At 39.2% G+C, this 69021-nt stretch overlaps 6 protein-coding genes across 7 annotated transcripts in view; 2 read left to right on the top strand and 4 right to left on the bottom strand.

Moving 5' to 3' along the window:
• Positions 1 to 4129, top strand: part of LOC310954103 (serine/threonine-protein phosphatase 2A 55 kDa regulatory subunit B delta isoform) — a 4853-nt gene extending 724 nt beyond the window's left edge. The window contains exons 3-10 of the mRNA XM_083923414.1: positions 450 to 547; positions 666 to 831; positions 960 to 1072; positions 1160 to 1337; positions 1449 to 1613; positions 1968 to 2137; positions 2664 to 2755; positions 2870 to 4129. Coding sequence (XP_083779540.1) covers positions 450 to 547; positions 666 to 831; positions 960 to 1072; positions 1160 to 1337; positions 1449 to 1613; positions 1968 to 2137; positions 2664 to 2755; positions 2870 to 3149 — 1262 coding nt within the window. The 3' untranslated portion in view covers positions 3150 to 4129. The remainder of the gene's footprint in view (positions 1 to 449; positions 548 to 665; positions 832 to 959; positions 1073 to 1159; positions 1338 to 1448; positions 1614 to 1967; positions 2138 to 2663; positions 2756 to 2869) is intronic.
• A 523-nt stretch (positions 4130 to 4652) lies between these two features.
• Positions 4653 to 7685, bottom strand: bnip4 (BCL2 interacting protein 4). The gene is made up of 6 exons (XM_083923563.1): positions 7548 to 7685; positions 7081 to 7252; positions 6914 to 6974; positions 6664 to 6770; positions 6105 to 6254; positions 4653 to 5265 (listed from the first exon to the last, which is right to left on the bottom strand). The coding sequence occupies exons 1-6, from the start codon at positions 7588 to 7590 to the stop codon at positions 5223 to 5225; spliced, it is 576 nt and encodes a 191-aa protein (XP_083779689.1). The 5' UTR covers positions 7591 to 7685; the 3' UTR covers positions 4653 to 5222.
• An 8569-nt stretch (positions 7686 to 16254) lies between these two features.
• Positions 16255 to 17460, bottom strand: LOC310954178 (alpha-2A adrenergic receptor-like; the record flags this gene model as incomplete). Its single annotated transcript, XM_083923517.1, has 1 exon — positions 16255 to 17460. The coding sequence occupies one exon, from the start codon at positions 17458 to 17460 to the stop codon at positions 16255 to 16257; it is 1206 nt and encodes a 401-aa protein (XP_083779643.1).
• Positions 17461 to 19695: 2235 nt separating this feature from the next.
• smndc1 (survival motor neuron domain containing 1) lies at positions 19696 to 26135 on the top strand. Its single transcript, XM_083922780.1, has 6 exons — positions 19696 to 19823; positions 20167 to 20286; positions 20794 to 20936; positions 22281 to 22436; positions 24811 to 24964; positions 25413 to 26135. Exons 2-6 carry the CDS (start codon positions 20167 to 20169, stop codon positions 25548 to 25550), a joined length of 711 nt encoding a protein of 236 aa, XP_083778906.1. The 5' UTR covers positions 19696 to 19823; the 3' UTR covers positions 25551 to 26135.
• A 2086-nt stretch (positions 26136 to 28221) lies between these two features.
• LOC310954041 (max-interacting protein 1-like) lies at positions 28222 to 34936 on the bottom strand (the record flags this gene model as incomplete). The annotated part of the gene is made up of 6 exons (XM_083923337.1): positions 34694 to 34936; positions 33575 to 33677; positions 33251 to 33277; positions 31797 to 31911; positions 28551 to 28722; positions 28222 to 28385 (listed from the first exon to the last, which is right to left on the bottom strand). Exons 1-6 carry the CDS (start codon positions 34920 to 34922, stop codon positions 28222 to 28224), a joined length of 810 nt encoding a protein of 269 aa, XP_083779463.1. The 5' UTR covers positions 34923 to 34936.
• Positions 34937 to 37906: 2970 nt separating this feature from the next.
• Positions 37907 to 64022, bottom strand: add3b (adducin 3 (gamma) b). Of its 2 annotated transcripts, none has more exons than XM_083923514.1 (15): positions 63917 to 64022; positions 51217 to 51454; positions 50056 to 50200; positions 49223 to 49374; positions 48584 to 48664; positions 47322 to 47471; positions 46879 to 47022; positions 45792 to 45890; positions 44988 to 45161; positions 43387 to 43647; positions 43081 to 43197; positions 42537 to 42626; positions 41386 to 41509; positions 39718 to 39810; positions 37907 to 39559 (listed from the first exon to the last, which is right to left on the bottom strand). In XM_083923514.1, the coding sequence occupies exons 2-15, from the start codon at positions 51415 to 51417 to the stop codon at positions 39312 to 39314; spliced, it is 2079 nt and encodes a 692-aa protein (XP_083779640.1). In that variant the 5' UTR covers positions 51418 to 51454; positions 63917 to 64022; the 3' UTR covers positions 37907 to 39311. The 2 variants fall into 2 exon arrangements, with proteins under 2 accessions (XP_083779640.1, XP_083779639.1); XM_083923513.1 differs by lacking the exon at positions 63917 to 64022 and adding an exon at positions 52251 to 52405.
• Positions 64023 to 69021: the final 4999 nt, after the last annotated feature.

The following is a 69021-nucleotide window of genomic DNA, read 5'->3' as shown; positions in this document are numbered from 1 at the left end:
ATTTGTACATGAATGACTGCAAAAACAAAAAGCACAAACATACAGTTTTCAAAAGGGACGGGGAGGAGGAAGGAGTATTTTGACCAGGTGTTCTCATTGATTATTTATCTGTTAGTGTATTTACATTACTCATTTTCTGAGTAATTATGCTAAAGATGGGATATGATTATAAATATGAAGCCAATTGTAATGAATAATATTATGTAGTAGTGGAAAAGGGGTAGGATTGAATACGCTTTTGCTTCTTCCTATTCCTTTTTCGGACATGTTAAGTTAGTATTGTGCTTTTGTTCCTTTTTTATTTAACATGTTCGAAATACAGCATTCATTTATATGTATTAAATTTACGCAATGATTGCACATAGCATGTTTTGTAGTTGTCACCTGAACTATCATCATGAAAGCTGAGCAATTAAATGTGATTCCCTCTGACTTGTGTCCATTTTCAGCTGACATAATCTCAACAGTTGAGTTCAACTATTCTGGAGAACTGCTTGCAACTGGAGATAAAGGAGGCAGAGTAGTGATATTTCAACATGAACAGGAGGTAAGATCCATATGAAGTTGCAGAGGAGCATCTTCATCAACAGTATTATGTCAGAGCTTATGTGCAGATTATGTGTTGCAGTGATAATGTACATACCATGTGACTTGTTTGTTTTCAGTCTAAGAATCGTCCACATCTGCGTGGGGAGTACAACGTCTATAGCACTTTTCAGAGTCACGAGCCAGAATTTGACTATTTGAAAAGTTTAGAAATTGAGGAAAAAATTAATAAAATAAGATGGCTACCCCAACAAAATGCTGCTCACTTTCTACTTTCGACAAATGGTAAGAGTTTACGTGCATATATTTTGATTGTTTGGTGATACAATTTGACATTGTCTTGATCCTGATCAGATAATTCTTCTTAACCTCTAAATTTTCAAACTTTCTTATTTGTTTTTTGTTTTTTTCAGATAAAACTATCAAATTGTGGAAAATAAGTGAAAGAGATAAAAGAGCAGAAGGTTACAACCTGAAAGATGAAGATGGACGACTCCGAGACCCCTTTAGAATCACCTCTTTACGGGTATGTTAGTCATACGTCAGAGCTGTCTCATTTTGGAACGTGTTTTTTATAAAAATGTTGTCTAAAAATGCATGTTTTGTGTCTCAGGTACCAGTACTGATGCCAATGGATCTCATGGTAGAAGCAAGCCCACGGAGGATCTTTGCAAATGCGCACACCTATCACATTAATTCCATTTCTGTAAATAGTGATCATGAAACGTACCTCTCCGCAGATGACCTAAGAATAAATCTATGGCACTTGGAAATCACAGACAGAAGTTTTAGTATCCTTTTTCTTCATCAGAGAACAGATATTAGATATGTGACTTATAGGTTGATAGTCTCTGCATTGTACGAAACATAAGACTGCAAGTTCCTTAACAGTGTGTTCCCAGATATTGTAGACATCAAACCTGCCAACATGGAGGAACTGACAGAAGTAATCACAGCTGCTGAGTGCCATCCACACCAATGCAATGTATTTGTGTACAGCAGTAGCAAAGGCACCATCCGCCTGTGTGACATGCGAGCAGGGGCACTCTGCGATAGGCACTCAAAGTGTAAGTACCTCCACTGTAGTGCTGCAAAGTTTTGTCAATTACTCTATTGGTGGAGAATTCATTGATTTCAATGGACTAATTAAGTACTTAATGAAAAAAAATCAGTGAAACTATTTATCTAATAGTTTGATTTTCAGTTTTTCTCTGTTTTGTATTTTACTTTAAATTTATAATGTTTATGGGCTGAATACATTTGACAATTTTAAACACTTCGTAATTTGGTAAATTATTATCAATTAATTCAAGAGGTATTCATTGTTTTTCATATTCCAGATTTTCATTTCTGATGAATAAAAAAGGCACGCTGTTAATAATTTTAGAAAAAGGAATTGAAGATTTTTCTTTTTATTTCAGTCTTTGAGGAGCCAGAGGATCCGAGCAGCCGATCCTTTTTCTCTGAGATCATCTCCTCCATCTCAGACGTGAAGTTCAGTCACAGCGGACGCTATATGATGACACGTGACTACCTCTCCGTCAAAGTTTGGGACCTCAACATGGAGAACAGACCAGTGGAGACATATCAGGTGCATAAAAATACTTCTCCAGTGACTTTAAGTTAAGCCTGTGTGAGAACAAAGTAACCATTAGAGCGTAGGGTTTGGATCAAGGCCTTAAACTGTCATTTTCACAAAACATCAGGATTTTTCCCAGAGAATATAACAATAAGCCTATTGTGCTGCTGTCTACGCCTTATTTCTAATTAAAAAATGTTTAACTTCACATACATTTTTTAAAACATATTTTCTCAAAGCCAGTAATGAATCGTTTTAAAAGTGATGATGAAGAAAGGATCAGAGAAATATAAAAGGACATCATCCCTTCAATAAATCTCACTGAAGCTCCTGGTGACTCACAAAAAGTAGTAGCCTCACAGGCACATCCGGTTAGCCAAGCAATCTGAGGGCCAAATATGGAGTAGAACCATTCACTGAGAGAAGTGCAATGCTCAGGTCAAGTATTGTGTTGGCTGGATGAGCCCTTTTTCAACTGTATCCATGCAGATGTGAAGCTCAAGTGAATATCTTGGTTAAGTAATGTGTTTTGTTTCAGGTCCATGAATACCTTCGCAGTAAGCTCTGCTCCTTGTATGAAAATGACTGCATCTTTGACAAGTTCGAGTGCTGCTGGAATGGCAGTGACAGGTATGTGTCCATAGCATTTTTAGCAGTTCTTTTTTTAATCAATCGCTCACATTGTGTTTGTGTTTTTTTTTCACGTTCATTCATTTAAACCTTTTTTCTCTCCCTCTCCATCAGTGCCATTATGACCGGCTCCTACAACAACTTCTTCCGAATGTTTGACCGCAACACCAGGCGGGACATCACACTGGAGGCGTCCCGGGAGAGCAGCAAACCACGGGCTACGCTCAAACCGCGCAAAGTGTCCACTGGTGGCAAGAGGAAGAAGGATGAGATCAGCGTGGACAGCCTGGACTTCAACAAGAAGATCCTCCACACTGCCTGGCACCCCAAAGATAACGTGATAGCTGTGGCAGCCACCAACAACTTGTACATTTTCCAGGACAAAATCAACTAGAAGATTTGGGGCTCCAGAGGATAGGGCTTTTACCGTACCTGTGTAGTTAAGCCTACTACTTGTCTATCTGTATAAGAAGAAACAGCCTCGTTGTCCTCCTGGTGAAGAATTCGAAAGCACGTGTCTACTTTTTTTGCCACAGGAGGTTGATCCATAGGCCTGTTTTATTTTGAGTCTGAGCTTAGGTTGTTTTTGCCTTTGGCACCAGGGCAATAAACACGCCCCCCTGACCCAGAAAGCCCAATTTGGGTCTATTTGACGGAATGGCACTCCCTAGAGGTCAAACTCTTGAACGTTGGTGTTTGTGTTGACATTTTAAGCCTTCATTTCATGATTTAATGACAGAACTCTTGGAAGCCCTTAAAATGACGTCTTGTCAAAGTTATAACATCATCTCAAAGATTTTGGGCCCTCTGAAGCACGGATTAATGGCCAATAAGCCTACCTGTAACATTCCCCCATTGGCCATGTATTCAGGCCAAACTACTGGTGGAAGAGGCCATGAATTTGGAAAGTGGACTTGTCTCTTTTCTTCCCCCTCCCTCCTCTTTCTTTACCCCAGTCAATACGGTGACATAATTTCACTGACTGTATCTACTCAAGTACACCTTGTCATCCACATAATAAAAGAAACTAAAACTACAGATGTGTTTTTAAATTTTAGAAGTATGTATTAAAACATGTTTATTGCTTTGCATGTTTTTATGTTGTAGAGAGGTGGAAAAATGTCCAGTCACACCACTGTCTTTGAGCAGATCTCAAGCAAACTTGTTATGGAAATACAACTGGGGGCTACCGGTTTCAGAACCACTGTTGGAGACAACTGATAATGTGTTTGTCAAGAGATTAATTTCCATGTTTTAGGATGCAGGCTGGAAACTACATGGCACAAGATGGGGCCCAGGACAAAGGGAATCTGCAGCCTTAATACCTACTTCTATCAGTGACAGCTACAAGTTATGTCCCCAAAACGTTTTACAAACCTCATGTGCATTATTTGTAAATCCTATTTTATAGAGTTATGTCCTCATATACTGCTGCTATATGTGGCTGTCTATGAAAACACAAAGGGGGGGGGGGGGGGGAATTGCACACCATGCAGTTTGTGTTAGAGTGCCTCCTAATCATGTAATAAGTAGGGATTCAGAAAGGCCTCATACATGTGCCCTTTTTAATTTATTAGGGATGTCACCCAAATTTGAAGTGCATATTGCAAATGTGGATCTCATCTCCGTAGTTGTGAATGCAGAAATGAAGGTTGACGACACAAAAGATATACTGATGACATTAAAACGAACACATAATAGTGCATTGTCTTTGTCCATTGATTCCTAACATGGTGGCAATGTATTCACTTGTTTATTATTTTGACCAAAGTTCAATAAAAATTTTAATTGTGTTCATCTGCATGTAGTGTACTTCCTTTTGATAAATGCATGTATCTACGGCTTAACTTTGAAATCCACTGGGGCCGTATGTGTTTTTCAAACTTTTATTCTGTGTAGTATGAACAAAAATGGACCATATCAGGGCTTAATAACGCTTTTCTTATAATTACAGTTGCAAAAATCAAGCATGGATGCAATCACATCAACTCTGGGCTAATGATCCCTTGGACAAAAAAAAAAAAAAAAAAATTACAAGTCAAAACAACTTTCTTTCTCCACAGCTGAGCTAGGACAAAAATGACAAAATATATATATAATTTTAAATCAAAATTGATTTCTTATTGCAAAACAAAAAAGGCAATGGTGTACAATGTATCGTATATATATATCAGTTCCCTAACGTGCAGATTTAAGGAGCAGGAAGCAGCAAAACAGTCTTCGCCAGGCCAGGACAGAGACTACAGAGCAAGGAGCAGAGGATGGGTCACTGTTGTGTTCAGGAGTGAACACCATGAAACAGCAATGACGGATCCTTTACTGTCCACGCCGGTGTGAGCTAAGTGGGGCACGCAATCAAATTGGACTGTGTCACATGGCCCCCTTGATCATCAGAAGGTCCCATTTTAAGGCATGCCAAGATGGTCACACCAAGGTGACAAGGTGTTGCAACACACCGCCATCCTACTTAGTAGGTGTTGTGGGAGGTTAGACGCTTCCCAATATATATCCTAAAAAAGAGAGACAAACATGTAAAATAAGATTGTGCCGAGAGCAATATATACAAAATAATTAGAATGAATTTAAAATCTCCAGAAATATATTTATTTCTATAAAAACACTGAAGCTGTGTTTTGTTGTCTCTACTTTATCACCACAGGTTTATCACTAGTAAAAAATATCTGTGCCGTTTTTTTTTAAAGAAAGCTTGTTGACATGAGAAACTGTTAAACTGAGTACTGCTCTCTCTCTGTTATTTCTGAATAAAGTTAAGTTAAAGTTAGGCAAGATGTATCCTCTGTTTTTTTTTAAGATAAAATAAATGGGCTTAGTGAATATGAAACATTATAGGGTGCTAATGGATATTTTGGATTTTGAACTGCTGTTTTTTTGTTGTGGCAATACCATTCTCTTCTAAAACGGATAGAGGTTTGTGGAAGTAAGATCAAGATGTATTAATGTAACAAAAAAAGATGTAAATAAGACGGTTGTTCCATGTCTCAAAATTGACTGGCAGGTCATTTAATGCAGAGACAAACACTAAATTATTCATTGTTGTGTTGGTGCAGTTAAAGGTCTGTTTGTATCGGCGCTGTTGCTAAACAGTAGAACAGGTCTATCTTATAATCTTCATGTCTAATCATTTGAAAAACACCAAATTTATTTGTCATCTCTGTGTCAAATGATTCCATTATTTATAGGAAGATCAGTTGTATGGTGTCAACAATCTGGGCTTTAAATATTCTGTTAAGGATTCCTCTGCCATTTCCCAAGAGCTTCCCACTGAACGTTTTTAGTTTTTGAAATACTGCAGCACTGCCAGAGTTAGAGATTAAATGATGTTGCTTACCCAAGGCCAACAGCAAGTATGTGAGAAATGATTAATGAAGGAAGGAAAAGCTTCAGAAAGTCAGCAGAGAGAACGCCTCCCTTCTTCATGACGCTGGTGTTCCTAATGCTGAGAGAGCTTGAGCGCTTAGGGTACTTCAGCAGGAACTCCCTACGGAGGAGCACATTCATTTTTCAATACTGAATACATTAAAATCAATGAGCGCCAGTCTAATGTCAAACCGGAACCTCTGTTCGCAGACATCTTTTTTTCATTTTATGAATTACAATTTCAAATTATGGCATTAAAAAATAAATACACCTAATATGTGTAACAGAATTAACAATTTCGTGTTCCTTTTACATCAAGTGTAATTACTTTCATTATTCATAATGGTGGTGGTGCATCCAAATTATATTCACATGGCACCCACAATTTATTTGCTTTATAATGGTGCAATGGCACATTTTTGTCTTAAATCTTGGAATAATTATGTTAACCAAGATAACTCCATTGAAATTGAAAATAAAAAATCCAACAAAAAACACGAAAAGTTACCAAATGAGTGGTGGCTACATACTTTGGTGGACTGTTTTCAGGTCGACTAGACCAGTCCCAGATCCAATCAGCATTTTTCTTCATCATGTTCTCTACTTCCCGTCTTCTTTCTTGGAAGTCTTCATCTGACTAAAAAAACAAAACAATTGTAGATAATCAAGTAACAACTTGGCCATCGCTTAAATTTAATAGCAACAATATGCTGTAAAATCCTCATGTGAAATATTTATTAAAACTACACGTAACTAATTAGACGTTGGCACAACAAATACCTGTGAGCTGTTTGCCTCTGAGCCTCTCCACAACAGAAGTGGGGTCTGGGCTCTGAGTGGGCTGTGTGTGAAGAAGATCACGAGTAAGGGGAAACTTATCATCTCTATTAGTTGACGTGAAGAGAGAAAAACACATACTGTGCTTCCCCTTCCCCCCCCCCACTAACCTGTTGCACTGAGAGCTTCCTCTGGAGCTGTTCCTTCCTGACTCGTGCTGTGCGTCCAGTAGCATTTTCTCCACGTCACCCTCCTCCTGGATGGACGTGGAGATGTGCTCCTGGCTTCCGTGGAGACTACTTTGAGAGCCAGTGCCACTGAAATGCAGCTCGACCCAGGAACCTTCAAATGAAAATGCATAGTCTTATTTGGGTGTGCGGTATGTAGGTTATCATGTGCCTATGGGACTGGCAGGCAGGCTCGGGCCACACATATAAACACATACGGACTGTCCTTGGCTTGGAGGCATTTTGATTTCACAGCATTACATAGCTTCATTAACCAACTAGGGCACTATGTTTACTGGTCCCTCCGCGTCTTACAGATCGATAGAAGCATGTGGTAACGTTAAGTGTTAATAGAGCTACTTAGCTAGATACGTCGACTGTTCTGGTGAGCTACACACGTTTACACTTACCTTGCAAACTCTCGTCCGATGAAATATCCTTCTGCACCGACATTGTACTGGTGTACTCTCGCGGGTCCACTCGTAAAACGCAGTTTTAGAGGCCGAACTGTGAGCGAAATGGTGGCGAAATCTCTGTAAGCAGCTGGAGCCCCGACTGCCACAATAACAATGACGCAATATTGTGTTTATCTAGTATGTGATTGGCTCGCAGAGCACGCAGACCGCGCTCGTGTGTCTGCCCCCCCAAAGAGTGCGCATGACCCACCGGGCAGCTTCCTGAACAACATCAATAAACACGATTGACTTATGAACGATATTCTATGGTTAAAACATTGTGTTTATAACCGAAAAAGGTATTTTTGCTCGTGTCGGTTTATGTTACATTTGTATTGACCCCTACTTATAGCAGTTCCACACACCTGTCTGCAGATGGCAGTCATTGCTCATCACTCCCCCTGCCCCCCTCTCTCAGTTGTGTCACACAATATGCAATATTGTATGAAATGTGCCAAAAGGCCACACATCTCCAACTATGCAACTGCATTTTGAGCAACTATATGGCCTACATTTTTCAAAACGTCTATTTCAACATTAAATGTGTGGTCAAAATGTATACTATATGATACCTGCACTCTGTTGCCAGGGGTGCAGATCCAATGTCAGGATTGGGGGGACACACAAATGTGATTTCTTTTTTTTATTTGCCCATATGCAACTCGTACCATGCTACCATAAATCACAACTTCGTAGAGGCTTGCCTTATCATTCAAAAAGAAGCTACTGAAAATGGGATCTTTTACTGTGCTTACCTTTCTTGTTACCTTATTTGTTTAAACAGCCAACAGCACATATCACTTGTCGCTTACGTAACTGTTATATTAGTAAATCATCATTTTTAGGGTCTCAGGCATGTAATGTCTACTCAGCCCCATTCTTCTCAAAATTTTCCTTTTCTCCCAGTGTATGGGACTACTTTATGCATGGTTAATTGATATGGATAAATATCAAAATATGAAGTACCTATTCATTTGGATTTAAGTCTGAAAATAAATGTGTTCAATTTTGAATAATTAATAATTTACAGTATTATTATGGGGGGGTCATGGGTACATGGGTGCAGATCCCGGGTTCCCCCCGGGATCTGCACCCATGTCTGTTGCAGTATCGTTATGCCCTTCGTCCTTGTATAGAGTCCACAGAGTTTGTTTGCACCTGGCATATAAGGATATTAACCTATAACAACCTACTACTTAGGAGTAATGTAATGTGCTTTATTTTGTCGGGGTATTTATTGCTCATGATTTCTTAAAGAAGCAACCCCAAATTTGAAGGCTGGCAAATGTAATAATGTTTGCTGCCATGGAGATTAGCATGACTGATTATTATTATTGCAAAATGTAATTATTTCTACGGTTGAGGGGGCTTAATATTCTGGTGTGTGTTCTCCTTCCTGGCAGGCCATGGTTTACATGGAACATATGGAGCTTACTAGATCAGTTTGAACAGAGAAAACATACTTGGTAATCACTAAAAAAAAGTTCTCTTACTGCAGTTTCCTCCTTTAAAAAAGCAAGCATGAACAAGCAATACAAATAAATCCCCCCTTGATGCTGTATTAGGGTTTTGTTTCACAATTCATCTTTTTCATTTTCTATAAACTGTTTGTTTTAAACACTAAGCCATTGTTTGCAGTGTAGGTAAATCAGTAAGAAAACAGGAATGCCAGAGCAGTGAATTAAGACTCATACAATCTCAAGCAGATGTGTACATATTGATAAAGCCAAAAAATAAAATAATTTTGCCACACTGCACATGGTATTGTACTTGTAAGCCAGACAAATACATCATTCAGAGTATACATATTAATAAATGATGGCTTTGTGATGATAAGTGACCACAAAAAATACCATTATTCAAGTATGTGCTGTAACACGGTGTATGGAACAACTGGATGTCAGCCAAAATGACCCACTCTAAAAATACAAATTATGTTAGAAATCAAGTTTTTCTGCATTTTCGAAACAAAACCTATATATTCTAATAGCCAAGCCTCTTGAGGGTATTATCTTCAGTACTGTTCAATGTAGTGCAACATACATGGAAAAATGTCAATGATGTTGATTCAATCAACAATGCATACGTGCATGGTGCTCAATATCAACTAGCCTAAACACACATTTATGGAACACAGCTTTAAATCATTTATCACAGGTAATATCTCAAATAATATTATATTCTGTCGGTGTAAGTTGTTTAGATTTTCATGTAGCGCTGTCAGAATTTATGACGGATGCAATGTTGGCTGTAATATTGTTAAGTGTTATGAATGTTGTGTTCCGCTCCATATCCCAGCTCTCATTACAAAAATGCTTTCAACAGATGGCATATGTACGAGAATACATTGTACAGTAAATAATACCTCTCCGTTGCTACATTGAGCTATTTGCCATTTTACTTGTGCCACATGGCTTCACCTATAAGCTTTATTAAGAGTTGAACACAGACTATAAATGATAAGGAATTATTAATTAACAAAAAAAAAGGTGTTTGAGCTGACACAAGCAATAAGCACTGGCCACCATTGAATTCACACATTTTGTGATTTATCAAAATATAAAATCTGGAGCCTGTAGAGTTTTAGGAGAAAAACCTCAACACAGAAAACTTTATCTATCTAAATCGAGACAAAAAACGAGGATGGTGATATGTAACTTATGATTAACTAACTTGTGATTTACAGTTACAACATATGAAACACTGTCCAAAGCCCGAAGGAAGGAAGTCCCCACAACAGCGCATTAAATTAAACCAGAAATTACCATCTGGAAGTAATTTCCAGATCACCAATCACCACAGATAATCTCCCATTATCAGAGGTAACATCTCTGGTAATGTCTTAGAATACAAGAAAGTCACATCCTGTTTTGCACTGACAAGATAGAGAATAAAATAATAAAGTTAAATCCACTACAACGGAATAACAAAATCTAACATGGGCACCACAGCATGCAAGGTAAGGATGTCACTACCAGGAGGACCATCAGTTATCATGGTACAAAACTCCCCAAACCTGCCTGCCCTGTGCCTGATGTATACTGTCACTAAATGTCACTTAGTTCTGTATTGACTCCATATTTACCAGGCCTAGTAGTGTTTATTGTAGACATACCTACATGGTGTTCCCTGCATTTGTGCCATCTAGAGAGAGCAGCCCCGAGCAGCAATATATTTCTCCAGAAACTACTGCAAACACTGTATTGGACAGTAAGACAAGACAAAAAGGTGCAAGATAAATATATAACTAAGTATAAAATAGATAACATATTACAATCAATCAAGTGCCTATGAATGGTAATTTAATGCCAATGATTCTAAATTTGAGTGCTTTAATTAATAGGGATACATCAAGTTGATCAATCGCTCAGTAATGAGGTAATCACCACTTTCCATTGATATAGCATAATTTGAGTTATAGAGCTAACTTTACTTTTTGATGAATGATAGTACCATTACAAGCCCAGCTTGTCGGAAAACACTAAACTGAGGGAACACAGGGCTGAGGGAAGATAGACACGCTCCCCTTGTTAGCCATAGATAATGTTACATCTCCTTCGTCTTCCACCCAGCATGCACCGCCAAGTTTGAAAGTTGTCTTTCTAGGTTGCTTTATCCATATTAATCGTATTTAAACGTGTTTTATGGAATCAAACCTTAAAATACCGTGCTCATATTTTGCTTGTATCGTAGAAGATGGGTCACTTCCGGCTGCCATTTTTTAAGTAAGTTGGGAAACGAACTAAAAATATCCAAACGAAGCACATCGGTTGTTTTGCTCAAATGGATTAAAAGTCTATTTGAGGAATCTGGAAATGTGTTCAACATACCGGTGAGTGCTGCTAAATCACTTGTTTAAACACAAATGCTAGCTAAAAAAAAAAACCTAGCTAGCGTTGGCTAGGTTAGTTAGCTAACGTCACATAGAGGTAACGTAAGTCTTGAGCGTCAGCTACATATTTTCTCTAACCAACAATATTAACAGTCATTGGCCCTAACAGGTTGTAAGCAAACAAATATTTGGGTTAGCTAGCCCTACTTGTTTCTCGCAACATTTTAAACAAAATACACTAAACTACCTGCAATACATTTTAAAATTTTGATTTACCTTTTCAGAAGTCGATGTACTTTCGGCAAAGTTTCTAAAGCTTGCGAAAGGAAACAAACCACCTGGGAGAAATAGCTCTATATGGCGCCACCTGCTGACCAGTACAGGTAACTGCCACAACACGCTCATCTGTATCCACAGATCAAATGAAGTGTCAGTGTAGTAATAATCTTACATGTGTCAAAAAGAAGGAACATTTGACTATTTCGACAGATTGCAATTACTACTCGTAATTATTGCAATTTGGTCATAAGCTATTGTTCCAAAACAGGGCCACTCTACCATTCACACCTATACTTGAAAATATATGTAATATATATAATAAAATGCAGAAGTATCTTTTATATATACAGATTTCACTAACCTGTCTAAACTACTGTATGCCCAATCAAAATCATGTCAAAAATAAGCGCAGTCAGAGTGTGCTTTAGTCTTGCTCAGATTGCCTTTCTATTTGTATGATGTACTTGTGTCATGTTTTTATGTGACCTTGCCAAAATATAGAGAGTGGTAGGGTAAAAGGGAATAGCAGAGAGCCTTCTGTGCGTAGGTGTGTGTTAACTGACAAATACTGAAGGATTAATTGTTGTCCACAACAGCTGGCTGGTGAGTGTTATCAGAAGTTGTTGTTTAATGTGTGTGTGTGTGTGTGTGTGTGTGTGTGTGTGTGTGTGTGTGTGTGTGTGTGTGTGTGTGTGTGTGTGTGTGTGTGTGTGTGTGTGTGTGTGTGTGTGTGTGTGTGTGTGTGTGTGTGTGTGTGTGTGTGTGTGTGTGTGTGTGTGTGTGCGAGTGCGAGTGCGAGTGTGTGGGAGCATATGGGTGGGGTGGGGGTGCTGTGCTAGGTTGTGCATGAGGAGGAGAGTAGGCCAGACTGGAATTGGATACGATCAATAGCACAGACAGGAGAAGATGGCTAAGGAAGAATGATGGTGTCCGGAGCAGGAGATTTGCCAGAGCTCAATTTGGTATCAATGAGGATTCACTGCAGAGCATAGAAAGCATTTCTGTAGACAGTGCTGGGAGTTTCACAAAAGGGTAGAGTATCTCTACATTTGATGGTGATGACCAAAAAGAGGTCTCTAGTCTTCTGTCTCTCACACACACCAACACTATATCCAACTGCACTTGTTGCTACAAGAAAGTTAGATACATTCTGAATATCCTTTAAAAGAAATGTTCTGTGTTTTGGAAATCAATGATTAGATCATCTCCGTTTAAATGAAAGCATGATTGATAGAGTACTATGTATTTGATACATTTAGATTAATAAATTTAGTACATTTTGCTTTATCCATGTACTTTGGCTCTCCTTACTCCCAGTGGGGTCCTCCCTCCCCTGGGGTCTTCCCCTACCAGACTAGCATGTTTTGCTTATTTTTAATGAACTAAGAAAACATAAGAACCTTCTAGCCGATGTTTTAAATCCTTAACACTAATGACAATAATCCCTTTCTCAAGGACTGGAGATCAAGAATGGCCCCTTATGGGTCCAGTCCTCGCAGGCAGAAAAAAGGCCTGGCAAGTCATTCAGAAAATACCCATATTTTCAATGGCAAATGATGATATTTAGAGAGCAGGCCGGCCAGTGTATATACTATAGTATAGTATAGTATAGTATAATGCCTATATCATAATGTTGATGTTTTTGGCATTTGATAAAATACAAGAGTTAGTGCAAAAATTGCTTTGTAGATGCAATTGTGAACAGAGGCAGTCGAGAATGAAACAGAGATATCACAAGGCAAATTAAACAGGGTCTTCCTGCTGCTTACATCTCTCGCAATGTTATTTGATTATCTCACATCCTTATCAATCCAAGAGGGAGGAAGTAGTGTATACCCCAGTGTGCATGATGCATTGTACTCAATTCATAATGAATGACCCAACATCAAATTAAAAACACTCTATTCATCACGAGCTATGATTTAAACTTGTTAGTATGGTCTTGACGCCTCTGTCTGTGCAATCTCTATGTCTGGAAGGCAGTCTGTTCTCTTTGTGTTTTAATTGCCTTTAAGTTCACCAGCCTCGTTGAGATACATGATTAGAAGATTTAAAAAGCACTTATTGAGCTGTAAGCGGGAGAAATAACGAGGAAATGGAGAAGTCTGACTAGGGAGCTGTGTGAAAGTTGTGGGAACGCCTGCCAGAAGCAGCTTATAAAGCATAGTTTTATAAGCTGCGGTGTCACAAGCATAAATCGTGATGCTCTGAAGTGGCCTTTAGAGGGGGAAATAAATCAACAGCGAAAGTGGACGTGCACTATGTGTGGATACACGCTGAGAATAGCAATAGTAACCCAACTGCTTACAGTTTGTCACCAACCATAATTTATAGTGATGTGGTATGAGGCAAGGAAGATTGAAAATCTCACCAAAACATGACAAATCTGGAAACCTTAAGTACTTGTAATATGTCACCAATGCTGTTGTGGTTTACATTAAACAAACTGCTCACACTCAAAATATATTCCTGAGGATTTTTTTTATGATTCCCACTGTTTCATTATTCTTTTTGGGCAGCTAATAACATAATGGATAGTTGAGCATTTAATCTCTACTGCTCTGAGAGCGCTTTAAAGATGTAATGTATGCATCCTGCTGCTCAAGCATAGCAAAGGACTCCATTATAGCTGTCATTTTAATTAAAGTATGAATTCAGATTAAAGTGACTGCACTTTAATCTTTCGAGACACATTGCTGTGCCATGGTTCAGGAGGAAGAACAAATATTTTAAGCATTTTCAGGTACTAAATGTTAGATACTGTTGATTGCTCGGTATTAATATAAACAGCTACTTCGGTTAAAATATCCCTTCTGCTATAATAATCTACATTTTTCACTCTTCTTGAGTGCTGTCATGGTCTGGCTTTTTCCTGTACAGTTTAAACATATTGATACCAAGTGTCAGCATCTGTCTTAACTTGCAGATGGAAATAAGCTAGCTTTATCTTGCATAAATCCTCATTACCACTAAGCTTAAAATACCGTTGTTTTAATATTTCTTGTGTCAGATTGTCCGTGGGAACTCTATCCGCAAGACAGCAGGTCTATAGTTTACTATTTGTGGTGAGTCAAATATGTTGTATTTTAAGACTCAGAGACATGGGGGAACCCAAACACATGTACCACAGGAATCTCAAAACAACCTAGTCCCAGAGAGCAAGTCATGGGAATCACTCTATACATTACTGTATATATGAGAGGTGGTTGGTGGAAATGTTTGCTAAGTTAAAGCAATTATGGATAGTGCATTTACTTTATGTCAGGTTCTCAGACTGATACTGTTCCCGTTTGTTAAAGAAACGTCAATGTAGGTTATAGTGCTGTTAACAGGAGGCTAAAAAGGAGAAGGGACGGGGGATGCTGATGTCAGACCAAAGAGTATGCTGCGTTGATAAGCTTGTGTGGATATTAACCTTGCAGTGTAATTTGCAGCAGCCACTCATATTTCCTTCGCTGCGTGGTTTTTGTTTGACTCCAGGGGATGATTTAATGATATCCTGATACAGAGGACAATAATTCATGCTAAAACCCATTCGATAATGTTGTGCCACCTATACCTCTAAGGCGTAATTTCCCTCTCATATAATTGTCATGTTCTTGTACTTGTTATGAGTGAAGGAGATTGTTGGTGTTCTGGGCATTCCATCTTTTGGGGTACAATTTAATTTCATGTGCTCTTGCTATTGTTTGTACTATTATACAAAGATGAAATTTGAGATGAGTTTTTTTTAATTTGTTATTGTGATAGCATTTACAGTGATCTGCTTTTCTAAATCTGTCTTTTATTTATTTTGAAGAGAAATGTATGATGGTCAACTACAGAAAGCACAGCATACTTTGCAAATAATGTGCATACTTTTGCAATTTCAATTATCTTTCATAATCATTGCTGCCATGAGCACAATTCAGTTTTACAGTCATAATGAAATTATTGGACGTGTTTGTTGGTTTCAAACTATTGGCAATTCAGTGGATTAAAGTATCTGTAGCATATTGCACAACAAACACGAGTAAAACATTTCTCGCATTACAATTTGTGATCTGTCAACTTGAGGAGATGATGAATGTAGTTTGCTTGTGATGTGAGCCCTAGAGGTCTAGTTTTCTCTCAGAAAACATGTGCAGCAGTAATCTTTGTCTCTCTATTCCATGTCTAAATCACATTATCAGTCAGTCTTTAAAGCATGTGTACCCAAACCATGATATGGTATCTGATAGTTGACTGATGCCTTTGTTACAAATTACTACATTAAAGTACATGTAGAAAATATATCCTCCATGTTGTCACGGTTGTGCAATGTAAACTCACAGGTAGTCACAGTGTAGTACTACTACTTCTAAATGAAACTGCACATTATATGCTTGCATGATTTAATATTACAAACATTTACTGATGTAGAAGTACACAAAATGTTAAAACACAAAAGCAAAACATGCCACATTTCACATTTTTCAAATATTCAATAAATATCTTTCTGTATCTGTTTGCTGTAATATTGACACTGATAGGAGCCTTAATATAGATGAAATGCATACATAAAAATCTTATTCATAGACTTCTTCTGTCCCTTTTACAAAGGATCTTTTTAAAAGATCTCCTGAAGTCATTATTGAATATAGTGTATATAACAGGATTTAGTGAACTATTGCAGTAACCACACCAGAAAAACATTTTGAACAATGTCTCTGGGACACAGCAGGTGTCACACACAGCAGTGAGTGTGTATGTGAAGAAAAAGGGGAACCAGCAGAGAACAAACACTCCCATGACCACAGCCAGAACGAACGTGAAGCGTCTCTCTCTGTACTGCCTTCCTTTCCACTTGCTTATTTTCACGCAGGGCTGCACCTCTGCCTTTGGAGAGGTTTCTCCTGGCTTTACCTGAGCCACTTTGGTTGTTCTAATACCTCTCTTCTTCTTCAGGGAACAAAGGATGGTTTCATTTTCTTCAGACGAGGACGGTTCTTCGTCTACGTCTAGCCCGTTGATCTCTCTACTGTCCCCCTCTTCCACCTCCCTCCCTTCTCTGTCTTTTCTCTCCAGGGGGTCCAAACCACACTTTGTGTCTTTTGTATTGCCGCATTCTCTCTGCCTTTCACCTGGCAGGGCTCTCGTTCTTTTCTTGGCAATCTGGTATATTCTTACATACACCATAATCATGATGATGCAGGGTGCAAAGAAAGAGGCAGTGCTGGAGAATATGATGTACCATTTCTCATCATTAATTTTACATTCAGGGCTGTCTTCTTTACCCTCGTCCTTTGTCATTGTGATAAGCGGCGGGAATGAAATGATGGCCGCCAGTACCCAAACTATGACGACTGTGCATTTAATCCTGCGCGGTGTCCTTCTCAGGTTGTACTCAATTGCTTGAGAGACAGACCAGTATCTGTCCAGGCTGATGGCACACAGGTGAACGATGGATGAAGTGCAGAAAAGCACGTCCAATGCCAGGTAGATTTCACACCACACTTTACCAAAGTACCAGTAACCCATCAGTTCATTTGCTAGAGAGAATGGCATCACTAAGGTGGCGACGAGAATGTCGGCACATGCCAGAGAGACTAAAAACAAGTTCTGAGGTGCTCTCAGTGCTCGGCTTGTGATAACAGCAATTACTACCATGACATTACCAAACAAAGTGAGCAGAATGAAGATACCCACCAGGACCGTTAAAGGCACAGAGATCTGCACAGTATAACGGTGCCTGCCAGACAAAGTCTCATTTGCCCCGGTGAAGTTGAGGCAACCCATTAGGATGAGCTGTGGTGTTGATCTGTCTGAACGGTGCTCTTTTAAAAAGTTCGGAAGCTGTGTTTGCCAGTAGTCTATTCATATAATCCATTCAAGAAAACAGCTTCAAAGAATTCAGTCTTTTCATTTTGTTGAAAGAAATCTGTGCTTCTTTCCTCTTTGTCAGTGAGAAAATAGACACCAACAGAGAAAAATTCTGAAAAATATTTCTTCATATTAAAAAGACAAAAACACATTGAAAGAAATAAAGGGAACTTTGATTTATTCCCAGTTCCCTACATGAGATGATTTTTAAAATAGATCTATTCTTTAAAAAAAGAATTCTTCATCCACCAACTTCTTAGGATAGGCAATTGCAGTTACGTCCCTTGAAAGACAGTTCATAAAAACAGACTTACGTTGCAGATAGTGCTGACTCAGGGAGACCTTGTCTTCTGTTGTGGCTGAAGTGGAGAGTATGTCTTTTTATATGGGCTTGATGTGACGCTGAAGATATGTGATGCTGGCTCCACTTCAGTGAGATCATGAATGGGCGGAGTTCATCTGCTGCTGGAGGTTTAAAAGCAATTTGGTGTTGTTCCCAGACCTTGAAACCGTTGGCTGATTATGACATTAACAATATGTTTTTGATTTATAGAAGTAATATCTGTAGTTTATTAAATTCAAATTGATTAAGAGTACACTCTTTATGGTTTTGCAGCTCTACTGCATGAACAAAATGTTAAGATATATCCTGAAAGAAAAATAGCTCGAAATAATGCCTGAATCTGTAGAGAGGATCCTCTAATGCAGGAGGTCAGTCACTAGTAGCATAAGAATAACATCACTTCATTTACAGGAATGCAAATTGCTTTCCCGATAATGAAGTAGAAGAGACATTTTGTATATTAGATACATAAATATAATACATTTTTGTCAATTACTATACAATGAAGTGCTGCTTTATGACATCTGCAAGCAAGACTGAACTTATTATTTGCAATTCCATATGTGTGTGTCAGATTATAGGATTCACTGATGTTTAGAACCAGGGATTTGGATTGTGATACCTGTTGAAACATGCCTAAAAGGAAAACAACTATTCTTTAATGTTGTTTTTATTTCTGCATCAATCCAACAACATTTCCATTATATTGTTTCACCATCTACCAATGTTTGTTGCTGTATTTAAACACATTTTCAAGCATGCAAACAAACATGCATTCTAGGTTTACCACTTCAGTATTATGTAGTTTTGTTTAGAACTCACCACACATATTTTAACTTAATAATCTTAATTTACTTATTTATTAGGATTATTAAAAGGGTTTCTATAAAGATATATATTTGTCTGTGTGTGCTCCGAAGCACCTCTTTGTTACACCGTATAATAGATCCAGTAGACCCAGTAATGTTCCACACTTGCATGTCAATCATAGCTAATATTCCAGTATGGGAGCAATTATGGGAACATGATCGGCAGCAGACTGAAGATACAGCATGCTAACAAGCCGCTTGTTATCGCAAGAAACCCTGTTAACCCTGCTGCTTATTTAGGGTTAGAAGGAAATGAGAAAATCGACAAATCTGCTACACCAGGGATGTTCAACAAGGGCTCTGGGACCCCCAGAGGGTCCTAAGGGTTACTGCAGGGGGGTCCAACAAATTGTTTTTTTTTTGTTTTGTTTTTTTCAAAAACATGTCTGAAAATATACACTAACATGAATGCAACATATTATGAGCAAAGATAAATGTGTGGAAAAAATGAATCAATAAATTGACACAGCCTTGATGACAAATATACTTGAGTTGAAGGATGCATTGTGCCTTTGAAATGTTTGTTTAGCATAGGATGTATAAATATATGAATGTTAATAATGATCATTGTAATATATTAGTATTGTATGCACCATAAAAAGCTGTTTGTACTGGCTTTATGTCATCCTAGCTATTAGGCCCAGTTTAATATGCAATTCAATTTTATACTGTATTTTTGGTAGGGGCTCCCTAATTCATCTCTCAGCTAAGGGGACCTTGAAGACACCTGGGCTAAACACAATAAAACGTTTATTTTTGTGCAATGTGGCCAAAAAACAGAACCACATTGTAATTGAAGTGTTCGGAGAGAAAATAGAACTTGAGAGGATATAGATTTCTATTCTGCTCCACAGTCCCGTCCAGTAGATGGCGGTAATGCATCTTTAAGAGGGTTTGCAAGAGAAGAAGAAGAAGAAAGACTTTCGCCGACTTCCGGTTGGCTATTTGTGTACGAGAGGAACGAAGGGACGCGTACTGTTGTGCTTATTAGCTGTCGTTTTGGGCAAATCGTCGGCTTAGGATTTGAATGCTTGCGGTATTTATCAGTCAAGAGCATTTACACCGAGGTAAGACTGCTTAAGGTCCCTTTCTTTTTGTGATTGCCCCTCGGCCGCTCGTTGCTAACATTAGCCTTCGTACGTCAAGTTAACGTCGACAAAAGAGGGCCGAGGGAGGCTGCTAACGGCTTTAGCTTCAAGATAACGTGGATGTTGTGACATAATAACCTATATCATGTTTTACATTTAACTTTAGTCACTCATTACTTATTTAATACACACTACACAAGGAAATTGTGTGATTAGACGATTGCAATTTAAGATAGTGTGCTAGTTTAAGATGTTTCTTTAGCTTTAGCTTACCGGACGCGCTAATACAGCTGTAAACGATGCTGTCTTTGTCAACACACAGATGTCGGACGACTTGATGAAACAGTTGAGCAGCTACAAAGCCCAGTTACAGCAAGTAGAAGTTGCCTTATCTACCGACGCTGACAATGAAGACCTCCTCAAACTCCAGAAAGACTTACAGGTTTGTGTGAATGTGATGCATTTAAGAAGCGTATTTCTCGTTATTATGGGGGGTTCAAATAAAGGCTTTAATCACTTCAGTTTCATAAGAAACTAAATATACAGTCGTTACAATTAACCATTGCATTTGAATGTTTTTTTTTTCTCAGAAAACTATTAATCTAAAGTTCTCTAGTTCGAGTTCCCCTCTTTGAAATTGGAAATATGCGAATTCAACTTTAAAAGAAAATAAAACACAATTAGGTATTCACTTACCATGAATCAAATCCTTAGTGCCTTTGTAGATTTGCAGGAGGATTTTATTGTATTGTGAAATATACATTATTCTAACATTTTAAAAGCAAATGAAGTAGTTCATAAGAACATCTTATGAAGTATACATCGTTTTTTATTGTTTTTGAAAATGATGAAAAATGTTGACGACATTGCTACTTTTGCAAACACAATATTTCTAGGAGGGAGATTTGCCTATGTCCTCCATGAAAGTCTGATTTTATTTCCTCTACAGGAAGTCATCGATTTGACAAAAGACCTCCTGACCTCACAGCCCGCTGATAGTTCTTCTAGTACCAATGGGTCTGAAACAGTTCCCCAGAAGCATGGCTGGAAAGTGGGAGACAAATGTATGGCTGTGTGGAATCAGGACGGACAGTGAGTATCACCGGCCTCTTCTCATTACAACATTGCATGCACCGGCAGTCTGTATAGTGCTTCAATTTGAGTTATTTATCTGAATTAGAATAGGGGTTTTAGGTATTGTAGGTTGTGTCCCTCAATGTTATTCTTTTAATCTTTGGTCATTTTAATGTCCTTTTGGACAAAAATATCTTTCTAGATTTAGTAAGATAAGTTTATTTTTGACCCTTGAAATGGAGCCAGTTTTTGCTACTTGTTTTTATTTATTTGTTTGTTTGTTTATTTAACAGGGATAATGGACAGTCATTTACTGTCCCAGAGTTAGCTAAATTTCACCAACAGTCTATCGGCAGGCAAATCCACAAAAAAGTGAAAGCATTAAATGTTATGATTAAGTACAGAAGATAAACATTGCATCGTACAAAATAAAAGCACTTTCCATTTAAAACATTACACCATACATACATGCTGTCTATCTAATATTTAAAGTGAAACAGGACTGGGTTAGCCAGTCAGAGATACCAGACAAAGTTCCCTCTGATGTATTTGCCACCTGCTGATTTACATGGGCAAGCACATACCCTTTGGTGTTGTCTTCATACATTTGAGTCATTACATCAGGGTATGCAGTCAGAAAGTTGTTAACATATTAACTTAAAAGTAAGGGGGCCAGAGTAGATCCCTGGGGCACACCTAAGGAGCATTCAATTTGAGAGGAAAGTTTCGTTCCAATCTATGTGCATTGCCTTCGCATTGTCAAATAGGTCTTGATCCCGTTCATAGAATTCTCAGAAAAATTAAAACCTGAACACAATTGCAAAATTTAAAAAAGGTTTCACACACTGACACCTTCTTATTCCAACAAAGTATAATAATTTCATATTTAACTGCAGCGTTTAAGGTTATTGAGTGCTGGGTTGTTTTACCTTTGCTAAATAATGATAATAGTGTTTCATTATACTAGTCTGTATAGGGGCGTATACCAGTGTATCTTAACATATGAATAAACTGCCCATATCACATCTCAGCTTTTCAGTATGATTGTAAGAAAAGAGAAACAATTCATGTGTTTTTTTACCCCCCCCCCCCCCCCCCCCCAAAAAAAAATAAGTGCTGAAATAAGTGTACAGACAAGCAGCTCGGATTTTAGTTCAATGCATGTTTGACCTTAAAGGGAGCAAAACTCAGTTTGTGTGAAATGTATGTAAAGGGATAAAATGCTTAAAGAATATCCTAAAGTCACATATCACACACACGTTCACTTATTAAGTATTATACATTGGTTTAAGTGTTGCTTATTAAGTAGAGCTTGAGTATTTTGCTCATACTCACCTGCTTACAGACGTGATTCTTTGGCAGGGTGTATGAAGCTGAGATTGAGGAGATAGACCGGGAGAACGGCACTGCAGCCGTTACCTTCGCTGGGTACGGGAACGCTGAAGTGATTCCTCTGCAGAACCTCAAAGCAGCAGAGGAGGGAAAACATTTTGATGAGGATGGGAAACCAAAATCAAGGTATGAACAAAAAAACTCTTGTCTCACTCACTTTAAACCTCTGCTTATATCCCTCTTATTAACATTTTAAGGAAAATATTCGGGTGCACATTACACTATGCAAGTGCAACATTTTTATTCCCATTTGCCCTGACGTCAGCTGTGGCCATAGGCATTATGTTTTTGTCCATCCCGTTCTTGTGAATTTAGATTCTGGAGGTCAAAGGTTAAGGTCACTGTGTCCTCTCAAACAGCGTTTCTTCATACCTCAAGAATTCCTACACTAATTTGCACACAAATGTCTAATAGGATAAACAACTAAGTGATGACATTTTTTATCCCAAAGGTCAACTTCACTGTGACAGCATTAGTTGGGAACAGAAGGGCAGACAATTGGTCGGTTACTGAAGTGGTGGCACTAATCTTAAAACTGTGGTGATTGTATCGATCTTCTGTGCTTCCGGGTTGTAGATGTGTGTGTGTGTGTATATGTGTGTGTGTGAAGCATCCACGAAAGTAGAACCAATATGTGGAGTTGGATTCAGTAAACACTACTGTGCCATCTCAGGATGTTGGGATTAGCAGTCTTTTCCATAACCGCGGTTTATGTAACGCCATGGTTTCATAACTGTAAAAATTGTAGACTAGGATATCTAATGCGTCCTAATTCCTGCATTGTTGCGTTGTGAAAAACAACCTTGGAAGTCATGTAACATGTGAATGCGTGCTGGTTTGAGAATCCACTCAGCCACTGGTGAGGCGTTCAGAAGAGCGGTAAAAATGTCAGAAGGAACTGACATTTGTGCCTTATATCCACCAAAAAAGCGCCTTAGATCGGCAGTGTAGGTGCAATTTGGATATTTACAAAATAACCAGGGAGTTGTTGTAGAAGATGGATGTCCAATTTGCAAAGTCTTCTGTTGAAAGGTGACTGCAAAGGGTCCAACACTTTGATTATGTTTCAACATCTTCAAGATAATCATCCACCACTTTATGCTCAAGTCAAGATAACAACAAAATTAGCTAACAAGCTTATGTAACCAACAGTGGACTGGACCGACAGTTTAAACTCGGCCAGAAAAGGTTCACAACAGGTAACTGTTTACTTTGAGCCTTGCAGGGATATGTAGTAGTTACCAGGATGTTCTAAACCCTCTGTTTTTCAAAGTAGGCTTGGCTCACATGTTTTATGTGCATGACCAAAAGAATGCTTGTGTGTCGTTTTCCTTCCATAGTGTTGAATAATAAATTCCCTGATTTAATAATCGTGACACTGGTATATCGCCTCTGACAATAATTAAAATCATCTGTTGTGACATCCCTAGTGCCGTCCTCGTATTGCTTTGTAATGACTTGTGGGAATTTAATGGGCTTGGTTATCATTTCGAGGTGGCGGCATAGTAGGTGATTGTCGTTTTTCACCTTCATATAGTTATTAAAAAGAACCATTTCCAGGCCTGGTTGATCAAATAAATCCCAAGTTGATTTTTTTATTGATGTGTCTTTCTCATATATTTATTCTGCGGCGGTGCTGATGATTACGATTGTTTCATGGTACTTCAAATTTCACACATCTTTAATATCCTCTGCTCGTGCGTTTTACCAAGTGGCAAAATACACCGGCGCCTGCCGTGGCATGCCCGCTACAGAGCTACGATGGCAGCAGAACGCATCCATTATAATCCACAGCTGCTTTACCTACCACAGAAGCCGTGGTGCTCCATATAGGCATCACACTCCACACACAGAGGGCAGGGGAGAGGCAGGTGTGAACATAATTTGACGATACCGTTAACCAGCTAGGTACTGAATCACACAAGCACTGACGGATTGTTTTTGGAAGAATTTAATAACGGAGTAACAGGAAGCAGCGAGTGACATGTTTTCTTCCAAGTTATGTTATGCCGATGTGAAGAGTGGTTTGTGTGGATTTTGAAAGGTAGCTGATAAATAACAAAGAAAACTTGAAACCGTTACATTTGATAAGAGTTTGGTGTGGATGTAGAATGGTTTAGGTTTGGTTCACCAAAAACTAGATAATAAGCCCTCTTTTTATTTTAGCGTATTTCGTTTTTTATCATGTTGCTGTTGCCAGTTTCAACCTACAGTTTAGCATTTTTTTATGTAAACGTGTTAACATTTTTCTTCGTGCTGCGCTTACAATGGCATACAGTTTGTCAAAATAAAATGTACATAAATTAAACCGCCAATTTCTAGTTGATTGACCAAAAAAATCAGTTTTGCAATACCATAGCTTTATGGTCATGTACATCCATTAATGGAATTTGGACTAATGTTATTATTTCATGATTGTTATATCATGTTTGTGATGTGTTGTGTATTTGTACATTGTGGACAGGATTTAAAAGTTTCTCTTCCTTTACTGTCTTTCTAGGAAAGAGCAGATTGCAGAGCAGAGAGAGTATAAGAAGAAGAAAGCCCAGAAGAAGGTACTGAGGATGAAGGAATTGGAGCAAGAGAGGGAGGATCAAAAGTCAAAGTGGCAACAGTTCAACAACAAAGCCTACTCGAAGAACAAGAAAGGACAGGTACGGTTTCTTTCTTTTTTGTTTAGAGTTCTGAATTTATTTGAGAGTCCTAGGAATCCCACGGTGCGTTGAGTAATCACTGTGGACGATGGTTATATACTATAGATGTCTTCTTCGTCTTGCTTTGGATCTCTTCGAATCAATATGATGTGAATTTTCTTTTTCTTTTTCTTTTTTAAATCAGAATGTCTGCAAACATCAGAACAGGATTTTAAGCTATTTCACCCACTAGCTCATTTGTACCATGTCCACGATGCATTGTGTACTGCAGGGTGGCACATGAATATGTAGGGAATGGCGACTTGAAAGTAGTTGCACATTATCCATGAATTGCAGTAGGATGAGTGTTTGTGAATATTGTGTATAGTAAAAGTTATTTCAATGATCAGTAGTTGTATATTTTGAATGATTAATGACTTTTCTTTGTTTATTTTATTTTTTATTCTAGGTTAAGAGGAGCATATTTGCATCTCCAGAAAGCGTCAATGGAAAGGTGGGAGTAGGAACGTGTGGTATTGCAGACAAGCCAATGACCCAGTACCATGACACATCAAAATACAATGTCAGACATCTAATGCCACAATGACCTGATATATTCTGTATATAATAATCCACTGTATACTAGATGTACCAGTGTTTTCCATTGTGTTTATACATGATTTACGTTTCCCAAGTAAAGAAAGCTTTGAAAGGAATTGCTTGCACACCATTGTTTGAGATATTGATGTAGTTTTCTTATATATTATGTAGGTATAACAAAAAAAATTGGAATAGAGGGGATTTTCCCTGCACTGGATCTAGGCCGCCTGTTATGTAAGGACAGGAGGTGGTGTTGTAGGAAAGCTGTAGAGTTTGCTGTTTGTGTCCAGGTTCCACTGAGGCCAAATACCTGCTAAGATGAGTATAATCAGGGGTTAAATTGGGCCGGGGACTCCAGTCTTTGGTAGCCAAAAACCACCGGGTGTCCCCATAACAAATCCCAATCTAACCCATGAGTATAAATCTACACCACATATTAAGTTTGTAAATTTGAAGCTGGATTTTAAACACGGACCCATTGTGGGAGAGTCTAACGTTAATAATGGTGTTGATTTGACATGGCTGAATTTACGTTTTAATTTCGGTGTATATAACAGTGAAATAAACATTGTTTTGTTTTCAGTTTTTTAAATGATTGCTTCCACCTCATTTTGACTGTTTTTAAGTTAGATTTGCATTGTAGCTCTGTCAGGTCCTGGAGGGGGCAGTAAAGATTTGTACCATTTCTTAATAAATCAAGCAGCACACTGCAACTGTTAATGCAACCCATTATCCCAAAAGTCACATCAGTTTTTATGTATATGTGATACATGTCAGTCTAATACAAGACAACCAAGTTTATTATTTAAACATTAATGGTAGGCTTACAAATAAGACAACATTAATTTATGTCTGGGTGGAAGAGGTTTATTAAGATTCCAGGGAAAGTTATCAGGAACTGTTACAAAGTACTAGCAGGGGACCAGCAGCACGTTTTGCAAAAAAGTCACCTTGGATGGCTGATTTAAGCACAAGATAAAACATTCTGGGGTGTGCTTTGACATACTTCCTTAACAAAAGTCTTTTTCATAGTGCATTTTATAGTTTCCCAAACAGGTTGGAGGGGGTAAAAGACCTGTAACAAGGAACTTTGTGCAAGAGTCATATACCCATGTTAAGACACAATTTGGTGGTGATCTCCTTAGGACTTGGACCAGAAAAATGCAGATTAATGGTCATATTGAAATGTCTTATTTGGTTTCATGGATTCTAACAGGTCAGCAGTGAAATTCTGTGTCAAATATACGTTAGATTATTAATGGGGAATATCCTAATTTAAAGGATTCTAACTAGTTCTTTTTTGCTACAATACATAAAAGATACAGTATTAAACATTGACGTATAAACCAAAATGATTATTCTGTAGTGTTTGTTGTTCATGCTACAGACATTTTTGTAAGACTTGTCAATCCAAAGCACATTACAACATGATTAGACAAGCTACATTCAATACACATGCACCATAGCTTTTGAAAATCAATTACAATCATTTTTACTGCTGAATATTAAAAGTGATTCCACTGGATCAAGTGGAAAACTAGCAAACTGCAATTTGGTGTTGGACGGACAGAATAGTGTGCTCAACTTGGCGAAGATTGAAGATATGATAAAACTAGATGCTTTATTGCTTTTTCGGCCTTGTGCTTGGACAAGGGTGGGATAGCTTATTACTGTCTAAATAAAACAATGTGCGCTCAGTGGAAAATGGATGTCATTCTTTTAAGAAAACATTGAGAAATGCATTAAACCTTCAGGAACGCACATGCTTCTGTGGGGGCTGATTTCATGTCATGTAATTTGGTAAACAGAAAAATAATTTTAAAAGGGTTTTTCAAGCATGACCGAGACCTAGCAACGCTAAAATTAAATATACCAAAAAATAAATACTATAATAATATGCAAAATAAATTAGAATAACAAGGTTGGACTACTACACCACCTGTTTGGATAACGGTATTTCAGTCAAGAGAAAGGACGCCACAGGGATACGTGATAGTTGGGGGTCATAGAAGAGGTTATAGGAGTGTAATAAACATTTTGGAGTGCAGACATTGTAGCCCTTGCAACTGGCTTGTACACTGAAGTGCTGTCTAGATATTAACCAAAGAAAAGGGGCAAAGTTTTTACAAGGCAAATGGAGCAAACGTTCCCAACGGTGAGCTTCTGGCTGGTATTGGGGGGGGGGGGGGGGGGGGGTTAGTGTTTTTGCTGGTTTCAAAGGATCAACTTGACTTACGATAGTTTCCCCTTCAGTGTTGGACACGGGCACGATCATGGGTCCTCTACAGGGTCTGTTCTGAGTGCAGGTTTGGTTGTTTTTTAAAGCTGGTAAAAGGTTAGGGTCATTCAAATGATTGGTTAAGTCAACTCTGAAAATGGAACCGTATATTGCCAGAGAATTACATTTTTAGGCTGTTGTGTAAGATGTTTCACACTGATGTAGGGGATCCCCTTGGCTTTTGGAAGGAGACATTTTAAACTTTAAGACTGAGTTGAACTTATGGCTGGTTGGGTGGGTGGAGTAGATGTTTCATTTGTCAGGTAAAGGTGGGATTGAGGCTGGTTCTTCTGAAGACGGTTAACCTAAACTGCGAAGGGAGAATGGAGCTGTAGGCTGGTACTTTGAAAGGTGAAAGCCATAAAAGACTGCAGCTGAAGTAAAAGTATCAGCTGGTGCTTTAGGCAGAGAAGGCCAGTTTTAGACTGCATGTGGAGTAGCCTTCATCACTGGCTGAGCTCTGCCGACTGCTGTGGTCCTCCAGGTCACTTGCGCCACTGGTGCTTACACTGTCCATTTCTCCATGGGAGAACTCAGTGCTTTCCACATCAACTTCTATTTCCTCTGCTCAAAAACAAAACACAAATGAATACAGATTCATTTTCTGAATTATGCAAGTGAAAATATTTGAAATTGTGCATGCGTAAGTGTGTAAAGTAACAAACCTAAATGATACTATACAGTTTGCCCTTATAAAGGCAGGATAAAGGATCTGATTGAGACACTAACCTCTGTCCGACTCTGAGTGGTCAGAGCCCATGCGGGAGTCCACACTGTCCGTGCGGACCCTCTCCCAATCTCCATGAGTCTGCAGCTGGGCGAGCTGCCTCTGCAGGTGCCTCTGCTCCCGCTCTAAATTCTCCAGCTGGTGCAAACTCCTTCGGTCCATCTCTTCAAGTTTCTGAAAAGAGGAAATGCAGATAATGCAGTTATTCAAGACGATCTGTGTGTGTGGATCCAATGTGCCACATTTAGTGTTTACATGAATCATTTAGCATTACATCACATCATTGATTACGCGTCTCTAAATATTCCTCATGATCAACATACTGCATAAGAGGATGGTGAACCTGTCTCATGCGCGGTGATGTTAATGTGTCGCCGTTCCTGCTGTCAAATGGGACACCTCCTGTGTTCTTATAAAATATTCAACACAAGGACAGGAAGATGCTGGTGTCTTTGTGTGAGATGTGTATAAGTGAAGGATGACTGGACTGCAAAAGGCAGAGTAATTGCTTTATAGTTTTCGGTTTACAGGTTAATATAATAAGGTATATAATATATAGGGTGATCTTGTCCTGTGTTTGGAAGACGTTCATTATTTGCCCTATTAGCTCCAATTTATTTATTTGAACCTCCACAGCTTGGATGCTATTTTGGTTCTTTTATGTTGTTCAATATTAATTTTTAAATAAAGCCTCTATCCTTTAATCAACACGCTAATATACTGCTCACTAATAGCATGTCCAACAAGCTAGAAAATAACCAAAGTCCTAAAGATGCACTATGAACCTCAATAATCCAATCATTACATCTGATCATGCCACATCCTCACCAGTAGCATATTAATATATACCAACATTTTGTCTGCGAGCCAGTTGTTGAAGAAGATAAATTGTTTGGGTAAAAAATCTTTGTCTGTACAGCTGGGTACACCAACACAAATATAGTAGACAGAGTACAAGTTAGAGAAATGGCTATCACTAAAGAAATGTAAATGTGCAGTAATAATGATTTTGGATCATTCACAACTTTCTGAAATTACGTTAAAAATAGTTGTAGTTTTTCCATAGTGACACGTGCTGTATTGTATCAGTTGCCATGCATGGTCCATTTCCTCTGATGTCTCCCATGTTGAGTCTCTACTTACTGTACCATAAGGGAGATATTTTGTTATGTTTGAAGAGGCCTGTAAGTAACTGTAGCACTTGCTTTTCCCGTCACACAATACTTTTTTTTTTTTTGCTTCCTCCAGCCGTGAGCTTCATGGTGGCTGCACCTGCTCCACCCTTTTACTCTCCTTCACAAGCTCTGGTTCCAAAAATACAACACAGCAGCATTCAGAGGCCACATTTCCTGGACTTTAAACAGGCAAGTCCAAAGTCAACTGTTGACATCATATAATAGGTACTTTATGCTTTACCCCCTGCTGTAATAAACTCCCAAAGACTGTTGCCAGGATTGCTTTCATATTGCAGCACTCAATCATCCCTCAACTGTTTCCACTGCTATAGCCTTCAGACTGAGCTTAAGAAAATCCAATATTTTCCCCCAAAATATATTTGATCTAGCTTAGACTCTAGCCATCAGGGGAGCCAAAGTGTTGAGTCTTGGATGCTTTGACACTACAGAATAATTTGTGCAGTTCAGACAGACTCAGTGGCCCATTAAGGCAGGCAGTTCTAACAACCAGGACAGATCTGGTGCTCTTAAGATGAATGATCAGTGAACTATTCATTGTCCTGTAGAGAGAAAGACACAAGACCTAATCAAAGACTCAACAAGGCTCAAATCTTACAAGGGATTTGATCAAAGCGGAACAACCCCAGGGCCCGAATGCTGAGGCCAAAGTGCCTTTAAGTGCAGTTCATCTAATGGTTCCGAGGAAACTGACTGTATGGTAGTGTCTGGGGAAATCTAACTTCTCTGTTGCTGTACCCTTCTAATGTGAGGCGATTGAGTGACAGTTTAGCCTCAAACTGGTGTCAGTTTGCCATAAATTATGTGTGTGCTGTCCTTAACCTTTATATTAGACATGGAACTGAGCCACAAAGTTCAAAGAAGAGGTAGAATATCCTTGTCCCGCGATGTCGGTCATGATTACAAAACAAGTAAGAACACTCTTTTGTTGAAGTAACACACCTAAGAAGGTATAATTCCGAAGGTCATGGATTTAGAATAGGGCTGAGTGGTACGACGACGTCTATCGTATATCCCTTTCTATACAGCTTCTATCACAGTGTCGGAAAACCAGCGGCCGGTCTACATTACAGCAACATTTGTGTAATTTTGCACTCTGATCCTTGCATTTTATGTTGATTTTGCATTTTTATGTTCATAATAAAATGAGAAAAGACTTATTACTTTTCATTTGTCAAGTATTTAACTCACACAGTAGCATATACAAATAGGTTTTACCATGTGGTTAATTCATATTGAATATTTATTTGAGATTTAGATTTATTTTAGAAGATTTTGGTCATATCGCTCAGGCTTTTGTAAACCCTCACTATGGATTCACCTTTGGTCTCAGATAGGAATAAAATGGGCGCTTGGGTGATAGGAGCCTCCCCTTGTACATCAAATGCATCCTCTGTAGTAATGCAAATCTATATTTGCTGTCAATATAACAATTGTTTTTTTTTAACTCAAGGGAGCAGCCAGATATCTCTTAATTCTTGTTATATGTGAGTGATAGGCACACTTTTTATGTTGCTTTGTGAGTGTAAAGCTCAGTTATTTATGAACAGATAAATTGATTCATTTGTGAGAGTCTTCTTCTCAAAAATGATGTGCAAAAGTGACGAATGGTTACAATGTACAATGATAGTCCTTAAAGTCAAAGCACAGCAGTAAATACTAAAATGAATGATGGCTGAATTCCATTTAATTGTGAAAAGGGCAGATTTTAGCATGATGACTGTTATCTTTCTACTGCCACATTCCCAGACTGGCAATACCAACCATTTACATGTATATAACAGTATATAAATATGTTTTAGGTCACAACTTTTTAGAAAATATTTAATTTGGCAGTTTTCAAGCCTTTATTCAGTAGGACAGACAGAAACTGGGTTGAGAGAGAGGGGGAGACGTGCAGCAAAGGGCCGCACGTCGGAGTCCTTCGGCCTCTTTACATGGAGCAACTGCTCTAACCACAGCGCCACCGGCCGCCCCTCATCACAACTTTTGAGCACAAAAACAGAATTCAGCCGTCAATCCCATGATGGTACTATAACACAGGGGTTACCACACCTTGATATGTGCTTTGGCCTTGTTGAGCAGTCCCAGTGTTGTGTGCCGACTGCAGTCTGGTCCCAGAGGGATGAGGGATTTCAACTTCTCCAGACACAGGCGGAGATGTGCTCGTCTGTGGGAAGAGACACAGTCAAGACGGGTCATTTATCTTTAAAGACAGCATAAATCGAGTAATGGGCATTGTACTACAATTATACAGAAGATGATTTTCATTATTATTAATTATTTTCCTCTGCACAGAGCATCAAATCAGATTATAATATTTCCTTGTTATCCAATCTTATTAGTGTTGTAATAGTTAAGGCAAACCACAATTTCATTTGTCCTCAACAATGCAAATTATTATAGCATGTATCCATCTGTGATGAACAGTGTAACAGTCAAGGTATTTAGGCACTTGATTTATCTGTTTATCCATTGTGCTAGTTAGCCACACCATCTGACTCCTTTGCAATTGCATATGGATCTGTCTGGCCCCCGATTTAAAAGCTGCTGAGGTCACCTCGATACTGTTTCTGATCCACCGGGGCCTGTGGGCCTGTGGTCTGGACAAATGCAGAAACTGGCAAAGGACGCACACTCTCCTTTCAAACGATGGAGAGAAATGTAGGTCAAGATGTGATGTCATCTCTTCTCTCTGCATTGGCCACCATTTTGTAATATAAAATATGAAATAACTAAGCTTTGTTCTTGGGGGTGATTTTCCTCATCACTTAGCGCATCTCTCAAACCAAGATTCACACACACCGCTTGCTTTTGAAGATTAACTGGGAATTACATTTTTAGGTTGAATGTGTCGGGACATTTGTGTCCTGCCCAAAGCAAGGGCTGCCTCGCCCTTGAGCAAAAGAAGCAAGCTGCTGTAAGATTTGCGGAATCTCTCAGGAAGGAGCCCTGTTGTCTGGAAACAGACGGTTCCCATTTGCTGACTGGGGAAATGTCTGCAAATCCTCCAGGAACAGTGCTGCCTTCTACTGAAGCTGCATCACACTTCCCTTGTATTTGCCTTGCAAAATGCACACTGCCGTCATACACAATAGGTGCATTTCCAAGTTGTTAATAGAAAAAGGGTCTTTTTTGAAGTCCTGTGATGATAATATGCCGATCCATAGGCCTGCAGTGCATCTTGTTTGAAAAAGGGTGTGCACCAGGATATACAAACAATGCAGAATGGTTTATCAGCGCGAAGCTCCTTTTTTAAACAGCTAGCTTGTGAGATAGACTCCCTGTACACCTCATTTGCTAAAGCAGTTAAAATGCTGTAGAGATTGTGTCTTTCTCTCCCTCCTCTGTGTGACTTTTGCATGTAACTTGTTATGCATATATAACAAAAGGTCATTGATGTAGGATGGAAATTTCACTATCTTCATGTTCCCGTTTCATGTCTCTTAATGCTCTTTGGTGTAGTCTTTACCTTTGAGTACTAACTGTAGGACTGTTTTTTTACTCACCTATTTTTCTCCAGTTCATTGTGTGACCTGTTAAAATGATAAATATACAAACTGTTACAAGTTTTAATGATGCAAAGAATGCAACCTTTTATGCAATCTCTATGTACAAACCAAGTTCATACAAGTTATACAAGCAAATGGTGGCGTAATCATGCCAATCCACAATACAGTTAATATAACATTCATAATGCTTTAATTTATCCTGAGCACTCTGTGCATCAAGGAGTATTTAAAATGCATTGTGTAATCCATACATAAATGAAGACAAACTAAATTCAAATCTACTTTATTTATCTGAAGATCATTTTCGAGACATTGACCTACCTATTGAGAATATTGTTCAATTTCCTGTTCTTGAATTTACGCTGTTTCTGTTGATGTGCAGTCTCAGTTGCAGGGTAGGTTGAAGCATAACCATGCTCACATTCTGGTGATGGAAAAAGATCAAGAGGATTACATTTTTTTTTTTTTTATATGTGTTAGAAGCAAAAGGCTTCACAGGGGCTTGGATTTGCATCAATGATGTGGCCTTATTCGGCCTGAACTCTAATTTACATTTAAAGACATTTAAATACAATTCAAACTCCATGTAACAGACAGTACAATCAACACTCGTGCATTTCTTTAAAAGACACATTTCTATTTTACAGTCATCTTACTGTTGCTTAAAAACGCCTACAGTTCCCATGAACCCTCCTTCCCAGTAACATAGGACGTCAAACGTGGAGCTGCGCGTGATTGGCTATCTGCAGTGACTCGCGCTGGGAACATGCGTGTCGACCAATGAAAACTTTACAATTTGTTCCATGTGGGAACCATGTGAACAACACATACAAGGAAGCTGCAGCTGCTTCCGAAAAACATAGCTGGGCTTTTAATTGGGAGTGTTTAGAGGAAATCGACTCTCGGACGCAGCTTGTATTTGCCAGGAACGTCCACATTTCTCAGTGGATGCGATACTCTAACGAGATAGGCGCGAAGGGAGCTGCGATCGACTCAGATAGAAGACTTAATCGGAAATCAGCAGTCTCAACCATACATATCTACATGAATTAAGCTAAACGTGGACACATGAAAGCCTGTTTACAACCCCGAATGAATCGTGCTCACCCACTGGAGTCTAACATGGTCTGCACAGTCCCTGCTTTAATGGGAGCAGAAATTAATTTAGCTGAAGGCTATTGCTGCGATACAATCTGTCTTTGTCGATGCGATGTCTTTCTGAATTCACAGTGCATGGACATTTTCCAACCTCTTTTCCAGCTGATGATATTTAGTGCGTAAGGTTGAAAATACTCCAGTTTTTCAGTAGCGGGTGAAATCTAATTGGCTGCTGTCGGGCCAGCTCATCTGTCCGCTGCGCGTCTTTTGTCGCCTTCGCCTCTATTGTTGTCTGCTCGGCGCATTACGCGTTAATATCCCCTGCTTCCCGTGTTTACTTACTTCCGTTGTTCTTCTCGACATTTTCTATGTAATTTGCAGCATCGAGCAGCACTTGCACGTTCTTCATGAAAGTGCCGATTTGGTCCATTGCGGAACGGTTGGAGTATAAAACGTCGCTTAAAGAATAGTCGGACAATTCTCTGAAATCCTGCTGGTCCATGGACGCGTCAGACTCCGACAGAACCTCTTCGCTTTTCAGCTGGCTGTGTTGTCGCATGTACTTTACCATTTTCACTTTAGGCTGTTTTTTTTTTGGTGGGGAGGGGGGGCTTTGACAAATAAAGCAGCAGCGCTGAAATTGCTCTCCTTGTCCCGTCTGTGCACTGAGCGGATGACTGAAATGAACTAGGCTCGATGGAATTGCAGTCCTTAGCCTCAGCCACTTGCCCTACTTGGTGGATAATCCCTCCCACTAACGCATGCACATTGCATTCATTGTCAACTGTGCCATAATAAATCCCCATCATCAATACTGCAGGAGAGTAAAAAATAACACAAATAATGCCTGCTTTCACTTTCAATTTCACACACAGCAGCGCTGCTTTGTTTGCCTTTCTTGTGCACACAACTTTGTGTGATTATGTATGAACAGACGGTGAAATTACATTGCAACCACATGTAAGTAGACAGTAGCCTATGGGTCTGGTCAATAATGTAACCTGGATGACATTGGTATAGGGAAAGGGTTGGTGTCTGATGTGGTACTTTAAGGTGATTTGCTTACTTTTCATTGCATCCCAAAGTTAGGAGTGTTCAGGACTTTCCCCCTGAGGTTATTTTAAGTCTCTTGTTTTCCCCTCACCTCATCTTTGTGTGCTTTTTAGCTCTCCGCTTCTAAAATGATCAAAACTCACACAGAGATAAGAATAAATTAATAAATAAGTAAGATTATGGATTGTGATTGTCAGAATGAGCAGGTGCTGCTTCAGCTTAGTGGTATATTGACTGTATATGATAGGCTGGTGAAAGTGATCACACTTTCTTAATCGTTAAAGTTTCCTGTCCTTTGGATGAAAAAAAGAATAGCCTTGACATTTGGTGTACTACTAGCTTGATTTTCCACTTCTGCTGTCCCTTCTGACTGATTAAGAAGTCATTTTCCCCCCACACCATGAGGGATGGAGGAGGACAGAGGGGAAAGGGCCTGCCTTTACGAGGCTAGCCATGCGTGCAGGGCTGTGTTGTGCCTCTGAGACAATGGGTGCAGATGGCTGGCCCGCTGCAGATGTGACCAGGCCTGTAACGGACGCCTGTGAGAGAGCACACCCTCCCATGGAGTCTATTTCAGCTGCCTGGCAAGGCCTGACTCACACAGACAGTCCTGATCTCAAACAGAGGCGCACTCTTTAGTGGCAAAAACAGGCTAAAGGTGTCTGACACAATCCCAACAAATAAAGGCCTGCGTTTGGAATAGATTCTCTGCTAGTATGATTTGATTAAGGTTACTGGAGCATCTTCCACATAACACAAATGCAAATGTAGGACTCAGACGTGATAATATCTACGGCTACCCATTTACTCAAAAGGACTGATGAATTGAGTCAGACAGAGTTGACAGCATTTCACCAGGAAAAGGCTCTTGTGTGCTGTGAGGCTTGTGTGCAGGCTGACCGAGCGTGCGAGCTGCACACTGATAGCAACCGAGTGGAAAGCTGACCCACTGTAGGTTGGTGTAGAATGTGACCCCAACTGGAGTAATCTGAAAAGCCTGAGGATTACACCAGTGGCTCGGCTGTCACAGAGGAGGCAAAGTCACGGTGCTGGTGTGTGTGTGTGTGTGTGTGTGTATGTGTGTGTGTTTATGAAAGAATGTGCCCTAAATGTCCCATATTGGTCTCAAACAGCAGGCAGTATAAGGAATTAGGGATCTTGTTTAAAGGGAAAATATATCTTTTATCATGAGTGACCTAACTCTTTATTGATCTGATGCTACCGCTGCACTCTAAGATGACCGTCTCAGATGGAGCATTGTGCAGCCGCAGCAGTCCCCTGTTGATTTAAAACAATAGCTGCACTTTGTCATGAGGTCACAGTCGAAGGATACTCCAGCAGGCCAGACGTGTGTCACCTGCTCCCTCCTCTCTTTAGCACTGTCAGGACACGGAAGAGCTCAGCACTAAGCTTTGTCATCCATACATTGAAAGGGATTTTTTTCAGTTAACAAGATTGGAGCCTGGTAGTGATCATGCATTTTAGATAAGAAAAAAGACAGACGTTGAGAAATGCATGTTTATTATTCCCATGATTAGAGAAAACTAAACCCCACCAACAGTTTATTAACCCATTTGTGCCCGAAACTGAAATTTTGAATATCCTTTGGTGGAGAGTTCTCTGGGTTGCCTAAGCGCAATTCAGAAGATAAAATGTTTTTTTTTGTTATACAATATCTAGTCTTTTGGGCACATGGGACTACTGTTTTCCCCATATAGTCCAAAAATATTGTCCCATGAACCCAAATCAAAATGTTATTTATGTAAATGTGGTAAATATTGACTATTGATAAAATTGTTTTTTTTTGTTTTCTTTGTTTCTACTTATTATTTAGATATTTGCCTAAAGTATGCCCACACCATATTTCAAGACTTTAGATGAACTACAACATATGTTGGGGCATTTAAAAAAAACAACTAAATATAGTCTTTGGGCACAAATGTGTTATCTTCTTGTCCGCATGTCATCTCCTAGGAGAGGTGTGTGGGTTGGGGGTAGTGTAGGTATAGATTGTGTCACTCCCCCAACATGAACACCTGTTGGAGACACCAAATCCCCTCTTTGTCTCCACAGCCCCCTCTCTGTGGATTACCATGACAACGGCCATTCATATCATGACTGAAGACTGATTATACAGCTTCACACGGTCAATTATCACTGAACAGAGTGCATTGTTTTAGGGAGACGCTGCTTCTGTCTTCTTTCAAATAGGGGAGGCTGTGTAAATAGCTTTCTGGAAAGCTTTATTTCATACTTGAGGTGTTGTGTAGTCTCTTAGAACTGGATTAGCTGGCGTTTCAGATAGATAGGAACTTTATTCCTATCTATTTATTCCTTAAACACCAGACTGAAATAAATGCATGTATCCAATGCAAGTATCCAATAACATGAAACTGCATTTGAGTAAAGATAAGAAATGTTAACACCACATACCTTTCAGTCAATAAACAAGTTATGTAAAGATATCCCAGCTTTTATTACATCAGGCAATGGAAGGTCATTTTAAAAGCACTGACTTTCAGGGGAGCGGACTCTAATGTAAAGCAACATGGAGAAAACCCAGGTGATACAAATAGCAATGTAAACAATGCAGGAAAATACAAGCACTAGGCACACACATTACATAAGTAATACAATTAGTTAACACAGCGCGCTGTGCATGTTCACTAAATAAGACAATTAAAGTGAATAAAAAACAAGATAAAAGACGTGTTAAAATATTGTTATTAGATTGTACTGTCACATTTCTATGTTTCATTGTTTAACATTTGGTTTAGCGTAACAAAAAAACTTCACAAAAACAAACTATTTACAAAGGCGAAGAGTTCCCTCCCTTTGGGTCAAAACACATCATTCACATTATTAACTGGGATGTAAATATATGGTCCTCTATTATACTTTATATCAAACCCTAACAGCTGCCATGGATACAAGCTTTCCACAGCATATTGCCAGTCAGAACCGCCATCACGTTCAACTTTCTGTGAGTCAGGCTTGGCACTTTCGTTGTCAACGTCCAAACAAGCAGTGATATTCTGTCAGTTCTGGAAAAGTCAAACTCTGTCACTCATACACATCGACATGCAAGAATCATCACTTTGCTGGGCTCTTTCTGTTAGTCACAGTTAATTCCTTGTCACAATTACAATAAAGCAGCAACAATGGGAACAATACCACTGACATAAATGTAAGAACAATATGAATTATTACTGAATTATCAATCACAGCATGTTTAGTTTAAGAGTTAGTATGTAAAGTAAATATGTAAAGACTATCAAATCATTTATTTAACTATCAAACACTATATTGTAATATACCTATAATATAAACTAACATATATTATTACAAGATAGCATCACTATGAATACGTTGAGATACAAATCGTACTTCTTACAGGGCTGAACGTCATATAATCGTATTATGTTCAGCCACTGTTAGCATGACTAGTGTGATTGTTAAATTTAAAAATTGTTAAAACAATTTTCTTAGCTTTCAGTATACATTCAAAAATGAACTTGTGCAAAAAGAAAAAAAATCATGATGTTTTCATCATGTTTTGATATACATTTTTAAACCCCATTAAAATATGGGTAATAACCACAGATAAGCAGTTTTGCGTTCACTTTTTCATTTGATTTCATTTTACTGAGCCCTTCAGGAGTGGTCATTCAAAAATTATCTTGGGGATAAACAAAACTGACAAAATAACTTTCATATTACCACCTGCTGGCATATCTTGGAAATACCTGTAAATGAAGGGAAGGTGTGTAAAAACAACCGTCCTGGGAGACTTTCTGACTAAATGAGTCTTTTCTCTTGTATCACTTCCCTTCAACAAGCTGAAAATTAAGAAGGCAATTCAGATGTTTTCCTTGTAAAACAAATTGTTTTTTAACAGCAAAAGCCCTCAGGCTTCTGTTTTTTCTTTCTCATCCTTCTTTTTCTTGCTCTTCTTCAAGAATGAAGGTGTACGGAACTTCTTTTTCTTTTTCTTGGGGGACTTGGTTTGGCTCTCCGGGGTCTGAGCCTCCCCCTTCTCCTTAGATGAGATGGAGATTTCCGTTGTTTCTGAAGTGCTCATGCTCAGCTTGGATACCTCTATGCTCAGATCCTCGTCCGTCTCTTCCAAGTGGTTCTTCCCATTGGGTATCGTGTCTGTCAAAAGATGAAACTAAGTCAGTGAAGGATGTGGAAGTGCAATCAAATCAACGAAGCTGTAGTGATAGTATCCATTTAATTTGAGGCAGTTATTGTCTTTTTTACAAATTACACCAGGCGGACATACGTTCAATGCCTTTTGAATAGCTAATTACCTTTAGCTGGCGTCATTATGGGAGAAAGGGAGAGGGAGATAGTAGAGCCATCAAATGTTGTCATCTCATCTGCATCAGTGGCATCATCATCTTCTGTAAAATGATGACAGTCATCAGACTTCGTTCATCAGAGCCAGTATGTTCATGTGAGTGAGGAAGCAACAAGTGTACAGCCACGGTATCATGCTAACATAGTGATGTTTAGCAGGTAAAATGTTTGACATCTTCAGCACTTAGTTTAGTGTTTGAGCATGCTAAGATCCGCTAATTAGCACTAATTACAAAGTACAGGTGAGGTTGATGTGAATGTTATTTTTGCAGGTATTTGGTCACCTGATGATGATGATGGCGCTAGATGAAAGGTTGAGGGATCGCCAGTGATTATAACTTATCCAGAAGGGGACATGGATGTCTGGACCAAATTTTATGGCAACTCATTCAATTGTATTTCAGACATTTAACACAAAACCTCTTGATGGAGCTACAGAAAAGGCCAGGCATTGCCATCCCTAGCCTAGACCCCTGCCACTAACAATGATGGTTTAACAAGGTTACTACATTTTATTAATATCTATAAGCTGATGTGTTACCAGACTGACACATTATTGTGACAGTGAGAGATAAAGGTACTTTTCTGATACACAACTATAGAAATGCTTCCCTCCTACACACACATTTTCCCTTGTCTGCAAACACAACCAAGACATGAGTAGTTTGATGATACCGATGTCTTTGCAGCTCATTTCTCACCATCCTTGTGAGCTGGCTTCACAGAGGAAGAGTGAAGCCATGGATTGACATTTTTCTCCTGCAGGCAATTTCGCAGGAATATCCTCATTTCAGTGAACGTAGTTCCAACATTTCCTCCAGGCAGGGACCAAGCACTCTGACTGGACTAATGAACAGTCTGAACTGCAGGCTAATGAGAGTGCTTTTATGCTGATGCAATAAAGTCCAGCAAACTTTTGGGACATATAAAATACATCAAGTAATTGCAATTCATGCAATAATGTCTGTGTATATAAGCAAGTTTTATTTTATTCCTAATTATTCAGAAATCTGCATTTAAGGGGTCCAAAAGTTTAATTTGGGCTGTTTCTTTCTGGCCTTGCTTGGTAAAGTCCGAGATTGCTGTTAAACTTCCAGATTAGTTTAGATTTATTTCATGACCTCTGTGACCGCAAAGGATTAGCTTCAAAACATCATACACTCATAATCTACGTGGGATGATGTCAGATATGGGTTTGTGTAAACCTAGGTAGGATTAAGCTAAGTAGAGGTTTTCTGTGCCTCTAAAGAGCAATTGTGCAATTAAAATGTATAATCAGTGATTCTAATCCAATACACTTTTCGTCAAATTCAACAAATATCACCTCAGGGTCCGCCAGCTGTTCGTGCTGTGTGTGCAGTGTTCTTACACAGCCCTGGCTCTGTACATGGGAAACAAAGTGGCTCGTACCAGAAGCCGACTATTCCGTTCACGCTCGTGCACACACCGGGGAAAGGGTGTATAAAGTGAAAGGCAGTAAATCTGGCACAGGCTAATGTTCTGAAGGAGCCCTGACAGAAGAGGTGTATGAGTGTTGGATTAAAATATCAAAAATCTTTCCCCAGAATTGCAGACTCTACCTTAAATGCTTTGTAATTGTTAAGAAACAGTTTGACTACCTTCTTGGCCTTGCTGTTTTCTTTCTATCAGGCTCTTGTATTCCTCCAGCACCGTCTCTGTGAGCTCATTGAAAGGGTTGGGGGGAAGTGAGCGAGTCTGCTCCTCGTCCTCAACGATGAAAGCCTGATGAACAGGAGAGAATAAAAACAGTGATGTAATGCATTTTGCAGTGAAGTGATCACTTATATGGAACAATGACTGCTCCATTTTTTCCAGTTGCCTTGGTCAAATTAAAATTATGATTTTGCTAGATCCTGTCTGCAGTTCTCAAATCTATAGTTCATTTTCTTACAATGGTCGATGGTTTTCTGGTTGCTTTCATAGAGAAATCAAATGTGTAAGTGCAGATATTTTCATTGCGTTAGCCTCTGTCATCAAAACTGAATAAACTAATTTCTGTGGTAGCGGGATGCTGTTTTCAGCAACAGGAACTTTGACTTTATTATTGGGTTACTCTATGTACATATAGATGATAGAAATGAAAAGAGACATGGTCTCTTCTCTCACACTGAATAAGTAAAGTAATTTGGCTCTCTAAACATGTTGGTTGGAAATTCCTGCCCATAAGGATCACATTAATAAACAATAAAATGTTTGCTTGTATTATCTGTATAGAATGAAGTATTTTGTGAATGGATGTATAGCTTGGTTTTTTGGTTGATGAAATGTTGGGAAAAGGAGCCTTATGAGGTGTCCAGGGCCCCAGGTCTGAGGACGCCTCTGACTACCTGCAGCCACTTTGTACCTGCCACTGTTGATGACAAATTAAAAGGACTCCACTGTGAAAGTGAAGGGCTATTGCAGACAGTATAGCCAAAAGGTCTGTGTATTTTTTCTCCCTGTGCTAAAATGTAACATTGATAACTTAAAAATAGGAGCAACCTCATTGCGGTGTGCAAAGTCTTTTTATACTTGATGGAATCTCCTTTTTGTCTTTTTTTAATTTTGTGGCAGTGATGAACTTAGTGATCAATTGTAATAGTGTAATGCTCAGTATAAAATCGCATGGTGATTGTTCTTATTCTTTTGAGAAGTCCAGCAATATTTTAGAAAATGTGCTTAAGCAACTGAATTTTTTTTTATACAATACCATATACGGCATCGTGCAACTTTGACCTTGTAACTTTTAACAAATGGTAAATATACTCACTGGGCCTTTTATGGTGTCCACAACAATGCCTGCAAGTAACTGAGATTTTGGACCAGAAGTCATCAGGTCACCTCTGTGCTGTTCTTTTATCTGAACAAATTTATACAACAAAATCATATTAAACTTGGTCCAGGAATCTTTGACAATACATACAATATCTTAATACCAAACTACACCTGCCAACATGAAGTGTGTCAGTCGTACTTATACACCCAAAAACACAGCAAATGACAGTAGAGTGCTTTCATGGACCATCAATACATCATCTTCATGACTGATTCTGTATGGAATGCAACTTCCATCAGAACGTATTTATCAGTATCAATTTACTGGAAACAAAAACAAAGTCGTGCACCAGTTTATATGCCATTTATCATAGAGAATGCAATGTAAACGCCATTAAACTGGATGTGATTGTTATAATACCAGATCTAATCATGATATAATGCAGGCAATAAGTATTCATTAATATAAGTCTTTGTGCATCTTTGGCGTTGGGAATTATAACATGAATTTTATATCATATCATCATGTTTCAGCCTACCCGGTTCCTCTTATCCAAAACCTCTGTGGGATCAGTGTTGAGTGGGACAAACTGGTTGGGGTCCTCAATCCTTATTGGTGTGCCGATGCTGTTGCCTGGCTGTGAAGACTTCATCCACTGAGAACAAAAAGTATGTACAAATTGGGGAAAGAACTTAAATAAGATATTAAACCTGTTTTTATATAACTGGCCACAAGAGGGCAGGCTAATACAAAGTAATGACAGCTCCCCAGCTCACTATTTCCAAAACAGCAAGGGCTAGATAATAAAATTTCTTGTTACAGTTTGACATGAAAATCAACACACCATGGTCTTGGACCTGGGGCTGACATCCCCGCTGGGTGAATGTTCAGGAACATTAACCCTCAAGTAGCTGTTGGGCGAGTTGAGCCACCGGGTTCTTTCTCTCTGCTGTTTCTGCGCCATAAACTTGAAGGGGCTCCGTGCACCCAGCTCACTGTCCTCCGGTGGCACAGCGGACACCGTGGCAGGGATCTCCACGTCGTTTTTAGAGCGGGGTTTTTCACGGACGACGGGGTTCCTATAGGAGTAGCCTGTTCTGTATCCCTAGAAGGTCACACAAAGAGGAAACGTTAATGTTACTGAACAGTCAGTCTTCCTTCTACAAAGTTGAAATTGTTTGCAGTACTGTGTACTGTTCTTTTCTATTGCCTCACAATCCATTAAATAAGAAACATCAACTACAAAAGATACAAAATTCAAAGGGTGCACAGATCCACTTACTCAACGCCTCTAAATATTTAAACCATGCTGTATACAAACAGCGTTTTTGCAGATGTGCCCAGTTTCAGAGGGAACAGATAAAACTTTGGTTTAAAGCAGTGTGTTGTTAACAATACATCAAAGACACAGACAACTAGAAAACCGATGGGAACTCACAGTGGGTGCAGAGTGCAGCCTGAAGCCGGCAGTACACTAAAATTGAAATCAAAATTGGCATTTTCTCACAGGCAATATGACAAGTTTGCCACAAAAATGATCCCTGCTTTGAGCTTTGATCAGCACAGTGTGAGCAAGCCATCATTTATTTACAATATTGTTGACTGCCAGCCAAAGCACAGCACAAGTTGGGATTAGGCTTGATTAACATATAACATTGTTATAAGCAATTTAAGAAAAAATCAGAATCTGTTACCATCTTCCAAGTAGCCGAGATTAGGGGAGACATAATGGTCATAAATTAAACATACATAGAGATTGTCACCGCGTTCACCACATTTAGAAAACTCCACCCTCTGTCTGTCCCGCATGGACAGACAGATACCCTGTTGCAGTATATGGGCATTTTGCACCCAGCACCATATTTAACAGGCTTGGAGAAAACATCAAATCAGATTTCCAAATGGAGTACACAAGAGTACTCCTTCCACTAAGTAATTGTGTGGTCTGTGTAGCTGTGACTGCCCACAGCATGCCTCACCATCTGGAAGCTATGATTGAGAGGAGTGGGCGGGCTAGGATCACACAAGACTAACACAGCTCCAGCCCACTCCAGCCACAGTTGTTAGCAAGACACTCACTCTTAGAGACACAGTCTGACATCTGTCCATGTCAGGGCCCGGTCATTAGCAGTGTGGTTAGAATAGCGGGGTTCAAAGTGACAGAAGTACAGCATAGCACAGAACTAATACATTGAAAAAAGACTTGCAGACAGCATGTTAGCCATAGACAAAAGACATCGTCTGACAATTATTACACGAGCATCTGTAATTTTTGTGAAAAAATGTTCACACATGTGATTGAATTACACAAATCTTTTCCAGATTAGATTAACAAAAACGCATCTAGTTTCATTGTGTTCTCTAATCAGACACTTCCCGAGGAAGTGCCCGAGACGGGAAACTCAAAGCATCACGGGAAAAAGGCACAGGTCAGGGTTCGCTTACCAGGTTGTCCAGCATCCTCATGAGGGACTCGAGCTCTGCCTCGCCCACTTTCCACTTGACCTCATTGTCCATCACCAAACCGACAGCGGCCACTCCCTGGGTCAGGGGTTTAAACTTCACTCTGTCCAGGAGCACAAGGTTGTCCACGCCGCCTGAACACCCCAAAGCATTCACCTAAACACAGGCAACAATATTAATCTGGTATACACCATTTTTACATTTGGTTTTGGCAAAGTTACGAAGGGTTTTCCCTTGTGCATTCATTATATTTCTATAATTTCAAAACGTACTCAGACAGACAACATTCATTTCAGAACATTAAATATTTTGTCTTCTAAGATAGAGTGGAATTTCATTTCAAAAGAATTGTAATTATATGTGAGCCGGGCTGTCAATATGTGTCAAAAACAATTGGAAAAACAAATACAGTCCAGACGCAGGACAATGAAACTGCCTCCCTAACACAAAGTAAGAGGTGTTTCTCAGAAACACTGCAGGGTTCCACCTGGCTCTGACTGTGAACAGTGGTCTAGCACATATTTGACTTAGCTTTGTTCAAACATTCTGTATGTAAGACATCAGCTTTGCTTCCATTTCAGGCACTGCAGTAATACTTTTATTTGAAACCAAGTTGTTTGTAGAAGAAATTAAAAAGTTTTTGACTGTGGAAAAATTATAGTGATTTATACAGATGTAATAAGCTTATGAATGTGCAAACATGTATCAAGGCCTACCCTGACTTGCAGCGTTTTTTTTTACATGTCATTACCAGCAAGAAGGGAGTAGAACTCAAGCTTTTTATACCTGGATTTCACAAGCTTGCTGTGAGTGGTACACGTAGTGGAATGCCTCTTCGACTGTTTCTCCCAAAGCGAGCAGCCCATGGTTCCTCAGGATCATCACCTAAAAAAAACACAAGAAACTCTTGAGCTGCCTGATGGCTCACAATAATGAATCATCATGAAACACCAAACACATCAAGTGGAGCTAATACAATAGCAATTCAAGATATGCAAATGTATATTAATACCATACATCAATGAATAACATCAATGCATTAATTAACAAAGATTCCCTTATCAACATACATGACACGTGTAGTAATAATACAATCTTGGATTATAAAGCGAAAATCCATAAAACAAAATGTACTGTTCAAACAGCAATATGAACACCAAGAGAGAATAGAAGGTGTTGATGGGTGTTTCTAATATGCTGTATGCAAATGAAAAATAAACGTATTTGCCTTCTAGTAGAGAGTTAGATGAGATCTTAAATCAATCTGTTAAATATAAGGCTACAGCCGGTTAGCTTAGGTTAGCATAAAGACGGATAGCTGTCAGCACATCTGAGGCTTTTTTGTTTTTTTTATCTATGGACAGAGCCAGGCTAGCTGCATCCTCCTGCTCCCAGGCTTTATGCTAAGCTAAACACCTCCTGGCTTTAGTTTCTTATTTAGCAGACAGATATGAGAGTAGTATGAGTCTTCTCATCCATCTTTCAGCAATTAAAGGGAATATGTTTATTTCCCAAATTGTCAAACTATTCTATTAAAAAGGTGTTACTAATATTCTGTTTTCCTTCAAAAATGGATATGTCATTGAGTGGTAAAACACTCAAGAAACATCTCAATTTCAGACAAAATGCTGGTTGGTTAGCAAAAATATAGGTATTTAGTAACAATACATCTGTAGACATACTTCCATAGTTCCATATTGCATACTGTATGCACATGTTTAAATTAATTTACTAACCAACAGGTAACCCCGCATACAACCGGTTGTACATACATTATATAATAACTCATGACTTTCAACCAGCAGTTGAAAGCCTGCTCTATCCCATGAGAACGCGAGCCTGTCACTAATGGAGTCCCTTGGTTTGACAGTACCTTGGCAGTAGGGCCCAGAGCTTTCTGAAACTCCACCTTCTCCTCTTTATTATCCAGGCTGCCATGGTAACCAAAGCAGCTCACATCACCCAGAAGCAAAGCCTCCTGGGAAATGGGCAGGATTCCACATTTCATCGAGGACACCTGTTAACATGGGATGAAAGCAAGTAAGACTGTGACGCACCAACATATAAATAGATCCACATTTTTTGCTATCAGGCACAAATAAAACTTTACACAGCGATGTTCATCACGGCCTATGCATTTTACAGCCGAGCTTCAAAGGAAACGGTAAAAGCGCATTACAGGCTGTCTGGATCTAAAACAGTTAGCAGGGGGCTGCTTTTAATTCAGCCACTTTCTCTGGTACAAAATAAGCATTTAGCAGCAGCTTTTGTCCTTTAAGATGAAACTCATTCAACATCAGCTTGGAGTCTACTTACAGCGGCCGTAGCAGGGGTATGTATGTGGATTATACACCTCACATCAGGGCGCATTGAGTAAATTGCAGCATGAGGAGCAAACCCGAAGTGGTCGATGCTGAGATCAGAAGAACCCTGGTCCACTACCTCACCAACTATGTTTACTTTCACCTACACAGAAAAAAGAACAAACTCATTGTTATTTCAGAACACAACAGAGTAATAAATACAAGACAAAAACTAAACCTGTACGTAATTACATGCAGTATGATTAAACTATAAAAGTTAACTAACAAAGCTACATTTACATTAATTCATTACCATGTAAAACATTTGCAACACCGTTTTTTAATATATATATTGTAACCGGCATCATGCACATCCATGTTTGCTAGCTAGCCAGCATTCTCCTTTCTCCTGTTTTATGCATTGCCTCGTCACCCATGTGATTGTGTCTATGCATGTGCATCCTTTTGGTAATGCAAGTCATACAAACAAGTCCATAGCTCCATAGTTCTACTAGTAGTCAAAACCTCTACAGAGTGCAAAATTAAAATGCACCTACTTTGAATGACACTGCATCAGCATTAATGTTCATACAGTTTCCTTAATAACAAACCCTGATACTCCAAACAGCAAGTTAAATATTCACACAGCCCACATTTGATCAACAAGCAAGACATAAATTCATTTGAAATATCCTAAAATATAAAAACATGTGTTACTTTCTATTCTTTGCAAATTACCTTAATTAGTTATCAATGAGAGGTGCTTACATTGAACTAAGTAAAGTAAGTCAATGTCTTTAAATACAAGGCTTTTCATTTCACCTTTGATACGAAACACTGAAGACTAAGTAAAAGAAAGTTACTGGTTATTACAATATAGTATTATGTTGAATAATAAACTGCATTGAGCACTGTTACTGTAAGATACAAGTTAAAACCTGTTGAAACTGTAGGAAACAGGTCTGGCAGACATAATGTATGTTAAAAACACATCCAGTATTACAATCTGAGGTACGTGCATGACCATTCCCATTAAAACAAAATTCTTACTACAAGTACACAACCTCCTCCTTACATGAATTTTAAAGGTTAATACTATTGACTCAACTGATTATCAATGACATTAATTGATTAAATCGATTAACTGATTGACTTCATCAAAAATACTGAAATTGTGGTCCAAATTTTGCCCGATCCAAGTTGCAAAATACCATGACAAAGCACTCTGCACTCAGGATTAGAAAATAGGAACATACACAAAGCCAGTGTGCTTACCAAATTGGCTGCCGTCACCTCAGCAAAAGACAGACCTCGTGGACTAATAAGAACATGGTCCTGCTCTTTGCTGACACGCACCTGAAACAAAAATATATATTACTAAAATCCAAAACTTATCTAGGTTACAACAAAGACTTAAAGCTAAGAGCACTAAAGCCACAGGAGGCCAAATTTCTACTATTAAAGTTATGTGAGGTGGGTTAACAACTACTCAAAGCAAGGGGGACGTTTTTACAGATTCAAGGGTACGAGAAACTCCAGAAAGGAAATATCTCAATCCTCATGCATTTGTTTGTGTGTGTGTTTGTGTGTGTGTGTGTGCGTGTGTGTGTGAGTGTGTGTGTTGACACTCTCAGCTTTGTCTTTGGGGGAAATCTGAGCTTCATATCTTGACATCGCAGGTGTTCAACACATATTTCAGTTTGAATACTTGCAGAGAGGGAGCTGTACATATTCACAAATCTGGCTTTTCCAAATAATAAATAATATATGGGCCCTGAATATAAAAAGGGTATTCCCCTGTAAGCCTCTTAGAAGCCAAAGAACATGAGGCACACATTAAGATACACAAACATGGTGCCACATACATAAGCAGAGGTGCACTGGAGCAGCAAGAAGTTGTGAAGTTGTACTCACAGTAATGTAGGAGCTCGTAAAACGAGCCCAGCTGAATAGGTCAACAAGCCTGTAGAGGCTGGCCAGCCTGCAGCGACCCTGTTTCTCCCCTTTGGCAAAGGAGGGAGACTCAATGCCATACAAGTCATTGACTGGGGTCACCATCCCAACACCTGCCACAGGACATAACATCATCAGTGACTTGTGATGCATCATTTAATTTGCATTTCGTCAGACATCTACAAGGATGTTTACCCAGCTGCTTCCACAGTATATCAAGCTAAAACATTGAGATTCTACAGCCAAAGCTTAAAAAGGGGCCTTTCTCAGAACTCCCAATGTGAAACCAAAGTGTATTTGTGGACTGTAACACCATATAAGGGCATTAAATGATACAGGACCCTGTCTTTTATAGCCACTTTAGCTCTTTGAAAGATCAGGTCTGCCTCTTTGACCTCATAGCATTTCCTACAGTGACATTTTCCAAACATTTACACTTCTGATAGTCAAACTTTTTTAAATGTTCAGTTTAGAGTGTCCTGTGACCTCCATGGGCACATATGGCAAAGAGGATAGACTAACATAATTAGCATTGCAAACTGCTGTTATCCATTACCAAGACTGGTCATGAGGGTTATTTAATAGAAGCACTGACAATGAACATGCTTTCAATAGCTTTTCTGCTGTTTCAGGGTTGTTCAGTGTCACAAGTGTCTGACAATTCCGCCTCTGACAATGAAGATATTCAGCCTGCATAATGCACACCGAGTATACACACTGAATGACAATCAGACCTGAAGAGAGATAGATGGAGACATTCACACGCACAAACACTGAAACACACTGCTACTCACTGATGGGCGAAGTCAGGGGGCCAGCCCCTCCCAAGGTGCTGGCCATGACCAGGTCTGCAATCTGTCTCAGAGCCAGGAGACCTGTAGGGTTGTTCCCCTTTGTCATCTGGTCCTGAATCAGGCCTTCCAACTCATCTTTGAACACCTGTAGACAAAAAAGAGTTTTTCATTAGCTCCATTAACGTCATTCCAACACCTCAGGATACCAGGGAGCACAGCATGCTTATAACATCTGTACACAAATCACTAAAGACCATTAAAAAAAACCTCTTTGTATGTCTATGAAGGGGGCCTGACTAGAAGCAGAGGGAGGGGGCACATTAAACCACACAATGAATTTGTTTTTGCCTTCAAGAGTAGCCTGCGAGTCTTGAAACAGCACTTTTTTTGCTGTGTGCCACAGCTAAGCTCCAGCATTCTGCTTTATCCGACCACGGTTCCCATGGTGATGAGATGAGCTCCACTTGTTGGGCCTGTTATGCAATCTCAGATGAGTGTGGGCTCATCTTATTCCCATGTTCTCTATTGGCATGTGTTTACTGCATCTCCTTGTTCACTTCATAAACCAGACTGCACTATGTTACTAAGTTAATATATGCTACTGTATTGGCTGCAGAATGAAAAAATGCTAATTAGATCTACAACCAAAGTCCAAAACACGTTGCTGAGCCTGAGCATAAAAAATGACTTAAAAGTTTATTTGATCACAAATACTTAAATTATTTTAATTGTCTAGCTGTTTCATCTCGAGCTTACGTTAGTGAATTAAGTATTTATGACATTTATTAGATTATGCAGCCTAATCTACCTTTAAAAATAATGATTAGTAGTACATATAATCTGTAATAACACTGGTAGAACACCAAAGAGATGAAAACCGTCATTATTTAAACACACATACAGGTGGATGTTTATCTGTGACAGACTAGCGCATTTCTATATAGCTGGCTGCGGTGTTTAAACTCCCAGCTAAACCCACATCTAAGCACAGCAGAGTGTATGGAATAACCTTCACATAAACAAGGAAAAAACAATGCATTTCAGTCAGTCTTGAGTAAAGGTACGGTATGCCTCTCTGGCTTTTAGAGCGCTGTTTATTACTCATAGACACTGAAAGCTTGTGTGTAGGAGGGCACTTATACAGAGCCACGGGCTACATACTGGACTCTGTAGGATCTGGGTGACCCTCTTTTTCTGCTCCATCATGTTGAAGTCCTGCTTCAGGTCCGGCGACATGTTCCTGCTGCGGAGGTACTCTGGGTCACTCTCATCCACGCGGTCAAAGTAGCGCTCCTTGGGGTCATTGCTGGACAGGGACAGGGTGAGAGACCCCGCTGTCTGCCTCACCTCCACCAGACTCATGTCTTCACTGCGCGGCCTCCTACTCTTCCTCTGGGGTCTGTAAGAGAGGATGAAACACCGCTTGACTTCACATTCAGGCTGTCAAGGCAACGGGCGCTTAAACACAAAAGACACTGTATGGGTGCTAATAGTGACTCATGTAATTACAGAGATGGAGACACGAGCGAGGAGGACATTGTTGTATGATTGATGCTGCTTTGTAAGAACAAAGCTGTTGATGTGCATAAAATGGATGATGCTGTGATGCAAGTTTTTTACATAAGTACATTTTAATAACAAAGCAAAGAATGTACACATACACTCACCAACCCAACACCTCTCATTCCCACGAGAACGTATTTTCTCGTTCACTCTGTGGGTTTTAGCAGAAAAGTTCACTCTCTTTCTTCTCTACACACATAGAGGCCAACTCATAAAGTTTGAGATGAAAGCAGAACAGCTATAAAGCATTGTCAAGGATAAACAAAGGTAGGCCTCTTGTAAATTAGCCAGTTTGAATAGCAGTTAGCACCTTGGTACCTAGATGTGGGGGTGGAGGGACACAGGGGACTCTGCCAGGACTACGTTATTACATTAAGGCCTGCAAATGAAACGGTTTCACTACACCACACCAAATGTAAACTTTTACTGCATGTTTAGTAGTAGCCTGGTATCCACAACACTCGGTGCATGGCGTCAAATTACAACTTCAAACTACTTCTGCTGCGAAAAGTAACGCGGGAGGGGGATATTTTGGTCGAAGCCACACTTTGAGACTTGTCCAAGCTCCATAAAAACAAAGCGAGCACAAACCCACGAGGAGAAAAAACTCTTACTGTAAGTTGAACATTTACCTGAAACAGAAAAGTGCTCAGTTCGTGAATGAACTGACTCCGGGACGATGTGATGTCAGATTTCTCCAGAAATGTGGATAAACCAGACGGATGTTATTCCCGAGTCGGATACATTGTAGAAAAGAGCGCAACTTGCCGCTACAGTACTATCCAGACGAAGCAGACTGCCTGCTGCTGCGGGTGAGCACTGAGATGAAGAAGAGTGAAGAGCGGCTGCATGGAGGAGGATGTGGGTGTGTTCGTGTGGGAAAAAGGAAAAGTGACCATGTGACTTTATCCACCCACTAGGCCTTATGTATGCAGCGGGACAAAGGAATGGCCACGCGGGATCAGTTCAGCTTTTTAGCCTCTTCTCTACAACTATACTGCGGCTTTTCTGTCCATCCTACACTGGCCAGAGGCGATTCTAGAGAGTCCTTTGGGGCCCTAAATAAAAATTCGCAGGGGGGCCCTCCAACCAGCATAAAAAACTTGCAAAGTGTACATTTTAGTTATTTTCGGAGATAGTTATTTTCAAAATATGACTACAAGCATTTTATAAACTTGTAATTCAAACAAATTAATACAAGGGATAATAAAACCAGAATAAAAACTTGGGTGGAGTCAGGGGCTGTATTCACAAAACATCTTAAGGCCCTGTTTAGACGAAGACGATCTAGAGAGGAAATGCAAAAGTGGCGTTGCGTTTTTATTCCGCGTTTGGACGAGCATCTTTGGGAGGAAATCTGCATGGATACGGTGACGCAAAAGAGTGTGAAATTCGATGTAGTATGCACGTCAGGTGGCTGGGTGGTGCTGTGAAGCACTGCCACAAAACACCCCCCAGAGCTTGTGAATGCGTAGAAACTTCCCTCTACTTCCCTCCTTAATAGCGGAGAAGCAGGACGGCGTACAGTGCGACAGGGATCTGCAGCATGGTCTGCAGCCTCCCATCGCCTCTGCCCCCACCCAGGACACTTGAATGTCCGACTGATGGAAATAGTCCGACATATTTGTTGTTGTTTACCTGTACCCTGCACATGGATGTTACGTTAACATGTATGCGACGTGAGTCAGTGTGAGCAGATCAGACCACAATTTTGCGTTTTTACCCCTTTACACAGAAACACAGCGGTGGAGCGTTATTAAGCTTTCCACCCTGGAGGGTGGTTTCACTTTTTTGCATTTATAAGCCCCAAAAAATGCTGTTGCCGTCTAAACGAAAGGCACATCTGATAAAATATTTTGTCGTTTTCACCCGCAAGCGTTGTTGCGTGGTATCCCGAATATTGTGAATATCTTCAGAATCAGAAATACCTCCCAGGGGAAATCACAACAACAAATATTATACAGACAACGTATATTAGAAAAACAGAATATAAATATACTGCATATATATATATATATATATATATATATATATATATATATATATATATATATATATATATATATATATATATGGAGCAGTAACAGGCAGCGTGCAACTTTCGCGCATGCGCACTATTGACTTGTTATACGTAACTACAGTTTGAAACAGAGTTTGTGATATTTAAAAAATATATATTATTATTCTGTCTCTGTAGCCTATGTGTGATTCATTAACTCCTACCACCTCATTTCATAAATATCCACAGCCCCTCAGTAGAGGTTTACATCAAAGCTATATGGCCCAGTCATAGCAAAACCACTTCAAAGTCAGAACAAGTGCTTCCACCAGAAAAAAACGTTTTCCAAAATATAGGATGTTTGCTCTCAGAAAGCAATGAAACACAGATGTACTCTCTAGGAGGAAAGGCTATATCACATTATTTTATCCATATTACATTTAAACCTACGCACAATGTATTCTGATCACTTCCATTTGTTAAATACATCTAAAGGCACTGTATTCGATATTCAGAGCGTAGCAGCAAACAAATATTGGCCATGTAAAGATAAAGTGGAGAAATGGCATACTGAGCAAAGAATGAAGTCACTCTTGCTCTGTGTGTGTTGTAATCCAAGCTTCTGGGTTGTTTGTTGTGATAGATGGTCCAGCCATGCATGCATGTGAGTGCCTGTGGCCGTGAAAAAAGTAGAGCACCTTTAAGGCACTACTATACTTGTATTTTTGGTATCTAATAAAAGATTTTACATGGTTTAATGTTGAAAAAACACATTTATCTCTTCTTTTCATACCTGTATTCACTCACTGTCTGAAACCCTCCGTTTGAACGTCTCTTTAAGCCCCCAGCCTATCTGTTCCGATTGGTTAGCATTTCCGGGGCTTCCACATCTGGCTGGGGAAATATTATAACGACACTGTAACTGCACTTTCTACCCATATATACACTGGAGATAAAAAAAATAAGAGAACAATTTATAAATACTTGATTTATTCTGAAATAAAGTTATTTTTATTTATATGATTTGACAGAACATCCGCTGTGGCTGTTAGCATGTTTTTTGAAATGGCCAAAGGAACTTCAACAACATTTTGTTTTAATTTTTGTTTTGTGAAAAAAACAGTGAGCAAAATTAGAAAAAACAATTTCAGATACCTAACAGTTATTGGTGTTAATCTGGCATCTGGTGACAGTTTACTTAATTGTTGGACACACCCTATATATCTGAGCCTCTGAATGATTCATTTGTCCAGGTCATCGTTATCCCCAAAGCAATTTCTGTCAAAAGCAACTGGACTTGCTATTTATCTGGCAGCGCTCCTTTTTACTTTGCAAGATGGAAAGCTGCTCTAAGGTGACTGAAACCCTGCAACAGCAGGTTGTCCAGTTTAAGGTCTAAGGGGTGACCCTCTCAGCCAACCCAGCATGCTGCAATTTTCATGCAAGCCAATGTCCCCTGTCACAATGCAAAAAAGGTTAAGCAGTTCCTTGAAGCTAAGAATATTGAAACGATGAAATGGCCAACCCATAGTCCAGATCTAAACCCCATAGAGAATCTCCAACAAGGTAATGTATAAGAAACCCACTACAGTTACTGTAGCTGTGAAAGATTCCACAAGAAGAATGGACCAAGATCAAACCAGAGCAGTGTGAGAAACTAGTGATGTCCTGTGGGCACAAATGTGCTGAAGCCATTTAAAGCAAGGGCCTCTACACTTCCTATTCATTTTTTAATCATGTAGCCCTAAGAAACATAGTTTAAATCTGCTCTTATGACACAATGGTTACTGCTCTCACTGCTGCGTTTTTTTTTTTTTTTTTTTAACAAAATAAAGGTTTTTGTTGAAGTGCCTTGATTTAAAAAAAAAAAAAATGCTAGTACAGCAGTAGTATAGCCACAATGAATATTCATCAAATTCTGAACAATGAAAATAACAGTATTTCAGAATAAATCAAGTATAATTACTGAGGAGCTCTTTTCCAAAACGCTATAAATCCATTTTAATAGTTTTCAGGAAAATTACATTTTTTACCCAGACTCAAACATTTGGTTAATATTCAATTTATCTTGTCAAAATGGTTTATTGGCTCAGTCTGAACATGTTGAACGGACGGACGAAACAAAAAACTCTCCCGCTTCAGAGCGCCGCCATGTTGGATCGCATAGAACGCTCACTGAATTCTGATTGGTCGAAAGGACCTATCGCATTTAGGCTAAAAATAGGTTTGGCGCTGGTCGCGGTTTGGAAAGGAACTGCATCTTGAGGACCATTTTAAACAAGGAAATATAGCGATTTGGCATGAAACACTGATGAAGCAGTGAACAGGTTCTGTATACAGCAAAGTGGCTTGATAAACTCATCTTTTTAAAATTTGGCTTTTATCTCGTTTTGGAAAAGAGCTCTTCATTTGTTCTCTAATTTTGATCTCCAGTGTATAAACTTTAGTTGTGACATCACAACTGTACAGAAGTCCTGACAGCTGGTTTAAAAAGACAGTTTCTGAATAAGGCTGTGTGCATTTCTGTGTGTTTTGAGAATTTTAATACTTTCACAGCATTTGTGCAGATGTTGTAAATGTTACATGGGAACTTCTCTATTCACAATATGTGACCTTTAATACCTCTGATTTGAATTCATTTACCAAGTGCATCACTTGAACTATATAAAAAATATATTTATCCACCACTTGACAACCACTTGGTGTTGGCCTAGCTTTCTCGGATGTCATATATAACACATAAGGTCATCCAATGATAATATAGCAATAGTAACACCCACTAATGGCTCCTCATGCTTGTTTGTTTCAGAAAATAATTGCACACTGCTGCTCTTCAAGTGAATTAAATTGTCTCTCTTACTGTAGACGGGAAATAAGATTAAAGCGATGCGAAGCTGTGCAGATTTATCCTGCTAAAAGAGCAGGGATCGCCCCTCTCCTCTCGCCACCTCTCAACTCTTTTCTGCAGTGGTGGCCAGTCTCTCCAGAGAGTTTCATAGCAGAATTCCAATGCACTCCATATTAAGTGAAGGCAACTCTGGAATCTTTAATTTTCTCAGCACCCTGCTCCTGCCAACCCCAGAGTTATTACCCCTTTAATCACACACAATCAGACACAAATATCTAGCTTTTTAGGAGTAAGAGAGAACATTGGATCACTGACATAACAATGCCAGGAAACAGAGTGGAGTCTGGGAGGCGGAGCAGATATGTGGACATATGAGTTGATGTAATGAAAAGCAGAACTTTTCACTCCAGAGCTGTGTGAACCCTGAAACCCTGCCTCTCTGTTTCTGGCAGAGCTCCCACTGAAACTACATACAAGCTTAAATGTCTGCACACACACTCCCACACACACACACACACACACACACACACACACATAACGTCCTCCCACCCACAGCCCCGGCATTCTTGCTAACTATTTGAACTTTTCAGTGAGGGCAGTCTATCTTGGAAGCATTGACCAAATGTCAGGTGTTATTAGTCAACGGCTCATTCATACAGATCACTGCTGAGGATAATGATGTTCGCAGATAAAAGCCTACCTTTGTCTTGTCACAACCTCCCCATACAGATACACAAATGCCGCCTGGATCCGCAGTTAAACCTGTTAGAGAGACGGCTGTACAAAGAATAATGAGCACTACCATGTTGTGATTTAACTTTGATTGAAAACAGTCTGGCATTGTGGTGGGCAGATTAGAGTGGAGATGCATGCCACCTTTTGACTTGCAGATTACTATCTTGTAGTTTGGTCTGATCTCTACTGCTCATTGGTTTAAGGAAGTTTATGATAGCACTGGGGCTGGTGCTTTATCTAGTTTCTCTGCTTCTCTGATCTCTGTCCTTTGAGAGTTACAGACTAGGGAGAATGACGAGTCTACTGAAGGCTCATGATATGGTCTGCACTGTTGTCAGCATTTCAAATTGAACATAGGGCTGGACAATATGGCCAGAACCTTATACCCTGATATAAGTAATTTTATGTTGTGATAATGATACATATAAGGATATAGCGTGTTCTCTGGTAATTATTTTTAACAGATAGGAAATAACCTTATGGTAATGCCTATTTTTGTATACTCCTGTGTGAATAATACTACAAAATACTTATCCACTTTACAAGTGTTTCTCAATTATTTAAAAACTTTAGTGCAAAATAAAAACAACTGCTGAAATTATAGCAATTTTTATTTATTTTACGACAATTGTTAGTTTAGCAGAGAACAGTTTGCATGCTCTATGGAAAGCTTAAACAGCATTTCATTATTTCTCATGCCTCTTTGACAGCCTTGGATTGTTTCATTCCCAGGTCATAAATAATAATTTCAAGACATTAAAACCGATTATTTGTATTAATGAAGGACTGTATCAAAGCAGACTTTAGGTGATAGTCTTTGGTTCATTGGATATTCTTACAATGACTTAGTTGAATCAAATTACCTCTCTTATAGCTGTAAAATGCAGTGAAAAAAAAAAAGATTTGTCTCTTTCTCTGGGATGTGCAGAATTCCGTAGCAGAGCCTCGCCTCAAACTGACAGACGATGGTCTAAATTCAGCCTGTACTCTCAGGTACCACAGATGTCACCAAAGTACTGCAGAACAAGAATAACACATACCAGAACCCGCTTTAAGTGGATCTTTGTTTATGGGAAACAATGCATGAATGGACAGTCTAAATCATCATCAAGGTTTATTCGAACTCTCAGAAAGTACTGCTGACATTCAGAGTGACAGTTGTACATCTTTATTAGGATTGATGAGGTTGGGGAAAAAAATGACTTCTTTCACGCAGACCTGTTCCCAGCATGGTTGCCATGGTAACGGATGCTTATGCTGTCTCTTGTCTGAGGCTAAATTAGGAGAGTGAGTCTCTGCCAAATGGCGTCCACTTTTAGTGACAAGAGGCTGTAATCTGCAAAATGAATGGAAAAAGAACTCCACCAGTTCATGGAAATACAAGTAAGAGAAGAAGCAAATATAACAAAGTTATTCTGGCTCCTTGACTGATTGTTCTACCTTGTAATTAGAGCACACGGGAAAGGGTCATTGTATTCCCTCATTAACCAAAGCCATTTTGTATTGATTTCCTAGAAGATTGAAATCACAACTGCTTCCCTTCCAACTGCAGACATCCCGGGCCGGGCAATAATTCAGTATGACTGTGGTACAACAGCAGGTTATGTACCACAGTCTTTTAAAGTAGCTGTAATTAAACCTTTTCTTAAAAAGCCCAGTCTTGATCCAGAGGTACTTGCCATGTATAGACCTATATCTAACCTTCCTTTTTTCTCTAAAATACTTGAGAAATTAGTCGGCAATCAGCTGTGTGACTTTTTACATAATAATGAGTTATTTGAGGAATTCCAGTCACGATTTAGAGCGAATCATAGCACTGAGACAGCACTGGTAAAAACGACCTTCTAATAGCTTCAGACAAAGGACTTGTCTCTGTACTTGTTTTACTAGATCTTAGTGCAACATTCGACACTATTGACCATCGCATCCTGCTACAGAGACTGGAGCATCTAATTGGCATTAGAGGAACCGCATTAAGCTGGTTTAAGTTATCAGAAAGATCTCAGTTTGTATATGTTAATGACAAATCCTCCATGCACACTAAAGTCAGTCACTGAGTCACACAGGGTTCTGTCCTTGGACCGATTCTATTCACCTTATATATGCTTCCCTAAGGAAATATTATAAGGAAGCACTCCATAAATTTTCATTGTTATGCTGATGATACACAATTATATTTGTCGATCAAACCAGATGAAACCGATCAGTTAGCTAAACTTCAAATGTGCATTAAGGAAATAAAAAGCTGCATGACTCAATTTTCTGAGGTTAAACTCAGATAAAACTGAAGTTATTGTACTTGGCCCCGAAGGCCTCCCAAACTCAATATCTAAAGATATTGTTACTCTGGATGATGTTGTGTTGACCTCCAGCACCACAGTTAGGAATCTGGCTGTTATTTTTGATCAGGATATGTCGATTCTCACATAAACCCAACGACAAGGACTGCACACTTCCACCTGCGTAAATTAGCAACATTGTGTCTCAGAAAGATGCAGAAAAACTAGTCCATGCATTTGTTACTTCTAGGCTGGACTACTGCAACTCCCTATTATCAGGCTGCTCCAATAAGTCAGTTAAGAGTCTCCAGTTGGTCCAAAATGCTGCAGCTCGTGTACTAACTAAAACAAATCGAAGAGAACATATTTCTCCTGTATTAGCTTCTATACACTGGCTACCTGTAAAATCTAGAATATAATTTAAAATCCTTCTCCTTACCTACAAAGCTCTTATTGGTCAGGATCCGTCGTATCTTAAAGAGCTCATAGTACCGTATTACCAAACTAGATCGCTGCGCTCTGAGAATTCAGGGCTACTCGTCGTTCCTAGAGTCTCCAAAAATGTGGAAGGGGAGGCAAAGCCTTCAGCTACCAAACTTCTCACCCGTGAAACCAACTCCCAAGTGTTATTCAGGACTTTCCTCTTTGATAAAGCTTACAGCTAGGGCTTACGAGCCCTTAGCTATTTTTTAGTCTTTAAGCTGATTTTGTAATGCTTAATGATGCTGCTATAGGCCTAGTCTGCTGGGGGGTCCTGTTGCTGATACTCTGAGCTTTTATCCTGTCTGTCTGTATCAATCATGTCTCATCAATGCATGTAACTTATTCAAATTTATGTTTGCCACCATAATTATTATCATTGCCATGTTCTGTCACTCTAGCTGTGCCTGTTTCTTGCTGTTCTGCTGTATTAACTGCCATAACTTGTAAGTCATTTTCACATTGATTTAGCTTTCACTATAGTCACTGTTACTTTGTGGTTGCTTGCATCTCTAGAAGTGTGTCTGTCTTTGTGTCTGTCTTTGTCTCTCTCTGTACATTTGGCCCGTCTTTTCTCTCTTTCTCTCTCCTTTTCTTCCTCCCCAACCGGTCAAGACAGATGGCCTTCCTCCATAGAGCTGGGTCGGTCCGACGTTCCTGCCCGTTATAGGGAAGGTTTTCGTTGCCACCGTACTCTACAGGGGAATTGTTGGGTCTATGTAAATCATGAATAAGTCATAGAGTGTGGGCTTTAGCTACTCTGTAAAGTGTCCTGAGATAACTTTTGTTATGATTTGGCACTATAAATAACATTGAATTGAATTGAAATTGAATTATGATTTATCGGCAGTCAATGGAATCATATTGTCATGAAATCATATATCGAAGTATCGTGATAGACAATTACATCATCTAAATTTTTAATAATAAGCACATTCTAAATTTTACAAACTTGAAAATCTCATGTAAAATATTTAAGGGAACATCATTTGAAGATTACGGTTTTGTTTTTACATCACATTATTTGTGTGCATTATAATCAGTGTATAGCAACTGTTATGTTAATTTTGCACGAAAGTTTTTAATAAAATGTGAAAATAGTATAGATAGAGTATACAAAATATATATCAAATATCTTGCTTTACATGGTTATTGAGACATGAAATTATTATCCTGCCCTACTTTGGCCCCTGCTGGGCACCTTTTTTTATCAACTCAACATGACCGAACATGGAATTGATGCTGATTGTTTAGAACTAGTGCTGGGCAGTATTTTTTTAGGATTCTGGTGGTTTCACCGTTTATCTATGGAGAAGGGATGAAGGGGAGCTGAGGGGGCTGCAGCACCCACTAAAATAGTAGTAGCAGATATTATAAAAGCCAGCAATTGATCAAATACTTTAAATGTATAATGTTTTTTCTTGCTGGGACATAGGCTGTATGTGTAGTACACACAAGTATCTTTGGCTTATATTTGTTTGTATATTGATATAAACTATCATGGCCATTCAAATTAAAGCAATATTAATGTCGCCCAGCATTTAGTATGACATCAGTCATAAACTCTAACTGACTTCCAGCGTCACTGAGTATATGACTGTATTTTCTTATTTTCTTCCACTGCCGGTCTTGGTCTTCTTATAGCTTTATTTACATTAAAGCTATAAGAAGCTGACGCTTTTGTCCAAAGTGACTTCCAATTAGTACGTTTAACAATTAGGGTACAAACTAGAAGGGCTAGTATTAAGTAAACTTGTTCGCTTCTATAAAGTGCTACATATAAGTGCAATAAGTGCAAAGCTTTATAGTGGCTTATTCTACTGTGAACAGAAAATAGAAGATAAAAACATGCCTTGCAACGATTTAATTTTGTAAATGTACAATTATTAGTGATACAAATACTTTGTATCACAAATTGTTGTATGCCATAGTGTTTTGGTGTGTTAAAGAGAGTTATCAGGGGTTATTATTTATTGTGTTATAACTGTTAGTAAGAAGGATATTCAGTTAATAAGGGTCCCCCTCTCAATATACTCACAGCTTGCCCTGAACGTAGTGCTCTCCATGGCGACCAATATATATTTTGCTGCCTATTGAAGAGTTACACAATTATTTCAGCTATGCACCGGTACAGCAATATGAAAAATTCACATCATTTGATAAATGAAAACTAGTTTACCACCCAGCACTATTTAGAGTTATGTGGCTACACAGTAATCTGGGAATCCTCTATTAGTTTACAGATCCAAATATTTAAATACTTTTTAATAATTTCACCAGTACTTTTCCCAAAAACAGAGCTGCCCTTTTGTCTGCCCTTAAAAAATCTGATTGTGACCACCTAGAGTTTTAGACCACATTTGACATACCTGCATTACTCTAAACACTTACAGAGATAAAACATTTTTGTTACAGTGCTGTTCTCCAGTCATTCTGTCATGCAGACCATATACTTAAGTTGATATAATTCTGTTTAGATATTCTTAGTGTTTGTGAAAAGCATTGTTTAACTTGATGAACATTTGGACAATTTAAACGACAGATCAGAGTATTATGCAAATATCCATACAGTCAAACTCCTGGGAAAAGTCCATTTCCAAAACACAAAGGTTACTGAGCATACAAGGAAACCAGGCTGTAGCTTTCCAGGAATACTGTACATTAAAATACAGAGAATTTGCATTAAGCCAAACTTGCACACAAAGCTTTGTCATAAACCATGTGGGGAAGGTTGGAAAGAGAATAGAACTTTTTATTTCTGCAACAAAACAATGCCATTGTTTTGATAACTTCACAAAGAATATATCACTGCGCAACTTGCTAAAAATGGTCCTGCTACACTCCCACAGCAGGGTGGGTGGCAACAACAGAGCACACTTTGAACCTGAAACAATTTACATTGTTACAGTTGGATCGGTGCCTTCGCGGCTTTTGGGTGTAGGACAGCATCAGCACACTCCTAATCACACACACACACACACACACACACACACACACACACACACACACACACACACACACACACACACACACACACACACACACACACACACACACACACACACACACACACACACGCACGCACATTGCAGTGGTATGGAAAGAGACAGACTTTGTTTACCTAGGTTGAGGAGCTGGCTGTAGTCCCTACTGTGGTTGTCTTTGGATGGCCTCCATGTTAGACATCTAGTGGTTAGTGTGTGGTTCCTTTAAACTCAGGGTTGCGGTAGCTGTCTGGCCAACAATCCCTTGTATGTTGCCACATTCTAACCGACACTCAGAGAAAATGAACTGCTGATTTTCATTTTAGTATTGCTGTAAAATTCCTTTAAACCACTAAAATTTATGCGAAAATCTGACATTTATTACAAACTCAAAAATTCCCAAATTTAGTGCAGCAAAAGAATACCTTTCATTATGAAATTCACTAGGCGAGAAGCTGATGACATCGTAAAACCTAATCTAACGTAGAATTTATAAAAATGAGAACTTTATAAAAATGCAAACAGGAACAATCCATTGCACGGGTGAAAGGGTTTGGGTCACGACCTGCCTTTTCAGTTTTTATGGCTGTCTATTACTCACATCACCAGGCACACATATTATGAAATCCTGTTTCTGCCCCAGCTCCACATCTAAAGTCAACAAATGCTTGTTCAGAGTAATGTTTCTAGAGGGTGACGTTAATTGAAAGCAGCTGTTTGAAGCCTCTGCAGCTGGAGTTGACAGTGTAGCTGCAGACGGGCCACTTTAGCAATGAAGATCGGCTACAATGTTAAAGCTTGAATATTCCATAAAAATAGACACGTAATAAAGTCTTGATGCAAAAATAAGTTAATGCAAAGAAGCCATATACACCATGTCTTGATATTTTGGAAATCGTTTCTCAAAAATTCTGCTTTGTCCAGTTAGCCCAAGCGAATGCCTGCTTTAATGGGTAAAAAGAATGCAACTTACAGTGTGGGTTTTTACACTTATCCTGCAGAAGAATTCTTCAGGTTTCAATTCAAACTCCCACGGTTCCAGCAGTTGATAGCTGTTTACATTATCACTTTGAAGAGGGTCATCTGGTTTCCCAGTAGAGAGACAACTGCTGCTTTGCCTCTGATCTCCTGAACTCCCTCGGCTCCTCTGTGACGGCGGCTGCCTATTCTCACCGGAAGGAAAGGAAACTTGTCAGAGGAGGTTCTGGAGACCAAGCTTTAAGATGCTGGACTGGACTGAAAAAAATGGGAGGAACAATCTTCCACCCCCAACATATAAATATACATATACCTTATCCTTACTTGCTGTAAAGCTGGCTAATTTTCCACTTCAAAACTAGAATTCTTTTAAAGGTATTACTGAATGTTTTATTCAGCAGAAATTAATCGCAAATTCGTATCTTACTATAAATGGAGAAAAGCTGCATCAGTCTCCTGACAGACATATTTTTCCTCTGCATATTGAGCGTGCCTCATGTTTCTAAATTTCGCTGTCGAGGAGGACATTGCACACAGTGAATGCTTGCCCGCTATCACCTCCACCCACATACTCTCTAGCAGTGAGTGAGTAGGATGTGCTGCTCTCCTTCTTGATTGCACCTCCTGAATAAAGCGGGCATCCAAAGAGTGCATGTTGTTGCTGCGGAGAAGGTAGCAATGCAAGGTAATTACATGCTATAGGCCGTGAGCTACAATATATAGCAACAAATGTACAATGATGACAAATTATCAAACAGTATGTGTGGGATGCAAGCCCAAAACCCATCAAGAAACACCAAGTTAGTGAAATATGTTAACTTCTTGTGCAGATTTTAGCTCACAAGGCTCTGCTGTGTCATCTATGATATTATATGTATGTTTATGTTCTTAATAAACAGCTATAATCTATCTAATGAAAGTCCAGATGTTTTGGAAGAGAAACCAAACAGGAAACTTTCCTCTGATGACTTTATTTGAGTTGGCAGCAAGGGATTAGTTAAATATAGACATTTCTCTTTTCCTCTCCACTAAACTGTTGTTGTTTTCTTTGCACAGGCTGATAAAACATTCATTTCCTGAGTTTTTTGCAACCCAGGAACCACACCCATGGGATGGCCTCAGACAGAGAGTGCACCCAGCAAGGTCAAAGGTCACAGTCAGATGAAGACAAGTTATTAAAATAACCCAATAACTTATAAGCAGTTATTGCATTTTTCTTATAGCAGCAACCGCCCCTCCACACACACACACACACACACACACACACACACACACACACACACACACACACACACACGTACACACACACTCAGAGAAAGTTTCTAAAAATGATGCCATGTCCGGTAAAACTTGTCAAACAATATTCCTACACTACACTGCCATCTAGTGAAGGCTTTGCAGACATAATGACAATAAAAGATGTCACTTCTCCTCCTGTGTCTCCACCTGTCACAAACACTTATGCTCTGATTTGGTTTTTGGACAAGCTGAACCAGCTATCTGGAAAATCAAGAAAATAAGAAGCTCTGGGCAGTGGAGGCAGGGAGCATCACTCTGTGGCTGGTAGCTTTGGGCTGTGAGGTTTCGTGCTTCAGATTTGGACAAAACCTACTGGAGCTTGTTTCTCTGAGGTATGTCAGTCAGATACTTTGTGTTGTTGACAAGCTGGGGAGAGTAGAACTACAACTGCAAATGTTAATTTAAATTGTAGTTATTTCACTACATTTTGTGTGATTTAAACACTTATTACACAATTATTTTGATGAGAAAACAAGACCAGGAATGTGACGGGAATCTATTAGATTGTTGTATGAAGTTACTCAAATATTTACAATAAATCATAAATATTCAAGGTCAAAGAAGTCAATCCTTCAACTATACTTTGCAGCAAAATCCCCCTAAAAATGTTTTGTTCATAGCAAATAGCTTCCCCTGCCCCCAGCAACCTTTAACGGAATATCAGATTCATGAGTATTTAAGCTTAAACACGGTTTCAATATATAAAGGATCTTCTTCAGGTCACAGGGAAAAGTGGTGACATGATCAGAAAAATTGGCTACAGCAGGACATCACGCAGCATATGAGAGGACATGTCAGGTTTGTTGATGTAACAGATGGGTCAGAAATGGCAAAAACAATTGGGTTTCATCTGACATAGCCTGTTACATAAGCTCCGCAAATGACATTATTGAAACTAATGAGCTGCAATGAGCTGAACATTTAAAGGAGTTTTTAAGATTGTATCACAATAATTTTCGGTTAGGATGTGCGTCTAATTCTCATAATATAAATCCTTCAATGCAATAAGTAAGAAACTGATTTACCCCTTCTGAGAAAATACTAGAATGTCGTATGTGTTATAAGGAGGTATCTATCACTGACAACAGGCTATGAAAGAGATTTTTCAGCAGATATTTTACAGAGGAAAGCATTTGTACTCGTTACTCTGACTTGTCAAAAGCACTGAGCATAACCTTAAAACATGTAACCAATCACATGCGCCTTTAAAAGGCTGATGTGTGTAGTGCATCACTTTAATCTATCAGTGGAAGGATGAGTATCTGATGGCAGTGGCAGAGATAGTTTGAGACAAATGAGCTGCCTTTTGTCAGAAAGACATGCCAGAGATGAGAGTCATGGTTCTCTGTTGAGCTGCTTTCATGTAGGCAACAACGCGAGCATGCACCACCAGTGCTTGACTCTGCTGCTGTTACTTATCACAGGGACCAACTGTTTTGTAAATAAATCAAAGCATCTCCCTACGGGCTACAGGGCTATGGTCTTTGTATTCTAGAGTCTTTGCAGTGTGCCACTCTTGTGTTGTGCTCTTTTCATTCGGGCACTCGCCGAGACATTTGCTTTGGTCATTTACACCACAAGGTCCTTCAACGGAAACTCACAGATGGGATGAAAATGTTAATCAGACTCCCTTCATTGACTGACTGGACCGCTCCTGGCTCCCTGCACACTCTAGCCAGTGCTCAGTGCCTGCCCCACTCGCCACGGAGCGAAAGAATAATAGCTCTGATCTAAAAGGCAAAGCCCCAACTGTGGTTTTGCTTTATACTGGAAGAAGGACAGGGTGCTGTCAGACCATATTCATGAGTACTTGAAGAGGCTGTCTCAGGCACAAAGCAATTAACTGTTGTTGTGGTTTTGATGGAGCCAACTAGGGTGCACTGTTGTCCTAATTATAGATAGATTTTGGTCTTTTATTGATATTATCATAACTGATAGCACAATTATTTGCCTTACTTTTCTATCATTTCAGCTGTTTTATTACGTTTAGCCTCACTATCTGAAAAACACGGAAAAATGCTATTAACTTTCCTAATGGGATTCGTTGGATGTGTGCTTCAGGTAATTTGCCCGACAACAGACGGCACTATAGCATTAATGTTTGAATGGTAGAGGACTCACTCCTAAAATGACCCTGGGTAGCCTAATGGCTATTGCAGATAAAGTGTAATTTCCTTCTGCTGCACCATAATGAAGACAAAAATAGACCCTTTCTTTAAACAATTATGCCTCCGTCAGCCCAAACAATACCAATGAACTTAGACAGGTTCACTCAGGAGGACACGAGGCACTTTTCCTAACTCTAGCACTCTGGCTTAGTCTGTCGTTGAATTACCCCCTACACTGCCACACAGATTGCTAAAGCCAGCTAGTTTGAGGAGCCACAATATTTCCTGATGTGACACCAAACCTTTATCACCTCAGGAATAGAGGCATATATGGATATCTAAGACAGCGTCTCACTGAGTACTGCGTTGCTTCAGAATCACTGTAAGGCAATTACTACTTCTGCAAAGAATGAGGAGGCAGGGGTAAAGGAAGGAAAGCAAACTTCATTAAAATGAAAAGCATTAAAAGCATATCCCCTCCTGTGATCATCATTTTCTTGTCCTGCAGTTCTTTAAACCTGGCTGAAGCCCAGCTTCATAGGGATCAGATGTAGCAGTATCAAACTGAAAAGGACTTAAGGACTGCAAAGCTCCGCCAAAACCTGCCTGCACAACAGCTACACTCAAAGACATCATTACTGTTGTGTCATTTATAACTTAAAGTAATTCCTCAACTCTGCAAACATGCCGTCATTTGGAGGCCTCTATCTGCCTTAAATTCATAGTTATGGATTAAAAACAATAACTGTCTAATGGTGGAAATCCCAGATCTGGAGCATTGCCAGAAGGTAATCAATTGTCCTTTGGCTCAATGCCTACCTGTCCAGCTAATTTCATGTAAATCCATTCATGTATTTTGAGATATTTGGCAGAAAAAAAAACAACTAAGAGGCAAAGACAAAACCCTGTGAGTGTAGGTAATATGAGAGCTGGTTTGAGATAAATATTTAACACATGCCAAGAAACTATTTTATATATTCTAGGTCAGAGAATGGTTTATAACATTGGGTTTTAAAACATAATTATTTTCTAATTATTTCTAGTAGAATAACAAGAGAATGTTCCATTAAAAGTTACTTTCACTGACTTTTAATGACTATGATGATGATGATGTGGATGATCACTCCTGAGGGCTGTAATACTTTGATATGCCATAACTTGTAGCTGTAAGAGTGATACAAGAACGTGTAGCTGTAAGAGTGATACAAGAACTTTCTAATGTATAGCAATGTCAAGAAGGAATTTAATGTTCAGATGTGTGAACAGGTTTTCTCACAGACAGCACAATTTGTTTCCTTTTTACTGTCCCAGAGTGCTCAAATCTTTGTTTGATCTTCATGGGCTTTTGGAACCAAAGTATTTGTGATCTGAAATACCATGCTGAGTTTTTCACATAGCACACCTGGTCATTGGGATTCATAAATGGAAGATCAAAAACAGTTTTTGACGTTTCAGACAAAAGAAAAATAATATTTTTGACTGTTTTGCAGCACATTATCCTCTCAACACCCTCATTTTTGAATAAACACGTTTTCTTCTTAGATTAGGTGTTCCTGTGGAGGCAATTACTAAAAGAACTTAAGCGCATTTGTCTTCTGGTTATTTTCTCTCCAAGATCCTTAAGGAGAGTGTTGAGACTCTATATATTAAGCTACAATGTGCGGTGGCAGCACATGTCCAACTTACACCAGGG

The sequence above is a fragment of the Echiichthys vipera genome, assembly GCF_963691815.1.
Source record: "Echiichthys vipera genome assembly, chromosome: 11".
Taxonomy (NCBI): Eukaryota; Metazoa; Chordata; class Actinopteri; order Perciformes; family Trachinidae; genus Echiichthys; species Echiichthys vipera.
This window is presented reverse-complemented; position numbering and strand designations above follow the sequence as displayed.

Excerpts from the sequence above, each read along its gene's own strand:
- bnip4 (XM_083923563.1), bottom strand. The coding sequence starts at position 7,590 with ATGTCGGTGCAGAAGGATATTTCATCGGACGAGAGTTTGCAAG. Across the intron at positions 6,975-7,080 it reads GGAAGCTCTCAGTGCAACAG|CCCACTCAGAGCCCAGACCC; the intron begins GTTAGTGGGGGG and ends CTTCACACACAG. Across the intron at positions 6,255-6,663 it reads CCTGAAAACAGTCCACCAAA|GGAGTTCCTGCTGAAGTACC; the intron begins GTATGTAGCCAC and ends GCTCCTCCGTAG.
- smndc1 (XM_083922780.1), top strand. The coding sequence starts at position 20,167 with ATGTCGGACGACTTGATGAAACAGTTGAGCAGCTACAAAGCCCAGTTA. Across the intron at positions 20,287-20,793 it reads AACTCCAGAAAGACTTACAG|GAAGTCATCGATTTGACAAA; the intron begins GTTTGTGTGAAT and ends TTTCCTCTACAG. Across the intron at positions 24,965-25,412 it reads CGAAGAACAAGAAAGGACAG|GTTAAGAGGAGCATATTTGC; the intron begins GTACGGTTTCTT and ends TTTTTATTCTAG.
- add3b (XM_083923514.1), bottom strand. The coding sequence starts at position 51,417 with ATGAGTCTGGTGGAGGTGAGGCAGACAGCGGGGTCTCTCACCCTGTCC. Across the intron at positions 47,023-47,321 it reads ATACCCCTGCTACGGCCGCT|GTGTCCTCGATGAAATGTGG; the intron begins GTAAGTAGACTC and ends CCATGTTAACAG. Across the intron at positions 43,648-44,987 it reads TGAGGATGCTGGACAACCTG|GGATACAGAACAGGCTACTC; the intron begins GTAAGCGAACCC and ends GTGACCTTCTAG.